At 38.3% G+C, this 72,089-nt stretch overlaps 1 long non-coding RNA gene across 1 annotated transcript; it reads right to left on the bottom strand.

Annotated features, from left to right (window-relative positions):
- Positions 1-36,459: 36,459 nt before the first annotated feature.
- LOC109432560 (uncharacterized) lies at positions 36,460-39,865 on the bottom strand. The gene is made up of 5 exons (XR_009997989.1): positions 39,842-39,865; positions 39,123-39,770; positions 38,672-39,059; positions 38,454-38,613; positions 36,460-37,982 (listed from the first exon to the last, which is right to left on the bottom strand). It is a non-coding gene; the product is annotated as an uncharacterized LOC109432560 (long non-coding RNA).
- Positions 39,866-72,089: the final 32,224 nt, after the last annotated feature.

Genomic DNA, 72,089 nt, shown 5'->3' with positions numbered 1-72,089 from the left:
CAGCCTTTACCTGCATGGTTCAAAGCGGGCTTTCAAAGTATTATTAGGGGATGCATTTAAGCCCGTTCTTCCTAAGTGGCCAAACGTTTTGGAAGCGCCAGTTAGCCACAAACAACGTATTGGTATTTGCGGTTTTTCAGATGCTTGTTTTGGCGCCCACTCAGTAGTGTAGGGTAAAAGGGTATAATGCGCCCCACCGGGGCAAAACGCCCCTCTTCATTTTCTAGCGACTCAAGCGCTTTTCGCATGCGTGATCGATTAGAAATCTCAAATATTGAAGAATTATTGCCATCAAGCTGGTCCGTTAGTGGATTGCTACAGAAAAGCAATAAAAATATCAAAAAGTCTGAAATCGAGGCTTTTGGCGTAATATTTTACCTCTTGTGAGCTGACTTCATTGTAAACGAAGCTAGTTCTGTTCGCTTGTGTTACTTTGCAACTTTTATGCAGTTAAACACTCGTTGAAAGACCCTCCTAGGATATGCATTTGGTGGAATCATTCTCTGGGATAGTTTTATCACGGGGCTGGACGTTTTTCTTTTGATGGGGCGTATTGCCCCGTTTGTTTTGAAAAGGCAGATTTTGGAACGTTTTCGAAAAACGTTTCAAAGCTTCCATAGCCGCCACTACAAAGACAAAGTTCGCATGCAACACTTCACTGACTTTAGGAACAACGATTTGCAGTGGACAATAGATGGAATAAGGCGCCAGTTTTAGATATATTGCCATTTCTGCTTAAGGGGGGCATATTATACCTGTTTACTACAAATGATTGCATACGGTGGATTGGCTAAGCGATTTTGTTTCGATTTTTTCACGTTTAACCCTCTAATACCCAAATTTTTTATTTTGATCTAAATATCATTTTTCGTCATCTAAAATCGATTTAAACATGCTTTGGAAGATGATTCTTTTCAATTCTCGATTTCGTGAATTTCAGTTTTTGATTTTTCTAATTTTTATTTTTGAACATCCCCACACTTTTATATTTTTCCTGGAAGCCAATTTGGAGAACGGATTTTTTGAGATGAAAACATTTTGAGATTTTATGACTATTGCTGAAATATTATCATTTTAATTTTTTTTCACAGAAAATTTTATTTTCCGTGTAATTTTATGGAAAATAATTTTAGAGTGTATTCGATTCCCTTAAACTGTTAAACAAGGATAGAATGATTTGGGAAAAATTTAAAATATGTTAATTGTAGCGATTCAATACAAAATAAACAATGACTTCTAAAAGGTGACTAAAACATCAATTTTTCAATGATTTAAAAAAAATGTAAATACGCTTTAAATTACACCAAAAAGCTTTTTGAGATATACAGAACAGTCCTAAATATCAGCCAAAAATATAAAAAAATTGATTTTCCACGAAACAAAAATTACAAAATACCCCGTCTAAAGGCGGGATTGGGTATTAGAGGGTTAAGCAATATTGAATTCAAACAGAAGGATTCCTTGTACTTACCTCGAGTCGAATGTTTAGTGTCTTCGATTCCTCTCTGCTCGGTAGTTTTGTTGGCTTCTGGAACTGACGGTGATCAAGCTGAATCAAGTACCATGGAACACTATTGCAAATACGTGCTGACTAGTATGACCAACTTTGAAACTACAATTTCTTTAGCTTTAGCATTGAGCTGTGAACTAGGATAGAACAGGATGAACTTACGATGTGTTTTCACAAAAGGATGAGAGCGATTGGAAAAATAGAAAGATTTTTTTGAGTCAATGTTTAAACAACCTGTTAAAAGGTGAGGGAAATTTTTGGTGAAAAACGAAATGGCAATTCGATCAGAGCGGTTCTGTTTAGTAACGAATGAGTGTTTTGTTAAGACATTTCCATCCATAATAATTTGAAAAACTAGCTCCAATGCCTCCAGGAGTATTATGTTCTTGGGTGATTGGTTTCGAGTGTAACTTATGTTTCGATCAAATCGTCTTCACGATCTTTAAATAGTTTAGTTCTTTTCCATTAGTTCATCCGTACAGCTCATGAGTAGACAAGAAGAAACTGCATTCATAGAAAAAATCATACCAAACAATCAACACATCAAATGATATCTTCAAACATGCGCTCAATGCATTTTAATCTTCTTCGTTCGGCTTCAAAATATATTTTCACATAAAGTAACCCAATATCTTCCTGCAAAGAAAGCAATTCACTATGCATATGTACACTTTTTTTTCACTATTACTACAATCATTATTCAAGATTTTTCTATCACGATTATGCCATTCTTGTTTTTGCAAACACCAATTCACTTATCGACAGAAGTGCGCTGAACCGTAATTCATTACCACGCGAACCACAAAACCACGGTTTCGCACCGGCTAATTCCTCTAATCGATTACAAATCGCGACAACCAAAAACACTTCACCCAATCATGTATAAAACCGCAAAACTCAAAAATAGCGCCAAACACGAAACGAAAACAAATATCAAACGCCTAGAGGCAATACTGAACCACATGCTCCCAAAAAGCACGCGCCCGCGCATTCACCATTAGATCGGACAGGTGGCCCCACGCGGCAACCGGCTTGGGTAAGGTACCTTCTTTGCACACTGGGACCGGTCCCCTTGTAAGAATTTGAACGGCGGCCAACAACAAATAGGCGCAATCAAAACAAAACCAGACCTCTTCTATACTGCAGGCAGGGTCTATGCAACCACCGAAAACGATGCTTTCCGATGTTTATTCATGCTGTCACTGAATGCTACTGGTCGAGCCGCGATGCGCCAAAGAATGAAAGCAGCCCCAACCAAACCGAGCCAAGCCAAGCAAGTGAAGTCCGAAATAATGTGGTGTAGTGGTTCAAGTGGGCTCGGGGTAAGTACATTCATTGAAGACACTCGCGGCACGCTCCATGCGGTGGCGGGTGGACCAATAAGACTAACATACTGCTTTTCAAGAAGGTGGAGACAACTTTTTGTTCGTAATATCGAATATAACCTGAGATGCAACCCCCTTCTTCCCTGTCAGTAAAAGTTCGTACCGGGGAGGTGTTGGTTCCCCTTAATCCTAAGGTTGCTCATACCCCGGACGATTCCATAAGGAAATAAAGAAAGGAGTCTGATGCTAATGACCTCAGAGGGTTCTTCCCATATAACATGGGAAAATTGGGCGTAGAACGGCAGTACAGGCAAAGTAGAAGACAGGACTACAGCCCGACCCAATAAACACATTCCCATTGCCACCTATCCCTACGTTTCTCAGGAACCTCCAAGAAGGCTTTGCTTCAGAGAGGGGATAGTACACATCGCACCCCCAAGGTTACCCCACGTCTCCACTAGACAGAAATGTCTTGCCATTTTGCTGCCAGAAAGAGAAAACGTAACAGATATGATCAATCCCGCTGCTTTCTATGCAAACAGCGAGAGAACATTTCTGTCATGACACATCTGTCCAGCAAAATAGTAAGACATTTCTGTCTAGGGGAAAAGCGGGTAACGCCGTCAGGGTGGGTAAGCCCGTCACCCCAATGATTTTACCAGAAAACATTTATTTACACTCATTGCACAATTATGGGTCACACACAATTATTAGTCACTTTCCACTTTAATAGATAAATACCAATTAATTGCAAGCTTTTGTTAGCCATTATCATTTTTCGTACATAAGTTGATTTGTTTTGTGTCACTATACGTGTCGCACACAGGCTTATACGTCGAAACATACATATTTTCAATAATTTTTGTTCGGCGCAAAACCATCTGTCAAAGTAACGCTTCGATTGTGGATATAGGAAAGTGCGTGCGCTGCTTTTGTAAGCTCTGTAAAAGCGAGCTTTACTGATGTTCAAGTACGAAATGGTATCGTCACCAGAACAAAGGTATAATTTACGTTCTAAATGTAGAAATTCATGTGACTGCAGCTTATTAAAGCTTATTTCAGACAAAATTTAAGTGACTCATTATTGTGCCAAGGAACAGCGAAAATCACACAATTTTGGGTCACTTTTTGTGTAGCATAATATTGAGAGTTCTGCGTACACGGCGTATTGCATACTTTTAGGCGTTTATCGGTGGTTGTGTTGGAGATTTTGTCTCAATTTTGAAAAATCGATTCCAAATCGTGAAAACACGCTTCGTTAAGAGGTTTGAGACCAGTTTCGGATTCTACTATAGTTGATCTATCAAGAATAAGTGATCATTCATTGAAAAAATAGACAAAACATCATTGTCGAGACGATTCCTCTTGTGTGACCCATAACGGGCAACAAATTGACCAATAATTGTTACACAGCCAATTGTGACCCATTATTGTGGTTTTCATTATTCACTAACATTTTAGTAATTTTCACCGCCTTAAGTGAATTTTACAAGTAGATTTTTATGTAAAACAATGGAAAAGGAGTTTCAATGAAGAGAATATAAAATAAAAATAATAAAAGTGTTATTTTTGTATGAAAAACGACTCATATTATGAAATGATTGTTCCTTGAGTGACCCATAATTGTGCAATGAGTGTAAAAACTTTTTGTCCACACGACTTATTTGTTTTTACCATATTTACTGTTTTGAGATACATGACACCAACATTGATCTGTCAAACGCGAAGAAAATAAACAAAACAAACGCACGGCACCAACGGCGGATGTAATTTTTCGTTGGTAGAATTTTGCACCTGGATTACACATCAATTGCAGAATTTCACTTTCATCAATCAAGTGTTCTCATCTGTACTATTCTTTAGTATCAAGATTCGTAGACAGGTCAGTTTCAACAATTATTCAAGAATTACGGTGTAATTTAGAAAAAGTGGGTAACAGCGTCATGCTCTTTGGATCACCAGCTGTTTGTTGAACTGACTAGACGCCACGCAACAACAAACGGAAGACCAGCTGAGGTAATTTCTACATGGTTTCTCCTGGGATTTCTGTGGGTTTTTTTTTTCTAGGGATTCTTTCAATTATTCCTACGGTGATTTATCCAACTAATTTTACCAGATTTTTCAAGAGCTCCGGATTGGACTCTTCCTGTTCCTTCTGGAACTTCCAATGGCATTATTTGTGGATTTTTTCGGCGATACTTGCAGAGTTTTTGTAGAAATCTGGCAAGATTCATCCTGGAATTTCTACCAAAAATGATTGAAGAATTCCTCCTGGGATTCTCTCAGGAATTTTACTTGGGTTTACTTCGTGTATCACAGGGATTTTTCAAAGAATATCCTAAGGGCTAACAAAATGAACAAAAAAAAATTTTTTTATGTAAATTCTAGATAAGTCATTTAAGGCGCAATCACGTTTAACGCTTTACGAAGCCGATCGTTACATCAAGGTGAAAAGTTACGTTATATCGAGGTATGACAGTGTACATGTCTGTTACTCATCAAATATTAAAAAAAAACATGCTTTACATCTGGCCATTTGGGTGAATGTCGTTTGCCCGAACGCTATTTAACCTAATAATTTGTTTGGTCGAATGCCGTTTGGCCGAATTATTATTGGATGAATTCAGAGGAACGGGCAATCTTCGGGTAGCCAATAGTCAGCTTAAAGCGATTTTTCAGCGAGCATTTTACATTTTTCTTAACGTTTTGGAGATTTTGGCTTTCTCAGTCTAGGGAATCCAAACGATTAAATTGGCATTGCCCGACGTTTCGGCCTAATTTATTTGGCCTTTTTCAAGGGTAAAGCTGCTCATCGTTTTTTGTTATATTTTATAACTAGTGCCACAAATAACAAAAAACGATAGACAGCTTTACCCTTGAAAAAGGCCAAATAAATTAGGCCGAAACGTCGGGCAATGCCAATTTAATGGTTTGGATTCCCTAGAGCCTAGACTGAGAAAGTCAAAATCTCCAAAACATTGAACTTCCAGTCGAAAATCTTACGCAAACTTTTTTTTAACATAGATTATTATATTTTTTTTTCTTGTTTAGAAGGACCTTTTTGACATTCTAGTTGCTAATATAATCATCAAATTCTTTAGTAACCAGCGATTCCTCCGAGATTACCCGTTGGAGGATTAATTAGCGTTGTAAATACCAATATTTTCATCAGAGATTTTTCATTCTTACATTTGGCCGAACGCTATCAAAGATTTTTCCTTCTTTAACCTTTCAAGACGCCCGTCTGATTATTAAATGGCACCGTACTCGCATTGTAAAGGACCAATATAGCCGATCCGGTAAGCGCACGGATATTCAGCATGATCATGCTGAGGGTGACGGCTTCCATTCCTGGTCGATCCAGGATCTTTTCTGTGTAAGTTATCTTAACTGTGTAAGTTCTCAAAAATAAAACACAGCTGAGTAGCAGATTTTTTCCCCAGTTGGGACGTAATGCCAAAAGAAAAAGAGAGGATTAGCGAGATTTCAAAGGGTTAAATCATAAGCTGTTCTTTCGAGTTATACTTATGTACATGGAGATCATGCCGTTGATCGCTTAAATAGAAAAAAAAAAATTCGGCAATCGGCCAAATGGAAAAATGACCCTTACGACCAAATGGTGTTTGGCCAATCGACATTCGGCCAAATGACCCGGAACCAAATATTTGATTTAAGATAAAAAAATAAACTGTATCTGATTAATACAGAATGACTTCTGAAAAGATTTTATGTGTCTCATATACATACTTCAAATTAACGATTATAGGGTCTCCGGAACCTATTTGAAATGATCAAACGATCGATAGAATGATTGGTAAACCATTACTACACATCAAACATATCTAGAAAATGTTTTCAAATTGATATCTTCAAAAGTATCGTAAAAAAGGTATGACGGACTTACTCCGTTAGGTGACGGCCTTACCCCATTGGGGTGACGGTCTTACCCGCACTGAATTAAAAACATCAATATTTAATATGGTTGTGTTATATGTATTGTTCGCCAAAACCATATTTTGACAATTCTAAAGCACAAATCTTATAAAATACTAAAGAATCAAACATTCTGCGTACTGAAAATATCAATTTACGTCTTACATTAATTTCAAAAAGTCCCAATGCTAAAGGTGACGGGGTTACCCCTTCCTCTCCTAGTGGAGACGTCGGGTTAGCTGCGTAGCCTTGCAGCAACGAACATCGATGACTCGCGTTAGGGAGTCCACCAAGGCAGCATGCTGAAGCTTAAAAACCGTTATAACTATTTTATTTTTGAAATAGGCGGGATGTTATGTTCGGCGAAGTTATGTGTTTTACCATTATCTATAACTTTGTAGGACGTGAGTAAATTCTAGATTCAATTCTTAGAAAGTTATTGCGCAAAAACCCTTTTCAAAGGGCTGATGTAAAAATGTTTGACACTTCTCAGGTCATTTTGACAGACCACACACATGCACGAAAAAGACGGATCATATTTCTACTTTATCGACCTTGTTGTCGTCCTTTTCATGCTCATGTTACATCTATCTAAATGACCTGAGAATCATCCGTCATTTTGAGGTTAGGTTCGTTGGTGTAATAAAGAATCAAAATATACAAATGTCAAACGTTTTTTTTTTTTACTAAGGGGCCATCCATAAACCACGTGGTCATGTTGAGAGGGGGGGGGGGTCGGCCAAAGACCACGGTCCATACAAATTCTAAAAAAAATTGTATGAACGCGGGGGGGGGATTCAGAATCTCCCAAAAAATTACCACGTGGTTTATGGACAGCCCCTAACCATACGTGGAGCCTCGTAGCCGTGCGGTTAGGGTCACCAAGCTTCTAATCGCAGGGTTCGATTCCCGCTCCGGGCGATGAAACTTTTCGTGAGAATAGTTTCTTCTCCGTATCCACTGGTGCATGCTCCGTGTGTCCCTTGTCAAATGTTTAGTTTCATTCAGTCTGTACAGCCTCTGGCTGAAGACGGTGTCCGCGTCTTTTCTTTTCAAAAAGAAAATTTCGCCTCGTAGAATGCAACAAAGTTTTACAGTCATGCACTGATGATCGATTCGGTCGCAGAGAAAACAAAGCAACACTTGTGCATATGACGGTGCGTGTGCGAGAAGAGAAAAGGAAGCATGCTTTACCCTGAAGGGGAATTCGTCTCTAAAAAAGTTATTTATTTTTTATCAAGAGTGGAAAGCGTTCTGTTTATTTCCGAACAGTTTTAACAAGCGCCTACAGATGGGTGTCAGAAGATTAAGAGCTCGAAGCCTGTGAAAATCAAGCTGCTCAGAGTATCTGTACGCACAAATCTCAATACGAGATTGAGACTGTGAGCCCATGAAATTTCTTTGAGCATGAGACTCGCAATGTTGGTGCACATCACATAAGCATTGCGAGTCTCAATGAGACGTCTCAATGAGTCAAGCTCCAGGTACAGGGCCGACTTGATACACTCTCGAATCCTTCACTAGGATTACATTTACATATACATATGTAATGTTCAACTGGGATTAAGTAGACGGGGCGGAGGGGGGATAGGAGTTTGAATTGTGGTGTGAAAGTTGTCTTAAACTCGATTACCCACGGTGCCTAGAGGCCCTACAGGATTTTAAGGGGCCCCGGTTGATCATCTAGACCCCCCGAGTTGGCAGGTGCCTTGTTGGTCCGAAGCTCGGCTTTTATGTTTAGGTATGTCTCTTTCGTCTATCGTACCCTGGGCTTTTTTGGTCTAGTCGAGAAGTACAATGATCAACCTGTGTCTGAAGAAGGTGTTATACGATGTGGGCTACATCTTTGGTTAGTGATAATGCCATCTCAATCGATACAACCAAAAGCAATATTTATTTGATCACCAATACGCCCAAAAAAAAACCCAAACACCAATACCAATCGTGAGGACAGCAACTGATTGGCGCCACCCAACGATCTGCGAAAGAGTGAGGAGGGGTACAGAACCGCTTCGATTTTCCCCCAAGCACCGTCAAAATCCGAACCGCTCGCTTATGCCCACCGCCGCCATTACCGCTCGTGGATATGAATCGAATCCCGGATATTTATCGGTCTCGCTATATTTGCCTTAATTCTGGGGTAGGGTCAGGTTCATAAGATCTAATCTGGGTCACTAAAATAATTCCGGTACAATTCGTTTTAACTGACGATGAGCTTACCCGGGTAGAGCGAAATGGCAAATGAAGGGCAAATTTTGCCATTAAAATAGAATGTTTGAATGGTAAAATTTGCTATTAGTTTGTTTGAAATAAGAGTCAAAATAACAAAAATAATAACAAAATTTATATGGCATAACAACTAAAGAATAATTGATTTTGCCATTGCAATAACAAAATAATAGCAAAAAGAATATCAAAATAATAACATATTTTAATATGATGGTAAATTATGTTATTGTTTTGATATCGTAACAGGATAGTACGATAGTAACATTTGTTATTATTATGTTATTATACTATTTAATAATAACTCGCCAATTACAAGTTTTACAATGATAACATATTTTGTTATTTATATGTCATCCTGAGCTATTCACAAAAAACTTAGGAATTGCAAATTTAGATATGATGACAAAATATGTTATTCTTTAGTTATTGGTTTGTTATTCACCTCTACCCGGGTATTGAGGTACGTACACAAGATTTTTGATGAGCATGATCTCAAATCTCACAAATTTTCTTGAGACGCATTTCAAACCAGCGCATGGCACACTGTCTCATTCATGTATACATGAGCTTTCAGACACTCTGGCTGCTATACATACGTGTGCTATTTCTTTTTGCATGTTGAATCTCAGTCCGACAAAAAAAAAGGAAAAAATGCGTTTTTGTTTTTGTCGGAGTGATTTTTTACAAATTGATTTTAAGCACATTACAAATCTTTTCTTTGCGAAAAACAACGAATGGCATTTGTAAACTGGGCGAGCGATTTCGTACAATGATACCAACTGGAGTGTAACTAGACACTCTTAATGGAATTTTTACTTGTTAAGAAATTCAACTATTCCATGCAAGATTTCGAAAATTATCGCAAACCTCTCATTTCGAGAAAAATTGAAAAAAATATGATTTTGAAATTATTCAAAATTAAAGTATTCAATTCTTGCACAGCCTGTATTGAAAAGCATCCTGGAAATATCAAAATTTCTTCCGGAAGAAACGGGGACAATCGTACCAACCGTTTCGTTTTAGGGAAATGGTGTTTGAATATAAAATCGTTGGAGAGTGGTGCTACTAAGAAGGATAATGCACACTCCGTTGGCGTCTCTTCTCCTGGGATGGGACACAGGCATTTCTCCATGTGACCTGGCTTCAAAGCCTCGCTCTCTGAAATGAGAAAAAAATATATTGATCCCTTCCCCGAATGTACAGAAAAAAAAGCCCATATAGAAAGCACAACAAAAAATATCCATTGTATCAGACAAAATATTGAAATTATAGTTTTAGAAAGTCATATCATAAATATTTTTTTCCTGAACCAAGGTTGGATCTAGCGATTATCGCAACGAACCACAATTGCAACATGAACCCACTTTTGCGAGCCAAGCAATGATTTTTGAATAAATTTATGAAATGATTGTTGACATATATAATATTTTGCACACCTTTACTCGCTCTTAAAATCGAGAAGAAAATATAATAAATAGATATACCCAACTAACAATCACTCATTTTACAAGCACTTTTACGACGAATTGATTCAGCATGATGCTGAATAACATTTGGATAATTTTCAGACACAACCTTTGTTCGGGTTTTGTTCACACAAATTTGGAGAAACTATAAAGCATAGTGTTGTGTACCAACTGAACTGTTTGTTGTTAAATGATTTTACAACTATATAGTTAAGCTGTTATTCAGCATAGCAAAAATGATTAAAAATAAATAAAATGCAAATTTTTTCAATTTCCACGAGATTTTATGATTGGAACTTAATGCTGTGAACAAATATTGTGAAATAATAACTACACATAAATTTACCTAAATCTAGATTCGAACTCGAGACCCGTCGATTGCCAGCCGCATGCCTTCCTATCTGCGCCATCCTAGATATGATGAATTGCAGCGCTCAAATCAAAACATAAACTTCCCGTGGTTTAATAACGATCAGACTTCGACTCCTATTCAGCAGTGGTGAATTAGTACAACATTATGGTTAACGACAGAACAACAGATTACTTCAGCTGTTGTTCAGTAAAAAAACACGTGTTTTTCTGAGTCGAAGTATGATGAAACGAAAGCGCTTATGTGACTTGTGCAAAACCCATTATACAGATACATGTCCTAATTTGTACATGAACTTAACAAGAAGCAGGAAAAAGTCTTGTTAAACTATGTTGTAAAGGAAATACTGCGAGTCGAATAAAAATCTTATTAGACGCTTGAAAAGTGTTTTAAATTATCATTGTTAATACCAATACGAAAAGTTGAACATTGGCTACTTTTTCATTTGAAATAGCATTTGTACAGTAATGTGTACAGCATAATTTTAGTTCAGCTATAATTACTATTATAAAGCAACAATTCAGCATGCATGCTTGTTTGCGGCTGGCGATTGTTAGTTGGGTAATTCTTGATGCAGGAACATAATATGGTCCTTTCAAGGATAGATAGGGTCATTGAAATTCTTTCTTTTCATTCCTGAAACTTATGATACAAATTACATAATAGGTAAATCAGAAAGATCTCACCAGGTCAATGTCCTGCTCCGGCCATTTCATAAATCCTAGAAGGTGCAATGGATAGTTGTCATATTTCCTGCAACGCAGCGGTGGTATCGGCTAGCACAGTTTCACAATGTTTTATCAGATAATTCAACCAGTTTTTCACTTGAAGGTCGTGAAAAACTGGTTATAATCAGCACTGTCGGTAGATTTTTTTTAGTTGAGCTTGATGCTCCTCCATTTCAACTTTTTTGAAGTAACACTTTCTGAAAGCACACTCTTCACCAAATAATTGAAAATTTAACATCAATTTTAACCCACTATGTTTTCATTTAAATAGTTCAAGATTGATAGTCAAAACCAAACACATAAAAAAATCCCCAGTTCACATATATCACAGTTGAGAACATTGCGTTAACTGCATGACCTGGAACCGACAAAGTTGGAACTTCATACGCAGCCTAGTACGCAGCACCTTTGCACACTACACGGTGGGTGGGCGAGCCGCACTTAGGAAACAATTATTGGAAGCAGCATCATGAGATGGCCACTCCGTCGCACTAAGAAAGGTTGGCACTGGCACTAACCCGAATGGGCATCTTCACAAAACAAAAATCACAAATTCCACGGGATTCAATGACTTCGATGACATAATTCAAAATTTTCAATATTTAGACAAATTGGTTCTTCTGCAAAGTTGATCATTCCAACGAAACACACTACATTTCTGAACAAACCATTTACTTAAAACATCTCGTTAACAAAATAATTAAAAATCTCAATTTAGCTATTTTTCTCAAATATTTTGCGATATTTTCAAATATTTTGTTCAGAAATATTTTCTTTTCGCACAGATCAAATTTCAAGTTATTATGAATGTCTAGACAAAATTTGATATCAATCGATACATTACAAGCCGAGATTCAGATACCACAAAAACCAAAAACAGTGAAATAGAAGTATTGAGAAATAGAAGATTGAAGGAATTTCTTAAGGTATACTTGAAGAATGTTACCAAATTTATTCCTGAAATGTTTTTTGAAAGCTTATCTGTAGATTTTTTTAAGGAAACTATGGAAGTTTGTCTAATAAAATCCTTGGAGAAACATTGCAAGGATTCTTTTGACTAATTTCTGAATAAATTCCTAGACAACTCCTGAAGGCCTCCCTGGAGGAATAGGAGTCCTTCGAAAAATTTTAAGAGGAATCTCCAGAAGAATTTTTAGTTTGATTTTGTAAGAATCTCTAAAGGAGTTTCTGTGAGAATTTCTTTGAAAATTTTTCAAAAAAAAACCTACTAGAATTTTTGAAGAATTTTTATAAAGACTTTCTGGAAGAAACCCAGCAAGAAATTCCGGAGAAACACTCCAAAGCAAGAAACAGAACTAGCTGAAATGCATTTTTTTAAGCTAGAGTTTGCTTAAGAGCTGTTTGTTCCACTCCTTTCCAGCAAAATTGTTTGTTGGGAATAATCTAGAGAAATCTGATTTTTGAGAATACAAAAGAACGTTGAAAACACATGATCAATCTTAGATTCTGTAAGTAGTGTATTCTTGATAACGTTCAAAACAATAATAGCACCATTCTGTTTCCTTCTAGCCTTAGGCCTTTTCGGCGCCCCTCTGAAGCTGGCACCCTTGGCGGGGCCAACCTGGCCAACCGCACGCTACGGCTCTGATGAAAATCAGTCAATGCGCACTTTATTCTATCCAGTTCACTAACTTCAGAAATTGCTTCACGAATGTTGGTCCAAAGATTCCTCAAGAAAAATTGTTCAAGAATTTCTTCTACGAGCTTCCTATGGTATCTGCATGTGCTTCTGAGGGATTTCTTTAAACAATCCTCCAGGGATTTCTTAGAAATTCCTTCAGGGATCGCTAGAATAGTTCTTCAGTAATTTTGTTTATTTCTAGAAGAACTTCTGAAAAATCTCTGGAGGAATATCTGAACTTAAAGACTGGACTCGAAAAAAATGAGACACAAAGTAGAATTATGAGCACGAGGGTGTTGATGTGTGGCTCATGTCGAGGCGATTTTTGAAAAATGTTCTTGTTATATCACGTTTTAGAACTCAGATCATGATTCTACACTAAAAATTATCGTAAGCTTACTGAGCTCAAAAATGCTGTAAACTGGTGTGATATTTAAACTATGCTCGAAATAGAGATGGCAAACATTTGGAGTGTTCATATGACGAGTTCTAACGCTGATCTTTGGCAACGTGCAATGTGTATCTTATTTATGTAAAGATCTCCTAGATACAAAATAAATCAACGAAATGAAACACATTGCTTGCGGTGACTTCTGTATTTCGCTTTTTCTAACATGATATTTGCGTTAGCTATTAACCCTGTCTCATTGAAGAGTGAAAGAAATACACAAGTTTAATGTGATCATACCATTATGAAAAGTAGTATAGCATCAAGCGTATCCAATGCAGCACGCACCGACGACAATAGAGAGAACCGAAGTTCATAAAACTGGCCACACGACTCGGCCGTTGTTGGTTGGTTGGTTAAACGAGTTACTTATCCATATGTACCACGGTTCATACATACCCCCGTGTGTGTTTGTGGAGCTAACAGCGACCGACGATGATGAGCGATGGAAGTGGCCTCCGAAAGCAACTGTAGGTGCGACACTGCTGGCGTTGTTGGCTTGTTGCAGGTGGACACGGTGGTCGCGTGGTTTATTGTTTTCCGAATAAGACGAATATTCACATGCACGTAAGGAGGGGAAGTAATCGATCACTGAAGAATATGGAGGAAAACGGAAGCTCAGGGGATATAAGATCAACGTATAGTTTTAGCGAAAAAGGGCCCAAAATAGCAGCCATGGTCCAAGTGGTTTGGCACCCTATGATGAAACTATGAAAATTTTCAACTGTATCAATTAATGTATTTAGTTATCCCTATACAAAAAAATGTTTCTTATTTCATGAGCACTGTATCGAGGGCTCTGTTATTGGTTTAGATATTGATCTAGGAACATCTGAAGAATAACAGGATGGATGCTTGCCAGAGCGTTAATGATTAATCATAAATTTAATCATGATTAATGATTAATGATTAAGATTAACCAAAATCATTAATCATAATCACAAAAAAATCTCATTTAATCATTAATCATTAATCTTAATCACACTGCTTTTGCAATCTAATCATTAATCAGTAATCATAATCATAAGAAAAAATATTAATCAATCATTAATCATTCATCACCAAAAATGGTTCATCATATAAAATATTTGATCCAATTTAAATTGGTTCAAATGCTGTTCTTAATAATATTTTTTATGATTCTTTTTTTAAAAATCTCCCGGACAGAGTTACCTTTTACTTTTGAAACTTCAAAAGCATGTTAAACAATAAATATAGTTTAATCATTTTCAGTTTTTTGTGATTGATTTATCATGATTAATCATGATTTTTAATCAATGAGCCATTTTTAATCATTAATCATAATCAATAATCTATATATATAAAAATGAATTTCCGTCTGTCTGTCTGTCTGTCTGTCTGTCTGTCTGTCTGTCTGTCTGTCTGTCTGTCTGTCTGTCTGTCTGTCTGTCTGTCTGTCTGTCTGACCGCTATGGATTCGAAAACTACTGGACCGATCGGTGTGAAATTTTGTATGTGAGTATTTGTGGGGCCGGGGAAGGTTCTAAGCTTGGTGCGGAAACTCTCCGGTCTCTGGAACGGGGGGCTTCCATACAGGTGACTTTGCGGGAGACGTCCCTATGGAGCTGTACGTCAAAAAACACAGTAGGCAGGCAGTACGACGTTTGCCGGGACAGCTAGTCACAGATAAAACCAATTTTAATCATTAATCTTAATCTTTAATCATCCTAAAAAGCAAATTAATCATTAATCATAATCAATAATCACCAAAATTGGAATTTTAATCATCAATGATTAATCATGATTAAAATTTCTGATAATCATGAACGCTCTGATGCTTGCTAATGGTTGCTAATATCACCTTTAGATCATCATACCATGATTGAGGTGTTCTCCTCTACTCGCAATATCTGTCTATCGATTCATCGGTATATGGTAATAAAATATGCAGCAGAATGTTTCAGTTACCTATTTCATTTTAACCCAAATAAAATAACGCGTACCACAGAACAAATGCAGCCCGTAATGCCAAAAGTTCAAGCAAACGTGACTTGGACCTTCTTCGTTCTAATTGAGATTGGTGGTTTCAGTTTCGTGTGATGAGCACTATATATTTATCATAAATCACTCCATGGCAAAGGATGCCCGCGGTCAAGCACGTGAGCTTTCGGAGGGGTAGTTATTTAGGTAATTAAAATAAGATCTCTTAAAAGCCTATCCAGCGCCACCACCGGGACCACGGTGAGATGATTCGGTGTTATACATACATTAAGGACTGTTCATTTTATAAAGAGGACAACTTTGCAAGGCAATAAAAAGAAAACGCGTAGTTCTAATTTGAGCAGCCTTGGTTAGTTGTTCAGTACATTATATTAGCAGATAATAACCATAAATAAATTGGGTTAAAATTATTGAACTTCATAGAAATGTGGCAAAGTGTTTCGAGAGATCAATTTTTCAATTCCCAAAAACTAAAGATAAACACAAAATTTCTGTAAAACATCGGTGTATCGTTTTCAATTGCATAAAAGTGTTTGCCATGCTGCAGCAGTTTGAGTGATACATATTCTGGCAAAATATAAACCTAATCGGAATAATGGTTGTTGAGATATTAAAGTTACAAGTTGGACTCGATTTTCAGAATAAAATTTATTTGTTAAACAAAAATGTATAAAAATATTAAATTTTGAATGTTTTCAATGGATCTAGTCGAAAGTACTAATAATGCAATTTCAAATGCAGAAAACCGCTTCTTGATAGCATTGTTGGCTTGGTTACTGTGCTGCATGGCAGTTACCGGAGATAAAACCGCTTCGTTCTTTGAAGGTTCTTCTAAATAACGATGTACTATATTGCAAATACAACTTAACAATGATGTCGAAAATAAAAATTAACATGTAGTTATTTTCAAATAAGGTATATTATCACATAGGGTCAGACCTTGCTGAAAATAAATAATAATAAGCTTCTCTAGAATCAAAAACTTGCATTTATGGAGCAAAAAGTATGCCATTTTTAATCATGGCCATCATTAAGTATTAAATTTATGATGAAGAATGTACTTTAACACATATTTTTCTTCGGTATCATTTAGAATGCGATTCTCTTCTATACTGGACAAATTTTGAACTGATTCCGTAGTGTTATTGCATCACTAGACTTAAATAAGTATTTTTTATCAATTTCATTGATAACAAGGCAACTTACTATATCAAGCTGTATAATGCTTGGTGCATTATTATTGACCAACTATTACACTCTACCTTTAGAAGAATAGTATTAGATCCCAACACATTGAAAAGTTCATGAAAATTTTAAAGTTATGTATGTGGAAAGTTGTGTAGAATTTTGAGAAATGGGGTTTTATTGAGTTTTAACGAAAACCGCTTCAGTTCCATAATTAAGGACAATTTGTATAATGTTATATATTTCCTACACTGTAGAATAGCTATGGAAATTTATGCAAAAAACCGATAATGATTTTATTGAAAAATAAAAAACATATCACACAAATAAGGTGTCCTCTTTATAAAATGAACAGTCCTTAGTTTCATCGAATCAGGTAATTACCGGTTCGTATTACATCGTAAACATACGGCCCACGAACGAACGAACGACGCATCTCGGCGCGGTAATGTACCTTCAATGACACACGCCAGGTATGAGTACGCCAACTAATGGTACTTGTGGTCCGGAAAATATCATTTAAAGCGTGTTCTCGGTCTCCCACCAGCAGCGGACAATTCCTGTGACCCACATAACCGGGAAACGACTCAATGCAGGACCGCAGAGAAAAAAAAACTTCAAAATGACTTTGAAATATTTGGCTAATGGAAAACAATTTCGTGTTCGAATCGAAGCATGTCTCATTTCCTTGAAAACATGTAAATATGCTGAGCTGACCGACCGAAAAGTCACAAACGGGGTTAGTACGTATTGCGCAATAGGTTTAATTCTTGAATCACTCAGAAAAAAATCCGATCGCGATTCCGTCGAATGAGAAATATATCATGCATCGCCCCAGCCAATGAACTGCCTTCCTTCGGTGGGTACATTCACCGGCAGGCAGCATGTCGTCGTCGAACTCGTAGTCAACAATCGATCACCGACCGACTCCATATCAGCGGGCAGAGAGCGAGCGAGCGGGTGGACTGGACACATGAATATGAATGTGACGTAAAAATTCTCGTTTCGCATTTTGCCGAATTTCTCATGGTCAACGGTGGCTGCGGTTATGTCACACGCTCATTGCCTCCTCCATCCACATGATAGGTATCGTTTTCGGCGGTAGGATTAAAGAACTATTCGCGGCTGAGTATGGACTGGGTATCTGTATCACTACGGTTTCCTTGTGCGGGGATTGTCTTCTAACAAAAGTCACGAGCACATTAGCCCAGTTTAGTGCTTCGGTGTGGCAAACTTCACAAAGGTCCGTTACGTATTAAATCGTTTGGCTGATATGGGATGCTGTATGTTGTGTCTTCACTCGGTGCCCATCCCATGGAACCGTAGCAGCGAACGCAATACCATGAGGTCTGTGTTCGGTTCCTTACTTTTCTTACCGGTCAGACTAAGGCCTGAGTGTCATCGGCTGTACGTAGGAGTCGTCTCCATTCAACTCGGCCCATGGCTCTGAGTCTCCAGTTCCGCACTCTGCAAAGGGTTCGCACAAATCGTCCTCCACTTGATCGACCCATCTACACGAAAAAAAATCCATTCCTTCATCATGAATAAAAAATCATGTTCATATGATGTCTGCCAATTCATAATATCATGGTTATGATTCATAATCTCATGAATAATTTGACCAGAATTATGAATAGAAACAAGCATTTCATAGATTGTATTAATGATCGCTTCCTAGCGTTACACTTACCTGCCATATGTAATTATTAGACTGGGTCAACAAAGACGATTCGGAACAAAGCTTTTTCGATTCCTTTCAGCGTCCAAAATAACTGTGCAAAATTTGGGAGCGATTGGTTGCGTCCCCGTATTCCGCATTGCGATTGAAATTTGTATGGAATTTAGTATGGGAAAACGTGCTTTTTTGCATTTTTCTCATAAATTGAAATTTTTCGTCTAAAACGATCTAACTAATGACGTTGAAGTATAGCCTAGGATATGCCGAGAAACTTTGCCGAAGACCGCAAAGTGATCGGACACTTGTGAGAAAAGTAATAACGTATAGATTGCCCGGTGGTGCTTAACATTTAACACGTAAAGGAATAATATCAATAATAAAATCTCAATTTTTGGCCTAAGTTACCAGGCGAATAACTTTTTTCACAAGCGTCGGATCACTTTGCAGTCTTCGGCAAAGTTCATCGGTATACCTAGGCTATCCAGCTTTTTACGCTATGATGAGGGGTGATTCAATTTTGACAATTCTTGCCAACAGCCCTTGCGGCATCAGACCTCATCAGAGCAGCCGAAAATTTCAGTTCAACTAAAGCAAAATGTCAAACATTTTCACTTTGTATTTTCAAGTTTTTGTATATGAATTAAATTAAAACCTTTTCTATAATTTTAGGTTTGTGATGACCGCCACCATTTGTAATACTGCAGCAAATAGAACATGCTGAGGATTGGCTGAGGAAGGAAATCACTAGCTGACGGCGAAACACCAATTGATTTGGTTTCAATGGCTGCAACTACATTCATCCACTACAAACCCAACCCGCTCCGCGATGAAAATTTCCCTGCACATAACAACTCACTCTGTGCTAGTGCCAACCTAGCCAACTCCTTGGCCGATTTTTTTAAATTCATTGTGTCGTCCTCGTTAAATATTATTCTGCGCGAATTTGCATTCAATACAAGATCTGAGCATTTTGTAGTAGACTCCTAGAACGAGTTTTGTAGGTGCAATGGGTGGAAGATATATTGTGGCGTTAGCACTAAATTGGTTTCCGAAAAAACTTCATTGACTTCCGCTGCCTTTCCTATGCGTTAAACATTACGTCGGAAGTAGTGCGCTGTATAGAAAACCAGATTTACTGTACAGCGCATTACTTCCGACGTTACGTTTAACGCAACGAAAAGGCAACGGAAGTCAATGAAGTTTTTTCGGAAATCAATTTAGTGCTGAACGCACAATATTTTAGGTTGTGTAATAAAACTAACCATATTCAAAAAATATACGGCATCCAAAAGTGATCATTCTTTATCATAGCTTCCCTCCATATGACGCATTTAAAATAAATTTTCAAAATTCATCGTGTGCATCATTCAACATTACATGTAACGTTATCCTTCTCGTAACTTCACTGTTCCAAAATGTTATTAGACAATTCAATGTATCTAATTCCGAACTCTTTCGACTGGGAGTCTCAGGCATGGTTGTGCTACTTTTCCCCGAATGTCGGTTCCCCGAATGTCGTTTCCCCGAACGCCGATTCCTCCAATGCCGTTTCCCCGAATCACACCCTTCTTTATTTTATAGGCCGTTCTTTCAAGTTTTATTGCTCATCAGACCTGCTGAAACCCTGCTGAATGAAGAATGGTAGTTTGACTCCTTCTTTCCATTGCTGTTCGTTCTTTCTAGAATCATATTGATTCCAACGACCTGTCTAACTATGGTAGGTTATCTTTTTTTTTGAATAACCTAGTTCCTAGGACACGAAAATTTTGTGGCAAGTGATCATTTCGAACAAGAAAGTAAAATATAGTCTTTTCGGGGGAAACGGGCCATTCGGGGAACTGGCGTTTGGAGAAACGACATTCGGGAAACCGGCATTCGGGGAAAAGTAGCACAATCCTCAGGCATTAGAAAAAAACTAGGACAAGTTTAGCTATTCAAGGATTTTAAGAAAAAACTTCAATATTTTTGAAATGTAGGAAAGTTTATACTGCTGAGCGGATTGTATTTGTTGGGTTTGAAGTCGATTGAAGACGATGCCGCTTCAAAATTATATGGTTTTTCGACGTAAACTCTTTACTATCTCTCTCTGCATGTTCTATTCCATATTTAGCGGTTTTGCAAATGCTGTCGTCCATTAGAAACCTAAAACTAAAGGAAAAGTTTTTGATTATTTTATACAGAAATATCCAAACCAGTTGCATTTTTGGCAACGATAACAATGGTTGCAATGGTAACATAACTAGGTGAAAAATTTTGACAGTTCCAAGAGCAGTGAACTGAAATTTTTAGCTACTATGATGCTGCAAGGGCTGTCGTCAAGATCCGTCAAAAACGAATCACACCTCATCGTAGCGTAAAAAGCTGGATAGTTTAACGTCATTAGTTACATGATATTGGACAAAAGAATTCAACTTATGAGTAAAATGCAAAAAAGTTCGTTTTCCCATACTAACTTCCATACAAATTTCAATCGCAATGCGGAATGCGGGGACGCAACCAATCGCTCCCAAATTTTGCACAGTTGTTTTGGACGCTAATACAGATTGAAAAAGCTCTGTTCTGAGATGATGCGATCAAATTTAAAGTTTCTCCATACAACGTTGACCCACTCTAGTAATTATATAATTCACAGACATGTGAAAAAAAAAAAATGAAGTTGCTATTTTTGCAGTGTTTATTTGGTTAGAGTAATAAATGTGCATATATTAGGAAATGGCACAACATCAAAACAGTGTGCCCGTAGGATTCGGCAGTTTGATTGACTAAAAAGTAAACGCGCAAGAAGTAAACAGTGCCCAGTTTTGCGTTTTCGTTGTGCCATCCGTCGTTGTTCCGAGTTTATTCACGGAGGGTGAAGCAAAGTGGAAATCGCGAGTGCTAGTTTTTGGTAATTCTTTCTATTTTTCCGGTTTATCCTTCGTTCGACGACTTTCCAGTGAGTTCGATCATTCTTGTTCTCTTCTATATTTGAACATGACATATCTTCACTAACAAGAGGCCAACTATAAAGTGCTGCTTGCTCATAGAAAAAAGGATGATTGATAGGTCCCAAAATCATAGAAATAGGCACTGATATCACGTATTTTATTTACTTGTGAATTTAGCTTGCATCGTTTTATTAATCTAATTAAAAGCATTTGGGACCGACGACGACGAAATCATAAAAGTTATTCTTAATTTCATGAATTCTATGCATGGCTCAATCATACTTTTATGAATTTGATTGAGAAGCATTTTTTGATTCCATGAATTCTATGCATGGTTCTACCTCACCAAACCATAATTTTATGAATCTGGTGGTAAAGCATCAGGATCTGCATCCAGGTTTATGAAAATTATTCTTGGCTTCATGAATGCTTCTCATGATCCCAGCTTTTTTAATCATGACTTCATGATTATATTTTCCATTTTTGTTCGTCGAAAGCCAAAACACTAACGGGTGGATAGCGTTATGGTGAAATCAATCATAAAATCATAAATTATAATCATGGTGTATACTGCCGTGAAACGCATATCAGTCCCAACTTTGCTGGATTTCCTATGCAAATGGGACAGATATGAGATTCACAGCAGTATATGTATAACATAAAATCATAAAAATATCGGGAAATTATGAGTCATATTCATGGTCTTGGAAATGGATTTTTTTCCGTGTAGTTCGTTGTGCTTTCGAGAACCTTTTTAATTGGGTTACTATTCGATATCCTGATAACCTAACCCGCCCACCGTAGCCTCACGATGCCTTCTCGAAGTTCCGTCTTTCATTTGCACTCCGCCGTAGATGATACCGAACATCTTCCGTTCTAAAACCCGGGCACGTTAATCCTCTGCACGTAGACACCATGTTTTGTGCCCATAGCGGACTGCCGGTCTAATCAGCGTTGTGTGTAGATCGTTAGCTTCGTGTGATTGTGAACTTTGTTCAACCGTAGAGTTCTGCGGAGTTCAAAGTAAGCTCGATTTCCTGCCACAATACGTCTCTGAATTTCTCTGTTGGTAATTCAGCAATAATTCAAATATTAGTGTTTCTTGTACACAAAATAGAATTACATTGTTTTTAACGTGAAATAAAACTTAACAAAGGAGAACGAATTCGATCCTTGAATAAGGTCAAAAACTGTCTGGCCAAAATTATAGTCACTTTAATCTTCTTAAGGTAGCTTGATGTTCTATCTCAGACGTTAGTAATAACATTAAAAGGATCCTTTAGTAGTTTAGTAGAGGTGATTCACAAGTTTGTGAGTTTGATTTTGAGATTGTTTTATGATATGTCCAGAGTTACATATCTGAAGATTGTAGTTATTTTGAATTTATAAATATATAGTTAATAATAAATGTCCTCCTCCGACAAATTCGCAAAATGTGAGTTCTTCCTTCGGAAGGGAAGTAAAGCTTGGGTCCCGAGATGAACTAGTCTAGGGCTAAAAATCTCGTTAATACAGATAAAAAAAAATGTCCTCCAAACATTTTCAAATGGTTCTAAACCTAGGTAAGAGGATGCTCTCTCATCCAAACTTGAACCGTAGACATGGATTAGATTTGATTAGGGGGATTAGGGGCATAATGGACACCCTAAGCAAATGAGTACGTTAGGTCTGTATAACAGAGTAAAACTTAACATATTATCAGTAGACATACAGCTTTAACTTGTTTCCTACGCCTTTCAATCATTTACAGCAGGTAGAATGTCTTTATTGTGAAGAAATAATGAATTGTAAACCGTGTATTTTTCAGAGCTGGCAGGAAAGGCACGGGGCGAAATGGACACCCATAGGGGCATAATGGACACCCCTGCATATTTTATGCTAATTCTTTGGTTACATCGACCAGTTAAGTAATTTGCCTACGGAGATCAATACCACAGATATAATACTTCATATTAGACGAGTTTACATAACATCAAAATTAATTAAATAAACTTTAGGCTAAAATAATCGGATTGATTTTTTCCAAACTGTCTAAAACGCCTAACAGTATGCAATGCGCGTACATCCATTCGTAATTGCCAGTGTTCATTTCGCCCCGAATCGACTACAACAATAAAATTGCTATTTTAAGTAAATTATGATCAAAAGTAAAATACTTTATCCATTGCTAAATCTTCGTTTACATGTAGATAAGGTAACAATTCACTTGTTTTTATGGTGAACACAATCCAACACTCGTAATACCTTATTTGATGCTGCTTCTAAATTATAAGAATTTCACCATATGAAAAACATATTTCAATTTCAATGATATTTTGGTTATTTTGGAGCAATATAAATGGTACTTTTGAAAAATAGAACCATGACTTATTCCTTTACACTTATGCATTAAAAGTTTTACATAAAAGTCAACGGTTTCGGCAATAGCAGGGGTGTCCATTTCGCCCCGGGTGTCCATTATGCCCCTAATCCCCCTATATGACATTGAATTGTAAGATGGAGCGTTGATTTATTTGAAATGCCTGTCAACACCATTACGACTAAAGTTCATATTGGTACATTTCTCGCGGAAATGAAACTGGCTCAGATATACCAAATGGCATTCAGTCTATCCTATGAAACCCTGGATAGCCGTCGATGAAATGCAGTTTTACACACTGTATATATCCTCGAAAACAAGACCATTACTTGTTGTGTCTGAATAATCAAGAACATAAGTTGAGCTAAGTCTGTATTAAGGCTGAAGAAGCGATGCGGACTTCACGAAAACCATGCTTGGGTTAGCTGTCAAAAAATATTTGATTAAAGGTTGAACAACAGATGATTTATTCTGTATTTTGGTGTATGTTTTAGAGCTGGTTTCCCAGATGAATAATATTCTATTCAACTTGATATTCAGCCATCTATGTATTGCTGATTAAAGAGGTTGATCAAGCCATACTTCAGACCAATATTCAGCTGTCATTGTATTTTGCCGTTGGCACCATTAACCAGCTATTGTTCAGCTAAAACTCTCACTGTTCAGAATTCATTATTACTTGGACATACCACGTTGTATTCAGTGATTTTACCTTTTCGAGGTAATTTAATGGAATATGGGGTGTCTGCAGACATGTCAGGCGGAATGTGGAATAACGCAAAACGCCATTCAGCATCCAATGCCGAATCGTTAAACTACAGCAGCTGAGCCGATAGAGGATAATCGAAAACCCAACAAGAAGGAAGACGAAATTGTATCACATGACGACAGCGATTTAGACTCCGACCAGTTCCATCATATGATGAAGTCGACGCTCGGTTTGATAAACTAAGGTAACGCTCCAGAAAATAAGAGAAACGTATTGGCGAGAAGTGATCCAGTTGAATTGTTTATCCATAGTATTTTAATTATGTTAGGACATGAATGCCACGGTAAAGGCTGGGTATGCTGCGCAATTCAGATCCCATTGTGATCCACTAGCCTCTGCCCAGCAACTCCTATCCCTACCTCCACGCGGTACCGGCCGGAAACTATGAGCAACCTTAGGGAAGATCGGGTAACCAACCCCGGTGGGAACTTTGGTCGTAGGCTGACAGGGAAGGGGGGGTTTGCTTTGGCAAACCTGAGCGTCTGTTCTCCAGGAGGAGCGGCTCACAACAGCGTCTGATCCCCATGTTAGGGGCGGCTGATCTACGTCCGAGTGCCAGGGAAGGACTCTAAGCTCAACTGTGCACTATGGTCCTCCGGAAAGTAGGGGGTTGGTGTCAGGCCCTACGAGCCAGCCGTAAAAAACCATTGTAATGGAAAATCAGCAACAGAATAATACGAACCGAGACCAACGGCAACGACCCCAGTGAACAAAAACGACTTGCGATTGGAAACTCGGTACGTGGAACTGCCGATCTCTCAACTTCATTGGGAGCACCCGCATACTCGCCGATCTACTGAAGGACCGCGGGTTCGGCATCGTAGCGCTGCAGGAGGTGTGTTGGACAGGATCCATGGTGCGAACGTTTAGAGGTAATCATACCATCTACCAGAGCCGCGGCAACACACGCGAGCTGGGAACAGCTTTCATCGTGATGGGTGATATGCAGAGGCGCGTGATCGGTTGGTGGCCGATCGACGAAAGAATGTGCAGGTTGAGGATCAAGGGCCGATTCTTCAACTTCAGCATAATAAACGTGCACAGCCCACACTCCGGAAGTACTGATGATGACAAGGACGCATTTTACGCGCGGCTCGAACGCGAGTACGATCGCTGCCCAAGCCACGACGTCAAGATCATCATCGGTGATTTGAACGCTCAGGTAGGCCAGGAGGAGGAATTCAGACCGACGATTGGTAAGTTCAGCGCCCACCAGCAGACGAACGAAAACGGCCTACGACTCATTGATTTCGCCGCCTCCAAAAATATAGCAGCCTCCCCTTATCGTTAACCTGGAGATCACCACAGCAGACGGAATCTCAAATCGACCACGTTCTGATTGACGGACGGCACTTCTCCGACATTATCGACGTCAGGACCTATCGTGGCGCCAACATCGACTCCGACCACTATCTGGTGATGGTCAAACTGCGTCCAAAACTCTCCGTCATCAACAATGTACGGTACCAGCGACCGCCACGGTACAACCTAGAGCGACTGAAGCAACCGGATGTCGCCTCAGCATACGCGCAGAATCTCGAGGCCGCGTTGCCAGACGAGGGCGAGCTCGATGAGGCCCCTCTAGAGGACTGCTGGAGTACAGTGAAAGCAGCCATCAACGACGCAGCCGAGAGCACCATCGGGTACGTGGAACGGAATCGACGGAACGAATGGTTCGACGAAGAGTGCAGAACGGTTTTGGAGGAGAAGAATGCAGCAAGGGCGGTAATGCTGCAGCAAGGGACTCGACAGAACGTGGAACGTTATAAGCAGAAGCGGAAACAGCATACCCGCCTCTTTCGGGAGAAAAAGCGCCGCCTGGAAGAAGCGGAGTGTGAAGAAATGGAACTGCTGTGCCGTTCCCAAGAAACACGGAAGTTCTATCAGAAGCTCAACGCATCCCGCAACGGCTTCGTGCCGCGAGCCGAAATATGCAGGGATAAAGACGGAGGCCTCTTGACGGACGGACGTGAGGTGATCGAAAGGTGGAAGCAGCACTTCGATCAGCACCTGAACGGCGTGGAGAACGTAGGCACGGGAGCCCACGGCAACGGAGGAAACGACGACGCCAGTGCAGCGGAGGACGGAAATGAACCAACTCCCACGCTGAGGGAAGTTAAGGATGCCATTCACCAGCTCAAAACCAACAAAGCAGCTGGTAAGGATGGTATCGCAGCTGAACTCATCAAAATGGGCCCAGAAAAGTTGGCCACCTGTTTGCATCGGCTGATAGTCAGGATCTGGGAAACCGAACAGCTACCGGAGGAGTGGAAGGAAGGGGTAATCTGCCCCATTCACAAGAAAGGCGACCATTTGGAATGTGAGAACTTCAGGGCGATCACTATTTTGAATGCTGCCTACAAAGTGCTATCCCAGATCATCTTCCGTCGTCTGTCACCTAAAACAAATGAGTTCGTGGGAAGTTATCAAGCCGGCTTCATCGACGGCCGGTCAACAACGGACCAGATCTTTACCGTACGGCAAATCCTCCAGAAATGCCGTGAATACCAGGTCCCAACGCATCACTTGTTCATCGACTTCAAAGCGGCATACGACAGTATCGACCACGCAGAGCTATGGAGAATCATGGACGAAAACGGCTTTCCTGGGAAGCTGACTAGACTGATTAAAGCAACGATGGACGGTGTGCAAAACTGCGTAAGGGTTTCGGGTGAACTATCTAGTTCATTCGAATCTCGCCGGGGACTGCGACAAGGTGACGGACTCTCATGTCTACTCTTCAACATCGCTCTGGAAGGTGTGATGCGACGAGCCGGGCTCAACAGCTGGGGAACGATTTTCACAAAATCCGGACAATTTGTGTGCTTTGCGGACGACATGGACATTATTGCCAGAACATTTGGAACGGTGGCAGAGCCGTACACCCGCCTGAAACGCGAAGCAGCAAAGGTCGGACTGGTGGTGAATGCCTCAAAAACAAAGTACATGCTGGTAGGCGGAACCGAAAACGACCGGATCCGTCTGGGTAGTAATGTTACGATAGACGGAGATACTTTCGAGGTGGTGGAGGAATTCGTCTACCTCGGATCCTTACTGACGGCTGACAACAACGTGAGCCGTAAAATTCGGAGGCGCATCATCAGCGGAAGTCGGGCCTACTACGGGCTCCAAAAGAAACTGCGGTCGAAAAAGATTCACCCACGCACCAAATGCACCATGTACAAAACGCTAATAAGACCGGTAATCCTCTACGGGCACGAGACATGGACCATGCTCGAGGAGGACCTGCAAGCACTCGGAGTTTTCGAGCGACGCGTGCTAAGGACGATCTTCGGCGGTGTGCAGGAGAACGGTGTGTGGCGGAGAAGAATGAACCACGAGCTCGCTGCACTTTACGGCGAACCCAGCATCCAGAAGGTGGCCAAAGCCGGAAGGATACGGTGGGCAGGGCATGTTGCAAGAATGCCGGACAACAACCCTGCAAAGCTGGTGTTTGCAACTGATCCGGTTGGCACAAGAAGGCGTGGAGCGCAGAGAGCACGATGGGCGGACCAGGTCCCAGTGCATTTCGTAAGCTTGACGTAAGTCTGACATCAGTCTTACGGTCAGTCTTACAGAGCTTGACATCAGACTGATGTAAGGCTGACGGTCAGTCTGATGTCAAACGATTCTGCACCGTTTGCGTCAAGCTGTCGGGCTTCGAACATGCGAGCTGGAGCTTGACGAATCAGACTGACATAAGCCTGATGTCAAGCTAGAACGTCGAGCCCTGTCAAGCTCGTTTTTACGGGGTTTCTTCTTCTTTTTTTTATTGATTTTGTGATTTCAGCACCAACATTTCAAAAGCACGTAACCGTTTTTTTGTAAACAAGAGCGTGCTTACTCTTGTTTACAAAAACGGTTACGAGTTTTTGAAATGTTGGTGCTCAATGATTAAAAATGATGGACACATTATTTTATTTATTTATAATTAATTGGGTGACTTAAAAATAACTTAACATCTTTAGATATAGAGGATTTCAAAAAAAGAGTTGGTTATTCAAAAATCTTGTTCACGGTTCAATTCTGTAAACAATCCCCCGGAGTTCTTCGGGAATTTCTCTAGAAGTTCCTCGGGGAGTTCTCCAAGAGTTTTTCGGGATTTCCTCCAAGTAATACACTGGAATTCCTCCAGAAGTTACCCAGGACCGAACCCAGGACCTTTTTCAAGAGTTTCTTGGATATTCCTCCAGGAGTTCCTCGGAAATCTTCCAGAAGTTCCACGGGAAATTTCCCAGTAGTTCCTATGGAATTCTTCCACACATTCCTCGTAATTCTCCCAGAAGTTCTTCGGGAATTTCTCCAGGAGTTCCTCGGGGAGTTCTCCAAGAGTTTCTCGGGATTTCCTCCAAGTATTACACTGGTATTTCTCCCAAGGGGAATGACATATCCTTTTCTAACCGGAATATCCGCATTTATCCGTTTCTAACCGTCGCTAACCGTTGCTAAGCGAGCTGCTAAGTGAGCAGAAGTTAGACGCGGTTGGCGACGGTTAGAAACGGATAAATGCGGATATTCCGGTTAGAAAAGGATATGTCATTCCCCTTGATTTCTCCAGAAGTTACCCAGGACCTTTTTCAAGAGTTTCTTCGGTATTCCTCCAGGAGTTCCTCGGAAATCTTCCAGAAGTTCCTCGGGAATTCTTCCAGAAGTTCCTCGATTATTCTTCCAGAAGTGCCTCGAGAATTCTAAAAGTGCTTCGGGAATTCTTCCAGAAGTCCCTCGGGAATTCTTCCAGGAGTACCTCGGGAATTATTTCATAAATTACTCAGGAATTTTCCCAGAAGATCCTCGGGAATTCTTCAAGATGTTCCTCCCCAAGTAACATTTTCATTACTTATTAGTCTTGTAGAGGGTTTGAGAACCAGCATTAAACCTTTTGGTTTTATGAAGTTTCTAAGAACCTCTTCTAGTCCATTTAACTAAAACATGTTGCTTGGGTCGGGAGATCTTCCGGAATTCTTACTGAAAGTCCTCGAGAAATCTTCCAGAAGTTCCTCGGGAATTATTTCAAAAGTTCCTCGGAAATTCTTCCAGGAGTTCCTCGAGAGTTCTCCCAGAAGTTCCTCGAGAATTCTCCCAGAGATTCCTCGGGATTTTTTCCAGAAGTTCCATGGGAAGTCTTCCAAAACTTCTTCGGGAATTCCTCCACAAGTTCCTCAGGAATTCATCCAGGAGTTCTTCGGGAATTATTTCAAAAGCTCCTAGGAAATTCTTCCAGGCGTTCCTCAGGAATTTTAGAAGTTCTTGGGGAACTCTTCCAGAAGTTCCTCGAGAATTCTTCCTGGAGTTCCTTGGAAATTCTTCTAGAAGTTCCTCGTGAGTTCTTCCAGAAGTTCCTTGGGAATTCTTCCACAAGTTCCTCGGAAATTCTCCCAAAAGTTCCTCGGGAATTCTTCCAGAAGTCTCTCGGGAATTCTTTAAGGAGTTCGTCGGGAATTATTTCAAAAGTTACTCAGGAATTTTCCCAGAAGTTCCTCTTTCGGAGTTCCTCAGTTTTTCTTCTAGGAATTCTAGAAGTTCCTCGAGAATTCTTTCAGCAGTTCCATGTGAATTCATCTAGAAGTTCCTCGCGAATTCTTCTAGAAGTTCCTCAAGAATTCTTCCACAAGTATCTTGGGAATTCTTCCAGTTCTTCAAAAAGTTCCTGGGGAATTTTAGAAGTTCTTGGCGAATTCTTCCAGAAGTTCCTCGAGAATTCTTCTAGGTGTTCCTTGAGAATTCTTCTAGAAGTTCCTCGTGAATTCTTCCAGAAGTTCCTCGGGAATTCTTTCAGAAGTTTCTCGAGAATTCTTCCAGTTCTTCAAAAAGTTCCTGGGGAATTTTAGAAGTTCTTGGCGAATTCTTCCAGAAGTTCCTCGAGAATTCTTCTAGGAGTTCCTTGAGAATTCTTCTAGAAGTTCCTCGTAAATTCTCCCAGAAGTTCCTCGGGAATTCTTTCAGAAGTTTCTCAGGAATTCTTCCAGAAGTCTCTCGGGAATTCTTTCAGGAGTTCCTCGGAAATTATTTCAAAAGTTCCTCAGAAATTCTTCCAGGAGTTCTTCGTGAATTTTACAAGTTCTTGGGGAATTCTTTCAGAAGTTCCTCGGAAATTCTTGCAGAAGTTCCTTGTGAACTCCTCCAGAAGTTGCTTGGAAATCCTTCCAGAAGTTTCGGAAGTTCTTCCAGAAGTTGCTCCGAAATTCTTTCAGAAGTTCCTCGGGAATTATATCAAAAGTTCCTCGAAAATTCTTCCAGGAGTTCCTCGAGAGTTCTTCCAGAAGTTTCCCGGGAATTCTCCCAGAAGTCCCTCGGTAATTCTTCCATAACTTCCTTCCTTGGGAACTCTTCCAAAAGTTCCTAAGTAATTCTTCCAGAAGCTCCTCGGGAATTCTTTCAGAAGTTTCTCGGGAATTCTTCCAGAAGTCTCTCGAGAATTCTTTCAGGAGTTCCTCGGGAATTATTTCAAATGTTCCTCGGAAATTCTTCCAGGAGTTCTTCGTGAATTTTACAAGTTCTTGGGGAATTCTTTCAGAAGTTCCTCGGGAATTCTTGCAGAAGTTCCTTGTGAATTCTTCCAGAAGTTGCTTGGAAATCCTTTCAGAAGTTCATCAGAAGTTCTTCCAGAAGTTCCTCCGAAATTCTTTCAGAAGTTCCTCGGGAACTATATCAAAAGTTCCTCGGAAATTATATCAAAAGTTCCTCGAAAATTCAGTAACAAATTTTGAAAACGACGTATAATCAATGCTACACCATTGATTATACGTCGTTTTTAAAATTTGTTACTGAATTCTTCCAGGAGTTCCTCGAGAGTTCCTCCAGAAGTTTCCCTGGAATTCTCCCAGAAGTCCCTCGGTAATTCTTCCAGAACTTCCTTCCTTGGGAACTCTTCCAAAAGTTCCAAAGTAATTCTTCCAGAAGCTCCTCGGGAATTCTTCCAGTAGTTCCTCGGGAATTATGGAAGTTCTTCGAGGGCTCATCTAGAAATTTCTCGGGAATTCTTCCAGAAGTTATTCGGGTGTTCTTTCAGAAGTTCCTCGTGAAATCTTCCAGAAATTCCTCGGGATTTTTTTTTTTCAGAAGTTCTTCCAGAAGTTCCTCAGGAATTCTTCCAGAAGTACCTCGAGAAATCTTACAGTAGTTCCTAGGAAATTATTTCAAAAGTTCCTCGGAAATTCATCCAGGAATTCCTCGTGAATTTTAGAAGTTCTTGGGGAATTGTTCCAGAAGTTCCTCGGGAATTGTTCCAGAAGTTCCTCTGGAATTCTTCCAAAAGTTTTTCGAGAAATTCGGTCAAAAGTTTCTCGCAAATTCTTCCAGGAGTGCGTCGGGAATTCTTCTAGATATTTCTCGGGAATTCTCCCAGAAGTTCCTCGATAATGTTTCCAGATGTTCCTCGGGAATTCTTTCAGAAGTTCCTCGGAAGTTCTTTCAGAAGTTCCTCGGAAATTCTTCCACAAGTTCATCGGAAATTTTTCCAGAATTTCCTCGGGAATTCTTCCAAAACTTTCTCGTGAATTCTTCTAGAAGTTCCTCGGGAATTCCTCCAGAAGTTTTCAATCATTTATGGAATTTAGTAGCTTCCCGGAAAATATTAAAATAATTCCTGAAAATTCCTAAGGATTCTTAGAAATTCCCAGTCATCTGGAATGTATTCTACGAATTTTAGAACATATTCTTAATCATTTATGGAATTAAGAAGCTTGCCGGAAAATATTTAAATGACTCCTGAAAATTCCTAAGGATTCTCAGAAATTCCCAATCATCTGGAATGTATTCTACGAACTTTAGAAAATATTCCTAATCATTTATGGAATTCAGCAGCTTCCCGGAAAAAAATTAAATAATTCCTGAAAATCCCTAAGACTTCTCAGAAATTCCCAGTCATCTGGAATGTATTCTACGAATTTAAGAAAATATTCTCAACCATTTATGGAATTCAGTAGCTTCCCGGAAAATATTTGAATAATTCCTGAAAATCCCTAAGGATTCTCAGAAATTCCCATTCATCTGGAATGTATTCTACGAATTTCAGAAAATATTCCTAATCATTTATGGAATATAGTAGCTTCTCGGAAAATATTTAAATAATTCCTGAAAATCCCTAAGGATTCTCAGAAATTCCCATTCATCTGGAATGTATTCTACGAATATCAGAAAATATTCTCAACCATTTATGGAATTCAGTAGCTTCCCGAAAAATATTTAAATAATTCCTGAAAATCCCTAAGGATTCTCAGAAATTCCCAGTCATCTGGAATGTATTCTACGAATTTCAGAAAATATTCTCAACCATTTATAGAATTCAGTAGCTTCCCGGAAAAATTTAAATTATTCCTGAAAATCCCTAAGAATTCTCAGAAATTCCCAATCATCTGGAATGTATTCTACGAATTTTAGAAAATATTCCTAATCATTTATGGAATTTAGTAGCTTCCCGGAAAATATTTTAATAATTCCTGAAAATTCCTAAGGATTCTCAGAAATTCTCATTCATCTGAAATGTATTCTATGAATTTCAGAAAATATTCTCAACCATTTATGGAATTCAGTAGCTTCCCGGAAAATATTGAAATAATTCCTGAAAATCCCTAAGGATTCTCAGAAATTCTCAGTCATCTGGAATGTATTCTACGAATTTTAGAAAATATTCTCAATCATTTATGGAATTTAGTAGCTTCCCGGAAAATATTTAAATGACTCCTGAAAATTCCTAAGGATTCTCAGAAATTCCCAATCATCTGGAATGCATTCTACGAATTTTAGAACATATTCCTAATCATTTATGGAATTCAGTAGCTTCCCGGAAAATATTTAAATAATTCCAGAAAATCCCTAAGGATTCTCAGAAATTCCCAAATATCAGGAATGTATTCTACGAATTTTAGAAAATATTCCTAATCATTTATGGAATTTAGTAGCTTCCCGGAAAATATTTAAATAATTTCTGAAAATTCCTAAGGATTCTCAGAAATTCCCTGTCATCTGGAATGTATTCTACGAATTTCAGAAAATATTCTTAATCATTTATGGAATTCAGTAGCTTCCCGGAAAATATTTAAATAATTCCTGAAAATCTCTAAGGATTCTCACAAATTCCCAGTCATCTGGAATGTATTCTACGAATTTTAGAAAATATTCTCAATGATTTATGGAATTTAGTAGCTTCCCGGAAAATATTTAAATAATTCCTGACAATTCCTAAGGATTCTCAGAAATTCCCAATCATTTGGAATGTATTTTACGAATTTAGGAAAATATTCTAAATCATTTATGGAATTTAGTAGCCTCCCGGAAAATATTTAAATAATTCATGAAAATTCCTAAGGATTCTCAGAAATTCCCAGTTATCTGGAATGTATTCTACGAATTTCAGAAAATATTCTCAATCATTTATGGAATTTAGTAGCTTCCCGGAAAATATTTGAATAATTCCTGAAAATCCCTAAGGATTCTCAGAAATTCCCAGTCATCTGGAATGTATTCTACGAATTTCAGAAAATATTCTTAATCATTTATGGAATTCAGTAGCTTCCCGGAAAATATTTAAATAATTCCTGAAAATCCCTAAGGATTCTCAGAAATTCCCAGTCATCTGGAATGTATTCTACGAATTTTAGAAAATATTCTCAATGATTTATGGAATTTAGTAGCTTCCCGGAAAATATTTAAATAATTCATGAAAATTCCTGAGGATTCTCAGAAATTCCCAGTTATCTGGAATGTATTCTACGAATTTCAGAAAATATTCTCAATCATTTATGGAATTTAGTAGCTTCCCGGAAAATATTTGAATAATTCCTGAAAATCCCTAAGGATTCTCAGAAATTCCCAGTCATCTGGAATGTATTCTACTAATTTTAGAAAATATTCTCAATGATTTATGGAATTTAGTAGCTTCCCGGAAAATATTTAAATAATTCATGAAAATTCCTAAGGATTCTCAGAAATTCCCAATCATCTGGAATGTATTCTACGAATTTTAGAAAATATTCTCAATGGTTTATGGAATTTAGTAGCTTCCCGGAAAATATTTAAATGACTCCTGAAAATTCCTAAGGATTCTCAGAAATTCCCAATTATCAGGAATGTATTCTACGAATTTTAGAAAATATTCCTAATCATTTATGGAATTTAGTAGCTTCCCGGAAAATATTTAAATAATTCCTGAAAATTCCTAAGGATTCTCAGAAATTCCCTGTCATCTGGAATGTATTCTACGAATTTCAGAAAATATTCTTAATCATTTATGGAATTCAGTAGCTTCCCGGAAAATATTTAAATAATTCCTGAAAATCTCTAAGGATTCTCAGAAATTCCCAATTATCAGGAATGTATTCTACGAATTTTAGAAAATATTCCTAATCATTTATGGAATTTAGTAGCTTCCCGGAAAATATTTAAATAATTCCTGACAATCCCTAAGGATTCTCAGAAATTCCCAATCATCTGGAATGTATTCTACGAATTTAGGAAAATATTCTTAATCATTTATGGAATTTAGTAGCTTCCCGGAAAATATTTAAATAATTCATGAAAATTCCTTAGGATTCTCAGAAACTCCCAGTTATCTGGAATGTATTCTACGAATTTCAGAAAATATTCTCAATCATTTATGGAATTTAGTAGCTTCCCGGAAAATATTTGAATAATTCCTGAAAATCCCTAAGGATTCTCAGAAATTCCCAGTCATCTGGAATGTATTCTACTAATTTTAGAAAATATTCTCAATGATTTATGGAATTTAGTAGCTTCCCGGAAAATATTTAAATAATTCATGAAAATTCCTAAGGATTCTCAGAAATTCCCAGTCATCTGGAATGTATTCTACGAATTTTAGAAAATATTCTCAATCATTTATGGAATTTAGTAGCTTCCCGGAAAATATTTAAATGACTCCTGAAAATTCCTAAGGATTCTCAGAAATTCCCAATCATCTGGAATGCATTCTACGTATTTTAGAACATATTCCTAATCATTTATGGAATTCAGTAGCTTCCCGGAAAATATTTAAATAATTCCAGAAAATCCCTAAGGATTCTCAGAAATTCCCAAATATCAGGAATGTATTCTACTAATTTTAGAAAATATTCCTAATCATTTATGGAATTTAGTAGCTTCCCGGAAAATATTTAAATAATTCCTGAAAATTCCTAAGGATTCTCAGAAATTCCCTGTCATCTGGAATGTATTCTACGAATTTCAGAAAATATTCTCAATCATTTATGGAATTCAGTAGCATCCCGGAAAATATTTAAATAATTCCTGAAAATCTCTAAGGATTCTCAGAAATTCCCTGTCATCTGGAATGTATTCTACGAATTTCAGAAAATATTCTCAACCATTTATGGAATTCAGTAGCTTCCCGGAAAATATTTGAATAATTCCTGAAAATCCCTAAGAATTCTCAGAAATTCCCAATCATCTGGAATGTATTCTACGAATTTTAGAAAATATTCTCAATGATTTATGGAATTTAGTAGCTTCCCGGAAAATATTTAAATGACTCCTGAAAATTCCTAAGGATTCTCAGAAATTCCCAATCATCTGGAATGCATTCTACGAATTTTAGAACATATTCCTAATCATTTATGGAATTCAGTAGCTTCCCGGAAAATATTTAAATAATTCCTGAAAATCCCTAAGGATTCTCAGAAATTCCCAATTATCAGGAATGTATTCTACGAATTTTAGAAAATATTCCTAATCATTTATGGAATTTAGTAGCTTCCCGGAAAATATTTAAATAATTCCTGAAAATTCCTAAGGATTCTCAGAAATTCCCTGTCATCTGGAATGTATTCTACGAATTTCAGAAAATATTCTTAATCATTTATGGAATTCAGTAGCTTCCCGGAAAATATTTAAATAATTCCTGAAAATCTCTAAGGATTCTCAGAAATTCCCAGTCATCTGGAATATATTCTACGAATTTCAGAAAATATTCTTAATCATTTATGGAATTCAGTAGCTTCCCGGAAAATATTTAAATAATTCATGAAAATTCCTAAGGATTCTCAGAAATTCCCAGTTATCTGGAATGTATTCTACGAATTTTAGAAAATATTCTTAATCATTTATGGAAGTCAATTGCATCCCGGAAAATATTTGAATAATTCCTGAAAATCCCTAAGGATTCTCAGAAATTCCCAGTCATCCGGAATGTATTCTACGAATTTCAGAAAATATTCTCAACCATTTATGGAATTCAGTAGCTTCCCGGAAAATATTTAAATAATTCCTGAAAATCCCTAAGAATTCTTAGAAATTCCCAATCATCTGGAATGTATTCTACGAATTTTAGAAAATATTCCTAATCATTTATGGAATTTAGTAGCTTCCCGGAAAATATTTAAATAATTCCTGAAAATTCCCAAGGATTCTCAGAAATTCTCAGTCATCTGGAATGTATTCTACGAATTTCAGAAAATATTCTCAACCATTTAATTAATTCAGTAGCTTCCCGGAAAATATTTAAATGATTCCTGAAAATTCATAAGGATTCTCAGAAATTCCCAGTCATCTGGGATTCTTAATTCTTAATCATTTATGGAAGTCAATTGCATCCTGGAAAATATTAGAATAATTCCTGAAAATCCCTATATACAAGGAGATTTAGGAGAATTATTTCATATATTTCGAGGAATCCCCAGATGGGATACCTGGATAGAAAAAAAAAAAACCCTTGAGAAATCACTAGAAAGAAACAATATCGAATTGTTAGTGCAATCCCCAGGTGCAATTTCTGTAGGAACCGCCAGATAGAATTTCTGGAAAAATGTCCAGATCGAATTACTGGATGAATTCCTAGATGTGATTCCTGGAAGAATCGCCAGATGGAATTCATTGAGCATACCCCATTAAGAGTTTCTGGAAGATGGAATTACTAAAGGAATACTCAGATAGAGTTATTTGAAGAATTATCACACGAAATTCCTGAAATAATTCAGATTGAATTCCAGGATGAATTCATGAAGGATTCTTTAGAATCTCCTGCAGGATTTTCAGAAAGATCTCTTTGAAAAATTTTCAAGATGTAATTTAGGAGGAATCCAGATATGTATTACATACCTGATGAAATATTGTGAAACTTGGAAAAGAAATCCAGAACATTTTAGATAAATCCGAAGAACAGTATAAGGAATCCCTAGACAGATCCTTAAACTTCAGTGGAAATTCTTATTTAAATTCCAAAATGAATCCAAGAATTTCCACAAGAAACTCCATTTGAGATTCCTAGAAGTATGTGGAGGAAAATTCTGAATCAATCCTCAAGAGGAGCTCCTTGTAGACAAAAAATAATTAGCTGGAATAGCAACTTCACATAAACTCGTAGCATCCAACAAATGAATGTTACACTGCAGGCAGGATTCAGTTGGTATCAGCACGCTGTCCGGTGATTTATTCTTTGCATTACAACAGCATCTCTTGAATCGTCCAATTCCTGTTCCTGCGAACCGACGTCAAACCACCTGGAAAAACAAATCCACAATACAAAAGTTAAAAACAACAATGAAACTCGAGTTGTCAAATGTATAGGTACCGTGAGGTGCCCTAATTTCGCGCGGGTCCAAGTTTAGCTCACTAATGGTATTTAGAGATCATAGAACTAGTTGTAGAATTGTCCAAATTTCACTTTATATAGTATAGCTGAAGTGAAATTTGGACAATTAAACAATTAAATAGTTTTATGATTATGATCTCCAAATGTTATCAGTGAGCGAAATTTGGACCCTCGCGAAATTAGGGCACCCCACGGTATTTGCAAAAGAAGTTTCAACCTCCTAAAGAAAGTTTAAGCAGCTTCTTAGACAGTTTCGAACAACTTCCAAAGGGCAGCTTGGAGATATTCAAAACTTCACAAAGGAAAAATTGAACATCTGATGAAGTGAAACGTGGGAGTCCGAGTTAAATCAAGAAAAAGGTATAATTTAAAAAATTACCATCTTGGTCAAATTTCGATTGTCCTCGGTCACCGCCTCCTTGTGGTCCGAACCGCGCTTCCTGTTGGGTGACTCGTGCTCCAGATTACGCGCTTGCAGTTTCGTCCACAATTCGCGAATTTGCTTCACATAGGTACTTGGTACTGCGTAGGTTCTTCTACTGCAAAGAGAAAATAAATTTAAAAAAAATATTCAAACTGAATTCAAGGTTCACTTACCGAACATCTCGTTCTTGTTCTGCAGCTGTTGCACCATTAAGGGGCGCTCAGTTTTCAGCTGCACCTTGAGCTCCTTCAGCTACTTGGTTCACTCGTCGTTTGATGTATGGGAGGAGAAAGTTTCGGCGGTTTTCGGCCCAACCGGAGCGGACTCCTATCCACCATGTCCCCACCGTTGATCGAGGATGTGAGACGCGAGGGTAAGCTCTGGTGGGTGGATTCTCGTTGCACCGAGAGCTGCTGGGACGGTGGCGAGTCCGGAGGCAGCACGATCTGCGGCGTAGCGCCCTCAGTGGCTCGCCGGTTTATCATTCGGTCGATTCCCTTCCGAGGGTAGGCGCCCTCTGCTGGAGAATTTTTTCCGCAGTTTGCATTTGGAGTGGAAGACCTGCAAGGAGAAATAAGTAATGTTTGATTTCTTTTATACAAATTAAGTTTCAAGGACACTTACAGAACTTCTCGTTCTTATCCTGAGTTGCCCCTCTGGTAAGTCCCTTCTCATAGCAATTGGCTTCTTGCTGCGCCTTGAGCTCCTTCATCACTTCGATTGATCGTTTCCGAGGTGGGAGGGGAAATTTTCGGCGATGTTGGCCCAACCGAACGGGACTTCCATCCACCATGTCCCTGTGTCCGCCGCTGATCGAGGATATGAGCCGCGAGGGTACTCAGGCGGGTGCCCGCCTTACACCGAGGGCTGCTGGAAGGCTAGCGTGTCCGGAGACAGCATGGTCTGCGACATAATATCCTTAAAGGGCCGCCGGATCATTATCTGGTCGATTTCTTTCCGGAGGTAAGCGCCCTCTAGCATCGATTTGCGAGAATCCCTGACAGCATATTGCTGCCGTTTGTCGAATCCGTCGCAGATCTGCTGGAAGAACCGCTCCGGACGCATCTAAAGAACAGCAACAGCGAGAGAATTGATCCGAGGATTTTGCCCGTCTCGGTCAGATACAGCTCGTAGTACGGGAAGTGCACCCTTGAGTGCACCTTGAGGAAGTTGTATGGGTGTCCGTTTCTGGAAGGGACACGTCTGCTGCATGCAGAAGCGAAACTGTTGGTGTAATTTCTGCTCGCCCGGTATTAAGTAGGAATCTTTCACCTGCCAAGAGAGAAAAACCAATAATAATTATAAAGAACACTTAAACAAGGCAAATAATTAATTATTAGCACCTAAACTGCCTCAACTCACCCGGGGACCAGCGGAGCCAGCGGAGCGGAGTCCGTCCATGTTGTTTTTTTTTTCATTGCACCGTGGTGACTGCAGCAGAGAGAGGTTCGGCGCGTTTTGACATTTTGTTGCCTTTGTTCGAATGTATTCGAATTTGGAGTAAGTGAGAGGTGAGATGAACTTCAACATTCGGTCTCCTTCTCTCACACACCGCAAAGGCAAATGTCAAAATGATCGAAGCTTGACGGTTTGATTTTTCGTCGATATATTCGGCACTGGGGTGGAACGTGACTTGGCGAGCATCGGGCGCGACCGAGGATGGAGAGCGGCAGCCACGAACCGTGTATTATGGAGAAATATTGTTGATTCAGTTTTATCTTGAATTTGATGTAATACTAAATAAATGAATGAATGAATGAATGCACCCCTTGGTGTAAAATGTCGTTGATAAATGAAAAAAAAAACAAGGATCCAACCATGACTGTAACCTGATTTAATATGGAGGTGAACTGAATGAAATAATATGTAGGATTTCTACAGGAGTTCCTTCTAGGTTTCCTCAAGTAGCTTCCGAGATTATGCTTGGGGTTCCTTCAGAAGCTCCCTTTAGGATTGTTTCAGAAGTTCCAGGAATCTTCTTAGATTGCTAAAGGAGTTCCTTCCGGGATTCTTCTGGAGCACTTCCAGGAGCTCTTTACGGGATTCATTCAGAGATTCCTTTTACGATCTCTCTCAGGTCCCAGTACGGAGGGTTAGCCTAACATTAGCCTAATGTGAGACTAACTAGCCAGCATGTTAGGCTAACTTTTTGTCTCACTTTTGGCTAATGTTAGTCTAAAATTAGACAGATATGACACACTTTTGTTAGACATGTTGCAAATTCGAAACATGTTGTTAGTCTAACATTAGACTAACGTTAGACATGTTTTACTATGGGCTGTTAGACATATGTTAGGCATAGATTTTATGCTGCTTGTTTTCATTCCAGCTGTCATTCGAGCAAGAAGTGTGATTGTAGTAGTGAACTTTTGTTGACGTTCACTACTACAACCGTACTCTTGCCTCGAATGAAAGCTGGACGAAACATGTTTGATAAAAAAACTCGGAGCCCGTTTAAATTTAAATTTTAATTTTTATTTTAATTTTAATTTTAATTTTAATTTTAATTTTAATTTTAATTTTAATTTTAATTTTAATTTTAATTTTAATTTTAATTTTAATTTTAATTTTAATTTTAATTTTAATTTTAATTTTAATTTTAATTTTAATTTTAATTTTAATTTTAATTTTAATTTTAATTTTAATTTTAATTTTAATTTTAATTTTAATTTTAATTTTAATTTTAATTTTAATTTTAATTTTAATTTTAATTTTAATTTTAATTTTAATTTTAATTTTAATTTTAATTTTAATTTTAATTTTAATTGTAATTTTAATTTTAATTTAATTTTAATTTTAATTTTAATTTTAATTTTAATTTTAATTTTAATTTTAATTTTAATTTTAATTTTAATTTTAATTTTAATTTTAATTTTAATTTTAATTTTAATTTTAATTTTAATTTTAATTTTAATTTTAATTTTAATTTTAATTTTAATTTTAATTTTAATTTTAATTTTAATTTTAATTTTAATTTTAATTTTAATTTTAATTTTAATTTTAATTTTAATTTTAATTTTAATTTTAATTTTAATTTTAATTTTAATTTTAATTTTAATTTTAATTTTAATTTTAATTTTAATTTTAATTTTAATTTTAATTTTAATTTTAATTTTAATTTTAATTTTAATTTTAATTTTAATTTTAATTTTAATTTTAATTTTAATTTTAATTTTAATTTTAATTTTAATTTTAATTTTAATTTTAATTTTAATTTTAATTTTAATTTTAATTTTAATTTTAATTTTAATTTTAATTTTAATTTTAATTTTAATTTTAATTTTAATTTTAATTTTAATTTTAATTTTAATTTTAATTTTAATTTTAATTTTAATTTTAATTTTAATTTTAATTTTAATTTTAATTTTAATTTTAATTTTAATTTTAATTTTAATTTTAATTTTAATTTTAATTTTAATTTTAATTTTAATTTTAATTTTAATTTTAATTTTAATTTTAATTTTAATTTTAATTTTAATTTTAATTTTAATTTTAATTTTAATTTTAATTTTAATGTTAATTAAAATTAAATTAAAATTAAATTAAAATTAAATTAAAATTAAATTAAAATTAAATTAAAATTAAATTAAAATTAAATTAAAATTAAATTAAAATTAAATTAAAATTAAATTAAAATTAAATTAAAATTAAATTAAAATTAAATTAAAATTAAATTAAAATTAAATTAAAATTAAATTAAAATTAAATTAAAATTAAATTAAAATTAAATTAAAATTAAATTAAAATTAAATTAAAATTAAATTAAAATTAAATTAAAATTAAATTAAAATTAAATTAAAATTAAATTAAAATTAAATTAAAATTAAATTAAAATTAAATTAAAATTAAATTAAAATTAAATTAAAATTAAATTAAAATTAAATTAAAATTAAATTAAAATTAAATTAAAATTAAATTAAAATTAAATTAAAATTAAATTAAAATTAAATTAAAATTAAATTAAAATTAAATTAAAATTAAATTAAAATTAAATTAAAATTAAATTAAAATTAAATTAAAATTAAATTAAAATTAAATTAAAATTAAATTAAAATTAAATTAAAATTAAATTAAAATTAAATTAAAATTAAATTAAAATTAAATTAAAATTAAATTAAAATTAAATTAAAATTAAATTAAAATTAAATTAAAATTAAATTAAAATTAAATTAAAATTAAATTAAAATTAAATTAAAATTAAATTAAAATTAAATTAAAATTAAATTAAAATTAAATTAAAATTAAATTAGAATTAAATTAAAATTAAATTTAATTGAAATTAAATTAAAATTAAATTAAAATTGATTGAAATTGATTGATTGATTTGTCTCTTTGTAAGAGACTTTCAGCCCTTGGCTTTGAAATTGAATTAAAATTAAAGTGACTCACCGACACGATGAGGCCAAACTTAACGGAATCGGACACTGTTTTGGTGATGACTGGTTCCGGCGACAATACGACGAGAACGAACAAGACTTATTGGCCAGCAGCAGCGACGAGGCACTAACGGGTTGGACGACGGAACGACTGGAATGGGGTTCCTCAACGAGTTCTTTATGGGATTCTTAAAGGGCTTCCTTACAGGATTTCGAATTCTATGATTTTTTCAAAAGGTCTTTCTGGGATTTCTCCAGATGTTTCTTTCAGGATTCCTCCAGGAGCTTTTCACGGGTTCCTCCCGGAGTTCCTTCTATGATTGCTCCCGGATTGTTTTTATAAGATTAATCAATCAGTTCCTTCTGGGATTCCTACTTTTGAGGTTTCCTTCTTCTGAGATTCCTCGAGGAGCTCTTTTTGGTGAACCTCCAGAAGTTTCTTCTAGTACTCCTTCAAGAGTTTCTTCGCGGGTTTCCCACGGAAGTCTGTTTGAAATTTCTCAAGATTTTTTTTCTGAGATTAACCAGAGCTCCTTCTAGGATACATGCAGGAGTTCATTCAGGAATGTTACTAATGGAAACCCTGCAAGAGTTTATTACAGAGTAGCTTTCAGTGTTATATTTTGAATTCTTTGTGGGAAAACTTCAGGAATTCCTAGATGAATTCTTGCACGAGTTCCTTATAAAATTCTTTCTTGAGGAATTCCTCCAACACTTTTTTTATAGAATTCTTCCAAAAGTTCCCCCCGGATTTCCACCAAAAGTCTTGTGAGTACATTTCTACAGGAATTCTTTCAGGAAATCCGAGTAAAACCTACTAAAACATTATTTAAAAATCTTTTACATCCAAGAAATTTACATTACGAATACATTTCAGATGAACAAGGGGAATATCAGAAGAAACGCCTCAAATAATCCTCTTAAGGTATTTCAGGGGAAACTCCGGCAAGAACCCAAGAGGAAACTTCTGCTTCTGAACAAACTTCTGGAGAACTCCCAGAATAAATTCCTGAAGGAATCCCGACATGTTAGAAAGATTTTCCGAATGAATCCCAGATGAAACTTCTTTAAGAATCTCATGAGACACTCCTGGAAGAATCCCAGAAGGAATTCTGGATGAACACCAGGAAGAATGTCAGTCTGAAAAATCCCAGAACTCCAGGAAAAAAAACTTGGGAATCTCAGAAGGAATTCCTGGATGAACCTTGAAAGTAGTTCTTGGGGAAATTCCGAAAAGAGCCCCTGTAGGAATCCCAGACAAAACCTTTGTAAGGATTTCAGATGAAACTCCTGAAGATTGCCAGATGGAACTTTTGAAGGAATTTTGAATAAATCCCTGGGAGAGTCTCAGAAGAAACTCCTAGAGGAATCGAAAAACCCTGCAAAATTCCGCCAGGCTGAAAAAATATCGAATGTCGGGTCAAAGTCGAATCAATTTGGACCACTGCTGGACCAACACCGCACAACTGTTGGGCTATGTTAGGTTTGGTGGCCAAAATAAAAATAGGTGAATGATAGTTTGATGTCGGGTTTGACGTCAAAGCTTTAAATCTACAACACCACAAATTTTGCTTTCTAGCTGGGGCTCAATCGAATGATATGTGCCTTGACTGAGACTGGAGCTGATGTCAATTGAATGATCAGAGGCTAGTCAATTGATATTCCGAAGGTAAATGGAAAAATGAGTGGTGGCCTATCTCAATTTCAGCTTTAAATTTCAGTTGATACTGACACTTCGCAGCACTGGTCCTCACTCATTACCTAAATGGAGGTTTGGGTGTACAACTTGCATCCTAACATTTCGAGTAGCACGCATATTCTACAAACGTATCACTCCTAACGTCATAACTTCTGTATGACTTCAGTTGGTCATATAAGAGTTGCATATACATTTCTAAAACATGTGTAAGGCCATTCAGCTGGTGAACAATTCTTAATCTTTTCATTTCCTTATAAGAATTTGGTGATTTGATTTATAGCGCATTTAGTTCACTACTGGACTATCGCACTAGTTTTCACGAGTGCGAAAACGCTAATAAAAGTGCGCGATTGCATCAAATCCACTCGGTGTCTTCAGAGCACTTGTTCACCATAGATTGAAGAAATAGTGCGCCGAAGACATCAACCTGATTTGATGCAATCGCGCACTTTTATTTACGTTTTCGCACTTATGAAGTCGCAGTTCGCAGTCCAGTGGTGAACTAAATGCGGTATATGTAGCTGAGGATTATTTTTTATTACCGTACGGGTTTGGGCCGCAGGGTTTCAGATTTTCATGACACTTTTTCCACAGGCAGGGCTATATCCATGATGACCAAAAACGCCTACCTATTTTCCCGGAAAACTCAAGTGCAAATTTATTGTTTTCCCATGACACTACTTTACTTTGAAAAATCATAACTCAAGGACGAAGCATCGTAGAAACAATGTTTTTTAGAAGATAAAAGCAAATTTTCTCAGAAATCCAAAAAAATGAACTGGTAAAAGTTATCCACAAAATTTTCCACAGTTGAGATAGTTCGTAAAGAAAAGCCGGAAAATTTATGCTCGAACTTGTGAAAAACTTTCAAAAAAAATTTTTTGAGAAAATTATTTCATAAGCTTTAATCGCTGAAATTTTTAGAATGCCTTTTTTTCGTTGTTGAGTTATGGCCAATGTTATCGAAAAATGTGCAAATGTGCCATATAAGCTTTTCTTTGAAAAATCATAACCCAGGACGAAATCCAGGTCGATCTTCTTAAGCACCGATGTGAGCAGCTGGGGGTTTTTATTTAATTTTCGTACAAATTGGGCCGAAGGATCTCAGATTTTCATTAAACTTTTTCCACAGGCAGGGCTCATGGATATATGAACAAAAAAAAAATATTGAGAAAAATTTAGGGTCGCCTATTTTCCCGGAAAACTCAGGAAGTTTGTCATTTTCTCCCAACACTACTTACTTTGAAAAATCGTAACTCAAGAACGAATCATCATAGAAACAAAGTTTTTTTAGGAAATGAAAGAAAATTTTCAAAAAAAAGTAGAAAAAGTGAAATTTATGGAATGAACTTCTTTTCGCTTCTGATTTATGGCCAATTTCGTGAAAAATGACCATGTAAGCCTATATTACATGCTTTTATTTTCTAAAACAACTGTTTCTACGATGCTTCGTTCTTGAGTTACGATTTTTCAAAGTAAGTAGTGTTGGGAGAAAATAACAAAGTTCCACCTGAGTTTTCCAGGAAAATAGGCGACCCTGAAATTTTCCCAATATTTTTTTTTTTGTTCATAGGGTACTGGTTCCCTTATTAAGCATGTGGCTCCCATTTTTATCCTACGAAAAACAAAGGATTAAGGCGTTGTTAGTTTTGTTTCTTATATTTGTAATTTTTGTTAGGAGTGAGCACGCATGAAAACAAAAAGAACGGAATCAATCGGTGCCGTAACCGCTTGTTTTCGAATAGGATGGAAATGGGAGCGTGAGATTACTGATGGAACACATACCCTATATTTATCCATGAGCCCTGCCTGTGGACAAAGTTTCATGAAAATCTGAGACCCTTCGGCCCAATTTGTAAGAAAATTAAAAAAAAATCCCCAGAATATTGACCGGAATTTCATCCTTCCCAGATGCCTTACTGTTTTTCAGCTTAAAGGAAAAGCTCTATATAATATCATAATCTGATATTGAGATCAAATAAATATTGGCTTAAATGATATAAGCGATAAAAGATCTAAAAATGACGTCTAAAATTTACTCCTGGAACAACACCATCATACCATGTTTAACTCTTATCCAACCAAAAGCAGCGAGCTATTCGTTTGGTCTTGAAATATAACATGGTGATGATCAGATGTTCCAGGAACATTTTTTAGATATTATTTTCTGTACTATTATCTCTTATAATTACCAAACCAATTATCACGCTCTGATCGTCGCGTCTACCCGGCAAGGATCTTCTCAACTCATCCAGTATTGATTTCACTGCTCTACCGTCATCAACTAGGCACCACATACTTCTCCGGAAATTCAACTGAAAATTCCACACTCATCATACCTACTGGACCAGGTAGCTCAACCGCCTCTATCGTAAGTGTAAGAATCCAAGGAAAGTATAACACATGCCCTCTTCAATTCAATTTACGTCCAATCCGCTAACGTCAAATCGTTATTGATCCATCTGGATTTTAATTTCCGCAATCAATCAAAACTGCGAGCATGACTGAGTGATTCCGAAGGAAAAAAAAAAAAAACAGTGAAAACGAGCCAATCAGTAACGTGTGCCACGGCAAACTTTAACCTTTCCGCACGGGCAAGAGCGAGATCACTATGCTGCGATACAGTCAGTCGGTCATGCTCATAAATCTCGTAAATCGTAACTAATTTGACCATTCTTGAGATTGAGACTAGCAGCGCAGTTCGCCGTTTAAGATCGACTTGCATCAACCTCACAGAAATCAGCCCAGCAGACTCAGACACCGGAATGGGGGTCAACCTTATTTCGTCGAATACCTTATGACCACTGCGTTTAGCTTGAGCTGTGAATCACTTTCGATAATGTAACGGGGTGCCTCCAGTCCCAGCAGTGTCGAACCAGAAGGTTTTTTTATGGTTTTGCAACGCGTGGCTAGATTTGTATCGTAGAAGTTATGAGAGCAAATTGGAAACCATTATTCACACGAAGTTGAGCAAGAAATTGAATTTTTATGAGGTGCCTACAGCAGCAGCGGCGAGCTCTTGATTAATTCTAGACCGAAATGCCATTAAGAATCACCTGAAATTACAGGGATTTAATGTGGCCTATTAATCCCATGCTGAGTCGGAATTCCACTTCTTCGATATACCTAGGGAAGGGAGACCATTTCGATCGGATCAATGAGTGATTCACCTCCGCAAGTGGGCGTAAATGGCAAGTCGCAGGCGAGCAGCGCAGAGTCGGCTCACGTTCAAGAGCGGTAGCCCTTCTGGCTGTCCTGCGCGAGAGCTTTTGTGTGCACAATAAATATCCGATGACATTGAAATACAAACTATCGATTGCAATAATTATGCGGGTGCAATGGCAGGAATAATTATTGTGTGCTTAGCTGGCTGGCTGGCTATGGCCCCGGGGCGTCGTTGGCCGGTGGTTTGTCGTTGACTACCTTCTCAGCCAGTTATAGTAATCATGCTCTCACGTTCCGATCTGCGGCAACAGAAGTGATCATAACTTTGATTTGCAAGTGCAGCACGTGATACAAACACCATTAGAGTCAATAAACGACGGAGGAAAAGGTCCCGCTCTGATGGGATCATTATCCGCCCACATCTGAGGACTGCAGCTACTTAGAGACGTCAAACAATTCAAACAGAACCAGTTGTAACAAGTGTGCAAGGCGTTCTTCGGCCATGGTGGTACGGCAGTGCACACAGTCAAGTCCAAGTACACGATCTTTATTGCTACTAGACACCGTAACATTGAGTGGTTTTGAGTATGTTTTAGGACTGGTATAGCTGTTTCAGGATTAATCCACGGATTTTCAGTAAGACATTGGTTACGGAAAAAGAGATGTACGAAGGGAGCAATTTTGCCTAAAAATGGAACAAAAATCGATTTCAAATCGACAGCCTTGTACAGACAGCCAGAGAAATCGATGGTCCATATTCGGTTAGTTTTGCAGTTCCATAACTCTATGATTACGAACTTCTGAAGTAATTCGAATTGCATTCCAGGGTGTCCAATGTCCAGGGGTTCCTTCAGATATTCTTTCAGGAGGATTGAGGGTTGCCAGGATAAGTGACTCATCCAGAAGATCCCTCAGGGTTCCTTTAGGAATTCCTCTAGAAATCCAATCAAGGAGTTCTCGTGGCGTTCCTTTGTTATTTGTTATCATTTAGGCTAAATAAGCATGCAACATAACAAACATTATGACAACTAAGTATGTCCGTGTATCATTAAGATATCTCATTATGTTATCATCAAAGGCACCCTGATAACACTTCTGTAAATCAATCAATTTCATCAAATTGAAAACTCGTTTTGTTATCAGAAAGATATGATCGTTTCTCAATGAAAACTAACTTCCGCTGTTGTGGTCGACGGTGATGCCCCCAATTTGACAGATATGGTATCAGGTATCAGAAGGCCGGCTTCAGAGGCACGTTATCCTCCATTTGGGACATTTGTGCCATAGCCATCCATAGAAGCCTATTTCATCATTTACCTGATGGAGAATGGGACAAGGGATGGGAATTAGGATGGGAAAAGGTGGTGAAATGGGAAGAGCGAAACCTAGAAGAGGGAATGTACGAATAAGCGCAAGGAGCGCTCATAGCCCATACCACAACGGGTTTAATCAGTGCCCTGAAAAGGACACTGATGGAAAAAGAGCCTATAGCTTATTGGAGGTAGCTTGTGACGCCGCGACTTTCAATATGATATTGACAAGCACGTCATCGAAAGCCTCCTCAATATTCAAGAAACCACCCAAGCAAAAACTACGTTTGAGCGAGTACTTTCTTGAAAACGTATACTACTTTGTGTAAAAGAGTCACTGTGGACATCCCAAATTGGGAGGCACGTGAGTTCACATGAATAGGCATGTTAGCCAGACGAACATCACAGATGTGATAATCGACTATGCGTTTCAATCATTTCAGAAAGAACGAGGTAACCAGATAAATCTGGAACTCATTCATTCTTTATACAACGCACGCACCCTTTCGGGATTAAACTATGGAGTAATTTCACGCCATGAAAATACCCAATAGAAAACTACAAGAGTTCAAAACATGTTTGAAATTCTGAAATCCCTTTGGAGAAAAATAGGACAAAACCCTATTTGCTCCTGGAGATTTAAAGTAAGCGGAGCTTTTTAGGGCCCACTAAGTCGATTACATAGCTATAATTCTCGGGCGGAAGATAGAGATTCGTAACTATACAAAAGAATGGTTTATCCGAAGATATTTTGAACTTGAACAGATCAGAGTTCCATTCAGGAATACCTTTTGCGCAGAACGCAGAGGGCCAGCTTCTTTCAAAGCATTAGTTATGGTATACCACAATGGAGGGCGTTGTAGGTACAAAACCACAATGAGACTCTCTTGGAGTAGCAATGGAAGCGAGTTAGCCATAAAATGTGGTCGTAACCAATTAGTACAGGTTCCCTTGAGCACGAGCAGGGACGCCTGAATACGCAAATTTTGCGAAGGAACACTCAAAAGTGCAAAGAAGCTCAAATGAAGACTCTTCATCTGACACATGCCAATCAGTCAACTCATGACAAATTCTGCTCATGAGAGTTGGGTTAGGTGCAATCCTATGTTAAGTTATCCATGAACTGTACTACCTAAGTAATCCATCAAACTGAAGCATCTCAAATTAATTTTTGAGATACTTCAGATGATTATTACAGTATTACTGCTGAATATCAGCGAAATTATGCTGAATACAAGAGCTAGCTTGAAGGCATCCATAAGGAAAGGTTGAAACATACTGGGAACGTTATTCTAAGATCCCGGGTAGAGGTGAAATACTGACGATTAAAACGTGATATTGTTTTGATTGATATAAGAGATAAAAGATCTGAAAATAATATCTAAAATATGTTCCTGGAACATCTGGACAATATCAAAATTTGATATTTCAAGATCAATCCAATAGCTTGCTGCTATTGGTTAGATCTTACAAAATCTAAATATGATATTATGATGATGTTCCAGGAGTAATTTTTTGATATTATTATTAGATCTTTTATCTCTTATATCAATCAAACCAATATCACTTTTTGATCTTCATATCAAAGAATGCTATTATTGAGCTCTTTACTTCTACCCGGGATATAGCATGCTCGAGGCACGACACTCCATTTATAATGAAAGAAGCAAAACTGGGTTCACAAGGTAACCTATACAGAAGTTATCCTATGAAAATGAACTTTTTGAAGTAGAGTCACTTGGGCTACGCACGCTTTTTACGCTGATCTGAGGTTTCCTAGCCGTAGCCACTACCCAAACTAGACAGGATTACACTCTTCTCAATCACAGCACAAAAAGTAAACATCAACGACAAACCAAATCAGTGTCAATTGAAAAACGCCAATGGCGAAAACGCATTAAGCGAACCCATATAGGTAGTAATGTAAGCTTATTTACAACATTTGAATAATCCCGCTCTTAGCCTCAAATTTGAGACAACTGATTTTCTCGGAGAAACGCAAGGTCCACTGCACTATTGCTCCGGTTAGCGCAGTAAAGGCAAAATACTGTGGAGGACGCCCTTATTCTCCACAGGCTCCGTTTGTGGTTAGGTTTTTATTAGACCCCCCCCCCCCCCCCTTACCATTCATTCCTTAGCACGGTAAGCATAAAGCCGCATAACACCATTAATTAGGGGTCACCTGTTCAGTGGACTCTTACCACTGGAACAGGCGGTCCGTAGTGTTAGCCAATTGAGACAACCGCTACCGACACTACACAGCAATCTAGGCTGATCGGGAAAAGAAGTTAACATTGATGGTTAACTTCCAAACGAGCCCGAACAGCCTACCAATTTGACAGCTAGGGTAACATGAATTATCAAATTGATAACACAAAACTGTAAAAATAGTTCTGGAGCGAACACTCGTTATCAATATGTTACCGATCACTGATCAGTTATTGTACTTTCCTCGGGTTGAGAGATCTCTCCAGGATTTCCTACAGAGTTTCTTACAGAGGGATCCAAGAAAGCATCCAGGCGGAATGCAATTTTTTTCACAATATCAACTATCAAATTGCCTATTAATAAACTTTCTGTGTTTTATAATTCTCAAGTTTTTCCCAGTACCTTCCATAGTACCAGAAAATTGATACATGCCTGTAAAGAGCAACATAGACATGTATCCTAGAGTTCCTTCCACGATTCCTCCAGAAGCTTCTCAAGGAATTCCTCTAAAAGATCAATTTATAGATTCTTCCAGGAGTTCTTCCTAGGATCGCTCCTAAAGTTCTTTTATTTTTTTTTCCTGGAGGATTCGGAGATGTTTCTAGGAGTTGCATCAGAGATTTCTCCAGAAGTTTCACCAGGAACTCTTGCAGCTGTTTATCTAGCAGTTCCTTCAAAAATTTCTTCAGGACTATAATCAGGCATATCTCCAGTATTTCCTCATGGAGTTTGTAACGTTTTGCGTTTTTTTAATTAAAAAAAGTAGATAAGAATAAAAATAAAATTGACTTTTTGTTAATGTTTGTATATTAGTTATCAATTTTGAAATATTTCGTTTATGTTTGTAAAATCGGTTTGTGCCTGTTACTTATGCTCTTGTGGAATTTATTTGTCATAGTGTTTGTTAAAGCTTCCTCGATAGTAGCGCTTTTATAGCATGATACGCATGGCGCGTACATACCTTTTGGCGGATTACAGGCGCGATGCAAATTTGTCGCCATGCATGATTTTCGCCATGCTAAAATAGTTGGCGCGATTATTAATAATAGAGTAATGGTTCAATAGTCGGACTTTTCGAAAAGAGGCACGGTTTCGAGGCGCAAGACAATTTTCTACTCGTGCATTTCGCTACACAATCGGCTGGAAAGCAGAAGTGCGCGAGTATAGTTTCGAGTGATAGCTCCAAAATTACGTTCAGTTGAGTTAGTTATTTGAGATTAAGTTTGAATTTTAGTGAAAGTTAATTTGAAAGTTGAAGTGGACCGAGGTCCATAAAATCCGCGAATTCTGCTGATAATTTTATTCAGTGACAGAATCTACGAAAAAAGCGCCCAGCAGCGCTTTTTTCGTACGGCTGGATTTCCGTGCTATTTCGGCGATCGTCATCGCCGAATCGGGGTGTTATTGGCGGAGTGAACCGCCCTTTCGTCCGTTGAACGCGACCCGTGTGCCCAGCTAAGGCCCGCCTTCCAAGGTAGCCAAACGGAGTGGAGTGAAGTCGCTAAGCTATTTTTCGTAGCGAGTAATCCCCCTCGGTCGCCAAAAACCGAAGGTAGGTCCAATTTCGTCTGACCCCGTGGACCAGGGAACGAGAGTTTTGGTTCGCGTGCAGCGTGTCGTCAATTGCACGCCGCGAACCCGGTCACAATCCAGGTACATAGGAGTAGTGGCATTCCCCGCTCGGTCATAGTTGGAACCTAAGTACGCGAAGCCGGGTCGCTGGGCTCTGTAGCTCTCCTATCGACTGGTGAGGGACCGTCCCGGGAATCGTACGGCATCCGCCGCATACTCTCGTCGAGATAAACCGGAAGCTTCCGTCCAGCCGCCACTCCCTCCGCAACGATAATACGGCCATAACGCACACGGGTCTCCTCGTCGTCGCTGCGCGCCAAAACGCAGCACCAACACGCCAGGTACCGCCATCTTCGAGAACCGAAGGACGCCATCATCGAGTCGTCGAGCTTCGTCGTCGCCCCGCCATCGATCGTCGTCAAAAAACCTGCGCAGGTACGTCAAGAGCTTCTTTTTTACATGGCCATGTTTGCTCTTTCCATCCCGTATTGAAATTTCCGTCCAACACGAATGAGTCGCCTAAAAATAAACGGTTAAATTTTTGAAAATTAGTTCAGTTATATTACGTTTTACGTTGCTTCTTTTGAATAAACATACTCACTACCTTTAGTTACGTTTCGTTCCGTTATTCTGCTCGATTGAGTAAGCATCCCTTCGGCTCTCCCTAAGGTTCTGTTAGCCTACGAAAGAGTAGAACTTAATCTTGCGTTTTTCAAAGCAATTCTGCCGTTTTTCGATGAACCGTTCGAAAACCATCCCTGAGAGGAATAGTCTCTAGCATAGTCGGGCATACTTCAACACGACCGGTGGTCTCTCTCTGAGAGTGGCGCTTAAGCCACCGCGCTTTATCGACCCTCAAGAATAGTTTAGCGAACGGTTACATTGGCGCCCAACTAAAAAGAATTTAAACGTTGCAGTTCTTTCAAAATCTATTTTAATTGGAAAAAAATAAGTTTTAATTTGATTTCACGGTAATTTTATTATAGAAAACTTTGAATTTGAATTCCGTTTTCATTACATTTTCTTTGAATTTCTAGCAGTAAGTTTGAATTGAATTTTTATTTTAGTTAGTATATTTCTGAATTGAATTTTAATCTTATCCTGAACTGAACATTGAATTTTAACTTTTACTTGTATCGCTGAATTGAATTTTGATTACAGATTAAATTTATTATTATTTCTCCTTATTTTAATTGAATTCGTTTCTAGTTTTAAAGATTTTGAATTTGTTTTGAATTGTTTTTTTTTTTCCTATAGCCTAAGTTTTTATTTAATCCTTTTCTCTGAATAACTCAACTTTTGAATTTGAACTGATTTTTTTTTGTCTAGTTTTTCCTTTTTTTAAATTTAAACATTCGTTCATCCGATATCTGGATTCTAGAATCGTAAATAACAAAATTTGAATTACTTTTTGCCTAGTTTCACCTTATTTTTTTTCCTTTGTCAAACATTTAGTTGATTCTGAGCATCGATTTAATCTACAGTTTGAAATTTGAGTTGGAATCTGATCGAAATTGAGAGGGTGATAGTTTTTCAGAAAATCTGAGAGTTTACGGGTGAAGTTTTACGATTTGAGAATGGCTGGACCGTATATACGACCAACGGTCGACCATCTGTTAGAGGAGGAGGTTGATTTCGAGCTACGTCTACGAAAACAGACAGTTGATAGGAGAGAGAATTTAGAAGACAAAAAGAGGTTATTGAGAAGGTTGTTCAAGGAAGACAGGAAATACAACCTTTCTTATGAGAGTGTGAGCAAGTATTCAGATGAGATCAAAACGGTAGCAAGATCAGTAGAGGAAATAGTAGCACAGTTACGGAAGAAATTCGATAGAAACTTGGTTTCGAGATTACGACACTTTTTGATTCGCGTAGCAAATGCTCCAGTCGAGAATGAGGAGGAGGCAGCAGCTAGAAAGGAAGCTTGTGAACAAATTGAAACGGTTCTCATAGAACTAAACCAGCATGTTCGAGAAGAGCTTGAAGAAAAGGGTAGTCAAGACTCAGGGAAGAAAGAATCTGGTGTCAGTGAATCGTGGAGAAATCCCGATCCGAATTCTGCGGTAAAGACGAAGAGGGGAGATATAGGTGCTGAAGATGTGAAAGATAGGAGTCAGGCAGTCGAGACAAATGAGCAAGATACTAGATATCGCCCAATTAATCCGGGTGCTCTTTTCAAGACACCACAAAAGTCGATTCGAAGTTCATTCGAGTCGCTTAATTTCGACAAGTTAGAGTTGAAATGTCTTGGAGGCGATTGCAAATGTGGCGATTGTGAAGGAAAAGGAGCTAGGAAGAAGGATTATAAGGATGTAAAACCATTTAGAGAGGAAGTTACGACTAGGGGCGGTAAATTTGGAATTGATTATGAAGGAAAAGATGAAGAAGTTTTTTCAGAAAGAGGAGTGTTTGGAAATCGATTCTCGAAGAAGGACACTCAGACAGAGCGAAAAGAGAGAAGACAGTCATTCAGAAGCCCTGAAATTAGAAGTGTTGAGAGGCAGAAAGGCAGATATAATGATAGATTGCATAGTTTCGCGTGCGGAGGAAGAAGTAACTCTCTTGAAGACGTTAGTTCCGGTGAAGAATTCAGAAGAAGACAAGTGGATAAGGCTGATAGAAGAAAGGAGAAAAGAAGTGAGAGCCCTTTAAGGAAACATAGAGTCAATTACGAGGAAACAGGAAGAGAGAGACATGGTAGATCGCGTAATCGGAACAGGTACTCTTGTAGCGAATCTGATAGTGAATACAGTTCTGATATCAGTCATAGAAGAGAAGGAAGACATCGGGAAAAAGGTCGTAAAAATCGTAGACATAGGCATCATAGCTCTTCATCTTGTAGCTCCTCGTCTAACAGAAGAAGTTACTACAAAAAGTCAAGGGTTGAAAATTGGAATCTCTCGTTCTCCGGAGACAACAGGTCTATCCAAGTTGAAGACTTTCTATACAAGATTAAGAAACTGGCAAAACATGAAGGTGTTTCAGATAAAGAACTGCTGCGAAACATTCACCATCGTCTTAAGGGAGAAGCGTACGACTGGTGGTTCACCAGAGAGGATAAATTTACACGTTGGAGTAAATTTGAGGATGAAATTCGTTTTCGTTATGGGAACCCAAATCGCGACAGGGGAATTAAAGCACAGATACGTGAGCTCAAACAGAGGAAGGGAGAAACGTTTATCGCATATGTTACAGAGGTTGAGAAACTCAACCAGTGTCTTCAACGACCGTTTTCGTCGTCAACACTGTTTGAAGAGGAGAATTGGGATAATATGAGACCCCATTATCGTTCAAGGTTGTCAATAATGGACATTTACGACCTTGAGCATTTGATAAGGATCAACCACAAAATAGATGCTAGTGACCCTAATTTCTACAGAACAAACAATACTGGGAAAAATGAAGTTAACCACATTGAAGCCGAAGATTCTGGTGAAGAAGATTCGGATTTTGATGAAGCGCCAGTTCAGACCATTCAGAAATCTCAACGTAACAACCGTCAGCAGGCAGTATCTGGGATTACTAGCCAAAGGACGTCAGTAGGACAACCGTTGGATCAACGAGTATCAACGACAACCTTAACCTGCTGGAACTGCCAGAAGAATGGTCATACGTGGAGGGACTGCAAGGAACGAAGAATAATTTTCTGTTACGCTTGCGGGAAATTAGGAAGGACTACGAGAACTTGCGAGAACAATCATCCTACGATGGAGGAAAGAAATGTCCGGATCTCGTCGAGGCCAACAAACTAAGAGCGGGATGTTTGCAAGGGAATCCGATCATCTCGCCCGTGGAAACGATTCCCGATCTAGGAGATAATGAAGGTCCAAACAATATGTCAATTTTGGAAGTTCGCGTGAATCCTAGTTGTTGTCCTCACATTAAAGTTAATGTTTTAGGAACGGAAATTGTGGCTTTATTGGACTCAGGAGCGGCTGTTAGCGTTATGAGTTCCATGCAGCTTCTAGAAGCTCATAATTTGAAGATTTTAAAGTCTGACATAAAAATTTGCACAGCTGACGACACTAAACATACTTGTTTGGGGTATGTGAATGTACCTTATACCCTTGGATCAGATACAAGAGTACCCAGCCAACAATTGAATGGGTATATCAAAGTTTCAACTAAATTATTCAGACATGTATACCGCAACAAGAATTGTATATGAAGCACAGAAAAGGCATATACATACAAATGTGGAGGCCATATAGATATGCATATCTGATTCAAGAAACTTCGTTAGACAGTATATACGAGTTGCGAAAAAATATTTAACAACTTCTCGGATTTTGTTTCGTTGTATATACGACATCACTTCCATTCAGATAACAAAAAAACACAAACCCCAAGCTGGCTTTGAACTAATGTTCTCAGATTATAAACTTAGTTTCTCTCATCTCACCCAGCTCTACAAGTTGAAAATGAAGCGATTAAAGTACTATTTTAATGTAGGATAATTTGATTTTTGTTTGTCTGGAAGTTTATTTAGCGTTAGTCATGCATGTCATAATGAAACAATGTACCTTTTATAGATTGCAAAAATAATAAGCATTATTGACACATTCGTGTTAATGCTTTCATTTCTGTATACATTATTACATAAATTACTTGAAATATATTGAACCAAGTGGCATAAACTTACTTACGATTCCATCAATGGCTATACCACATTAATGAGGCATCGAAATAATGCGGTAACAAAAATACGATTTGAGCGACATTCATGCGATACATATTCCCTTTTCTCATCCTAATATGCGAATCCGCCGCACTGTTAACGATTCTGGACACATTTGTACGATTGCCCTGATCCGTTGAGAAAAGTGTTGCCAAATCTACATCACTGAAATCCACCAACCCAAACATACATTAAACTTTAGTTGATTTATTTGGATTGTTAACGGAAATTTGGTTGAAACGAACTGATTTCAAACAAATAAAATATTACTATTAAATGTATAGCAAATGACGTTAATATCTTGGCTTATGAAAAAAATAATATTAAACTTATAACCGCTTTCCATACGACGAAACTTCTGCCGTTCTAGAAACACTGTCGCGTGATGTAAACATTGATCAAGTTGCTTTTTTCAGTGATATCGACGTATTTCCTAATGAAACAGTGGAGCTATTTCTGAATTCCAACAATAATCCGCCGATATTATATTCTGCGAAGCTGAATGATTGTGCTGATTGGAGGTGTAATATTTTTTTTTATCATGGAAAACGAGAGTGTGCGGAAATACAAAGTGAATATTGTACCAAGGATGAATGCTGCTGTACTGCGGTTGAAGTGTGCAGCTCAAAATGGGATAAGTGCAGTGTTTTATCATCATTCAGAGTAATCTGTTCAACTATTTCAGTTTAATTATCTGTGCTATGAAAAAGTGATATTTTTTTTTTTTTTTTTTATCTTTATTATCGAGATTTTCAGCCTATGGCTGGTTCATCTCCGAAAAGTGATATTTGTTGTGACATTGTGTTACTCGCTTGATTTATTGCTCCACGAAGAGAATCATTTATAAATTCGGTAAGTTGTGCTCATGCAAAATGAAATGATGTACACTGACAGCGACAACCACATTTACGATTTCACTTAACAGTATTAATGATTTGTGAGAGTTGTTTGGCAAAAGCGATTATGCCAATAAAAATTAGCAGTAAATACGATGCTAACCGATTTGAGATGATATTTTTTGAACCCATTTACGAGGCTTCGACAAATATCGTATTTAACGTTGATGTCGCTATAATATGCGATGGAATATCTTCTCCACGCGAGTTTTGTTGCAATCATATACGAGTATGATTTGAGTTAGCTTAATATGCGATGAAATCTATGCTTTCCATAACGATCTGTGGTTGGCTGGGTAGTACCGACCCTAATAGTTCCTGAAATTCGAAAACCACTCATCCTTGGGATGGATTTCTGGCGGGCGTTCCATATTCGACCCATGATGGCAATCGATAACAACATCCGAGAATTGGAACTATCTTGGACGTCGAATCAAGTTAGGAATCAATTGAACTTTTTAAGAGCAGAGGTAGACCAAAGTACTGAAAATGAAGCTCCCATCGAATTTGTGGTTAAAATGGCAGAACCGTTAGAACCGACGTTGGAATTTAAAGCAAAACAGGAGGATGATGACTCTCTGGATATCCCAACTTTAGACTTGCCTGAGGACCCAATGAAAGACATCGAAACGGTAGAAACGGAGCATACACTGACTCCACAGGATCGACAGAGACTGACAGAGGTCTTGAAACAATTTGCTTGCACTAGTGAGGGACGATTGGGAAGAACGACGCTCCTAGAACACGAAATTGAGCTATCTACAGATGGAAAGATGCGTGACTTGCCGATGTATCGGTATTCTCCTAAAGTCTGGGAGAAGATCGAGGAAGAGCTGGAACGGTGGAAAAGTTTAGAGGTAATTGAAGAGTGTACTTCTGAGTACGCAAGTCCTCTAGTACCAGTCAGGAAGGCGAACGGAAAAATACGCGTCTGCCTGGATTCTCGAAGGATTAATTCGGTAACAAAAAAGGACGCGTATCCTATGAGAAATATGGCGGAAATATTTCACCGGTTACAAAAGGCCAGGTATTTCAGTATAGTTGATTTAAAAGACGCCTATTTCCAAATTCCACTGAAAGAGTCGTCCAGAAATTATACAGCATTCCGAACACCGAAGGGTCTTTTTAGGTTCAAAGTTGTTCCGTTCGGACTAAAGAACGCTCCGTTCACTATGAACAGGTTGATGAACTTAGCGATTGGTTTCGATTTGGAACCATTCGTGTTTGTATACTTGGACGATATCATTATTGCAACGGAGTCACTGGAGGAACATTTTCGATTGTTGGAAGAGGTGGCCAAAAGGTTAAAGAGAGCAGGATTGACCATTTCTGTGGAGAAAAGTCGATTTTGCAGGAAAAAAGTAAAATATTTAGGGTATATCCTCACGGAAAATGGATTATCAATCGACAGCTCTAAATTAGAACCCATATTAAACTATCCAAGGCCAAAAACCATTCGAGACGTAAGGCGACTAATGGGCTTAATGGGTTTTTACCAGAAGTTTATACCACAATACAGCCATCTAACAGCTCCGATCACGGACCTGCTGAAGAAATCCAAGAAATTTAAGTGGTCCAACGAGGCAGAAAAAGCTTTGGATGAACTAAAGGCAGTATTAACTTCTGCACCGGTTCTTGCTAACCCTGATTATTCACGTCCTTTCGTGATTGAGACTGACGCATCACAACTGGCAGTAGGAGCTGCACTCTTACAGGAGTTTGACGACGGAAAGAGAATAATAGGTTATTTCAGTAAGAAACTTTCTACCACGCAGCGGAAGTATTCAGCAACAGAAAGAGAGTGTCTGGCAGTATTGTTGGCCATTGAAAACTTTAGGCATTATGTCGAAGGATCGACTTTTACAATCATAACAGACTGCAGAAGCATCACATGGCTGTTCTCTATCTCAGCCGGAAATGCCAATTCGAGGTTGCTCCGGTGGGCGTTAAAACTTCAGTCTTATGACTTCCATTTGCAGTACAGGAAGGGAAAGGATAACATCCTTGCGGATTGCCTATCTCGCATCGATTCCATTTCGGTTGATGATCAATATTCCGAATTGATCTCTAAAATACAAAAATCTCCACATGAATTTAAGGACTTCAAGGTTGTGGCAAACAAGATATACAAGTTTACAGAGCAAGGGGGAACTCAAAAACTTTCGGACAAGCGGTTTGATTGGAAATATTACCCGTCAGAACCGGAAAGGCTCCCTTTGATACAATCGACACACGATTCAGCGCACCTTGGATTTGAGAAAACGTTGAAGGCACTCAAGGAGAGATACTTTTGGCCAAAGATGGCCTCGGATGTCAAAACGTACTGCAAGGACTGTTTATCCTGCAAGACATCAAAGGGAATCAATATAAATCCTACTCCTGTGATGGGTTCCCAGAAGAAGTTCTGCGAGTACCCGTGGCAGTTTTTAACTCTAGATTATGTAGGACCATTCCCATGTTCAGGAAAGGGAAGATGCACCTGTCTATTAGTTATAACAGACGTATTTACCAAATTTGTGATGATTCAACCATTCAGACAGGCTACTGCATCATCACTTGTCCAATTTTTGGAACAAACCGTTTTCTTGTTATTTGGAGTTCCAGAAATACTACTAACTGATAATGGAACACAGTTTACGTCGAAGGAGTTTGCTGCCCTGCTGAAGCAATACGGAGTAAAGCACTGGCTTACGCCCTCCTATCACCCTCAGGTGAACAATACAGAGAGGGTCAATAAGGTGGTTACGACGGCAATAAGAGCCACCTTGAAAGGGAAACACACGCAATGGACCGATAATTTGCAGAAAATTGCATGTGCAATTCGAACTTCTGTGCATGATTCAACGAAGTATACGCAGTGGTGGAAATTGATCGCGAACGTTTGCTTACGCGCTACAAAAAAATGCCATCGCATCGCAAACCTTTGCTGTGCGATTGTGTTCGCACGTTTGTGGCTCACGATCGTACGACACGAACGCCAACGAGTGCATCGCATCTTTTGCAAGCGCGATGCTTTTTTATTTTAGAGGTTCGCGGCCGATATTTTTGTAATGAAATCAAATGATGGTAAAATTTTTCGTCGATATCATTCATTGGTATGGTACCTGACCAGTATAATCATAAAACACCCAACTAATTACCTTCAAGTGTACAAAAAATGGCAACACACCAAGTGCTCTACATTGTGATCCTTCTGGCGAACCAACTGCGATTCTGCTCGTTCGACATTTGTTTTGTGTTGGTTCGTCGATTCGGGAAATCGTGAACCGTTCTCTCTCTTTGGGTTCGCGAGCGCGTGAGCAAAGATTGTGTTTGATGCGAACCAAAAAACACGTCAAGCGCATGATGCTTTCCACCACTGAGTATAGAGGCTTGCATCAAAAACCTAACCTCATCGAATTCTCATACGATTTGTAAACATTGCCCTCAATTTTTTTTTGAGGGCAAGGACGGCTTTATGGACCGACGCCGAAGGAAAGAAAGAGAAGGAGACAGTGATGACGTCAGCGTGCAAGCGCTCATACGCCTTACTTCCTTACGTTCGGCCGGAACATGATATCCAACGGGATGGAGTATGAAAGATTACGAAAAACTAACACTTCTCCCCAAGAAAGTCTCAACGAAGAAGATCGAGAAAAACTGTATCAGGAAATTCGAAAAAATCTCGCCGATGCATATCAAAAACAATCAAAATACTACAACTTGAGATCTAATAAGAATGCCCCTAGTTACCAAGTAGGAGAGAAAGTTCTGAAGAAGTGTAAGATTCAATCAGATAAATCTAAGAATTATTGTGCAAAACTTGCACCGAAATACACGGAAGCATTCGTGAGTAGAGCCTTAGGAGACAGCTACGAGTTAATCGATAAGGATAATAACGTTTTAGGCATCTACCACGCGAACTTTTTGAAAAAATTCTAAAGGAAATTAAGAAAAGCTATGACATGATCCACCGATAGGAAATGTACCAACAGTCAAAGAAAATACGTCGGTAAATACCAATAATGACGGTAATTTTGTATATTGCAGATCATAAAAAGCGACAATAATCTATCCGATCTGTGGCGTAAAAGCAAAAGTTGAAACACTTGTTACATAATCTGACATTAAACAACCAGTCTCACCGTATGATTCAGCATAATATTGCATCTTGCATTGCTTTATAGATTACCGTGCAAATGTTCAATCGTCTAAAATATTTGTTCACACGTCAAACACCAAGGAAAGTAGCAAGTAAACAAACCGATTATTCCATGCACCACCCAAAAAGTGTAACCGACGCTTAAAATTTCTAGCAGCGAAACGAACCAATGTATGCTTAAACTGGTGGGAACATATTGTGGTGTGACAAAAAATTTCTGCAGGGGGTCGAATACGGTGCAAAAAAAGCAATATGAGGTACTACTGTACGAGCTACTGCTGTACACAGGCCCAACGCAGTAATCCAAATCCAGATATATTGTCGTTTCCATAAAGCTGTCCGGTTTTACTTTTATAGCATCAATTTCTTTGTATGTTCCATGTCCCGTATGTAGTTGTTAATCCTTTTGTTCATAGTCCATTATTGTTAATACCCTAAAAGGAAAAAGAAGTAGATGTATGAATAGTTGAAATTTATAGTAGTAAGACTATTTTTTTGTTTTTTTTTTGCACTTACCTGTGGTTGTATGAAGAAATTATGTAGTTGGCAGTGAAGGATGGTCATTCTGTTTCCTAATTTTTCATTGCATTTGTTGGGTTCGGAGTGATCCTTCGTGATTTGCTCCGACATCTTGATGTCATCCTCGCGCGTGGCAAAGCGGTCCAGCAACAGGCTCATTTTGTTGTAGTCAGCTACTCTGCGACGGTTTTGTCCTGAGAAATATTGCTTTTTTTGCACCGTATTCGACCCCCTGCAGAAATTTTTTGTCACACCACAATATGTTCCCACCAGTTTAAGCATACATTGGTTCGTTTCGCTGCTAGAAATTTTAAGCGTCGGTTACACTTTTTGGGTGGTGCATGGAATAATCGGTTTGTTTACTTGCTACTTTCCTTGGTGTTTGACGTGTGAACAAATATTTTAGACGATTGAACATTTGCACGGTAATCTATAAAGCAATGCAAGATGCAATAATATATAGCAGTGAGAATCATGATTTAATATGAATTAAATGTAAATACCTACCTTTAGTATAAGATAATTTAAAGATTAGACTTCGATTCATTTAGAATTCTTTTGTTTGAGCTGTGTGAGCTCGTTTGCCTGATCTTCTTTGACGACGTTTGACGTTTGTCGAGGAAGTACTGTTTTCGTCATCTGAGCGACCGCGGGTGACAGTGACAGTTTGCTAAGCTGTCAAGTTCGTGCGATGTTATAGGTCTGTTCGATATTCCCGTTACGGTTTGGTTAGAATTTGGTTCGAATTCTATGTTTTTCGTCAAATTCGGGTAGAATTCGTATTGTGGTCCCGTTAGGAGTACGTTTAAGCAAATTTAAATGCACAGTGGGTCAAAATGATTTTTGATGTGGCATTTAATTGCAGTTCGTTGAGTAATCGGAAAATCGACGGAAAAGTTTCTGTTGTTCGATTACGGTTTTCGTTACGTTCAGTTTAGTATTTTGAGGGATTATTGAATTGAATTCAGTACGTCGATGAACGAATGACCTTAGTATCTGTTATTGTTGTTTCAGTTCAGTTCAGCTTTTGTTTTTTTTTTAATCATTTTGTTTCAAATGGCAACGTTTAAGTTTGTTTTAAGTTATGAAAATTTGATCAATCCTTGATCAAATTTTCATAAAAATGGTTGGGGTGATGTAACGTTTTGCGTTTTTTTAATTAAAAAAAGTAGATAAGAATAAAAATAAAATTGACTTTTTGTTAATGTTTGTATATTAGTTATCAATTTTGAAATATTTCGTTTATGTTTGTAAAATCGGTTTGTGCCTGTTACTTATGCTCTTGTGGAATTTATTTGTCATAGTGTTTGTTAAAGCCAGCGTTGCCAACCTTCCAGATTTATCTGGATTTATCCAGATGTTTGAGGTCTCATTTTGCAAAAATCTGGAAGATCCAGATATTTGTTTTCGGGATTTGTAAGGTTTTTCTCGGAATTTGTAAGGTTTTTCCTGGAATTTGCAGGGTTTTTTAACACGATTCAGACTTTTCCAGACAAAACTTCCTGAAACATTCAGATTTCTCAAAAATTGACCTGGCGACCCTGGTTAAAGCTTCCTCGATAGTAGCGCTTTTATAGCATGATACGCATGGCGCGTACATACCTTTTGGCGGATTACAGGCGCGATGCAAATTTGTCGCCATGCATGATTTTCGCCATGCTAAAATAGTTGGCGCGATTATTAATAATAGAGTAATGGTTCAATAGTCGGACTTTTCGAAAAGAGGCACGGTTTCGAGGCGCAAGACAATTTTCTACTCGTGCATTTCGCTACACAATCGGCTGGAAAGCAGAAGTGCGCGAGTATAGTTTCGAGTGATAGCTCCAAAATTACGTTCAGTTGAGTTAGTTATTTGAGATTAAGCTTGAATTTTAGTGAAAGTTAATTTGAAAGTTGAAGTGGACCGAGGTCCATAAAATCAGCGAATTCTGCTGATAATTTTATTCAGTGACAGAATCTACGAAAAAAGCGCCCAGCAGCGCTTTTTTCGTACGGCTGGATTTCCGTGCTATTTCGGCGATCGTCATCGCCGAATCGGGGTGTTATTGGCGGAGTGAACCGCCCTTTCGTCCGTTGAACGCGACCCGTGTGCCCAGCTAAGGCCCGCCTTCCAAGGTAGCCAAACGGAGTGGAGTGAAGTCGCTAAGCTATTTTTCGTAGCGAGTAATCCCCCTCGGTCGCCAAAAACCGAAGGTAGGTCCAATTTCGTCTGACCCCGTGGACCAGGGAACGAGAGTTTTGGTTCGCGTGCAGCGTGTCGTCAATTGCACGCCGCGAACCCGGTCACAATCCAGGTACATAGGAGTAGTGGCATTCCCCGCTCGGTCATAGTTGGAACCTAAGTACGCGAAGCCGGGTCGCTGGGCTCTGTAGCTCTCCTATCGACTGGTGAGGGACCGTCCCGGGAATCGTACGGCATCCGCCGCATACTCTCGTCGAGATAAACCGGAAGCTTCCGTCCAGCCGCCACTCCCTCCGCAACGATAATACGGCCATAACGCACACGGGTCTCCTCGTCGTCGCTGCGCGCCAAAACGCAGCACCAACACGCCAGGTACCGCCATCTTCGAGAACCGAAGGACGCCATCATCGAGTCGTCGAGCTTCGTCGTCGCCCCGCCATCGATCGTCGTCAAAAAACCTGCGCAGGTACGTCAAGAGCTTCTTTTTTACATGGCCATGTTTGCTCTTTCCATCCCGTATTGAAATTTCCGTCCAACACGAATGAGTCGCCTAAAAATAAACGGTTAAATTTTTGAAAATTAGTTCAGTTATATTACGTTTTACGTTGCTTCTTTTGAATAAACATACTCACTACCTTTAGTTACGTTTCGTTCCGTTATTCTGCTCGATTGAGTAAGCATCCCTTCGGCTCTCCCTAAGGTTCTGTTAGCCTACGAAAGAGTAGAACTTAATCTTGCGTTTTTCGAAGCAATTCTGCCGTTTTTCGATGAACCGTTCGAAAACCATCCCTGAGAGGAATAGTCTCTAGCATAGTCGGGCATACTTCAACACGACCGGTGGTCTCTCTCTGAGAGTGGCGCTTAAGCCACCGCGCTTTATCGACCCTCAAGAATAGTTTAGCGAACGGTTACAAGTTCATACAAGAATTTCTCCTAGATTTGTGTCAGGGAATCGTCCAGGTTTTCCTTCTGGAATACCTTCAGGGAATAATTGTTGGGATTGCTTCTGAAAATTCTTTAGTGATTCTTTCAAGAAATCCTACGAAGATTTTCCACGGAAGTCTTTTGGGGATTTTTTTCAGAATTTTTTTGGGGATTGCTCTTGAAAATCCTTCGGAAATTCCTCCTGGATTTACTTGGGAGCTTCCTCCTGGAAATCCTTCGCGGATTTGTCCTGGTATTCCTTATTTGGGTTTTTCCTGGAATTCCTTTGAAGAGTTCTTGTAAAATTACTTTGGGGATTCCTCCTGGAGTTCTTCGGAGATTCGTCCTGGAATTCCTATGGAGATTTCTCCTGAAATTCATTCGAGGGTTCCTCCTGGATATCCTACGATAATCCCTCCTGGAATTCCTTCGGAGATTTCTCTCCAAATTCCTGCTGGAATTCCTTTGCGAATTTCTGCTAGATTTTTTTAATTCCTGTTGGAATTTGCTTGGGAGTTCTTCCTGGATTCCTTCTGGAATTCCTTCGGAGATTCGTCCTGGAATTCCTTAGGAGATTTATCCTGAATTTCCTTCAGAGATTTTCATTCGGGGATTTCTGCTCGAATTCCTGATGGAATTCCTTTGAGAATTCCTGCTGGAATTTCTTTGAGGATTCCTGTTGGATTTTTTGGACTTCTATTGGAATTCTCTCGGAGGGTCCTCCTAGGGTCCTTGGAGGATTCCTCCTGGAATTTCTCCGAAGATTCCTCCTGGATATCCTACGATAATTCCTCCAGGAATTCCTTCGGGGATTTCTCTCCGAATTCCTGCTGCAATTCATTCGAGAATTTCTGCTAGATTTTTTTATTCCTGTTGGAAAAAATAAAATTACCTTGGGAATTCCTCCTGGAATTCCTTAGAGGGTTCCTCTGGATATCCTACGATAATTCCTCCTGGAACTCCTTCGGGGATTTCTCTCCGAGTTCATGCCGGAATTCCTTTGAGCATTTCTGCTAGTTTTTTTATTCCTGTTGAAATTTGCTCGGGGGTTCCTTCTGGGTTCCTTCGGGGATTCGTCCTGGAATTCCTCAGGAGATTTATCCTGAAATTTCTTCAGAGATTCTTTCTAAAATTCCGCTGGGGATTCCTCCTGGAATTCATTCGGGGATTTCTGCTCGAATTCCTGCTGGAATTCTTTTGAGAATTCCTGCTGGAATTTCTTTGAGGTTTCCTGTTGGATTTTTTAGACTCTTTTATGTACGGCGGACACGGTTAGCACGGGCCAAATATTAAGAGTTTCTTTCAATTAGGTTTCGGTATCTGTGAATACGTCAGCACTGAGTTAGGCTTCTGAATATACTGATGTCTAATATATTTTGTTTCGTATTCGAACCCTTCGGCTCTCGATTGTCGTCTGACATTTTTGAAAGCGCAGGGGATGCGCAAGTATAATATGCTACAGACTCCTGATGGAATTCTCTCGGAGGTTCCTCTTAGAATTCCTTGGAGGATTCATCCTGGAATTCCTTCGAAGATTCCTCCTGGATATCCTACGATAATACCTCCTGGAATTCCTTCGGGGGTTTCTCTCCAAATTCCTCCTGGAATTTCTTTGAGAATTTCTGCTAGATTATTTTTTTATTCCTGTTGGAAAAATAAAATAACTTTGGGGATTCCTCCTGGAATTCTTTGGAGATTCCTCCTGGAATTCCTTCGAAGGTTCTTCTGGATATTCTACGATAATTCCTCCTGGAATTCCTTCAGGGATTTCTCTCCGAATTCCTGCTGGAATTCCTTTGAGAGTTTCTGCTCGATTTTTTATTCCTGTTGGAATTCGCTCGGGGGTTCCTCATGGATTCCTTCGGGATTCCTCCTAGAATTTCTTCGCGGATTCGTCCTGGAATTCCTCAGGAGATTTCTCCTGGAATTCCTTCAGATTTTCTTCCTGGAATTCATTCGGGGAGTTCTGCTCGAATTCCTGCTGGAATTCCTTTGAGAATTCCTGCTGGAATTTCTTTGAGGATTCAGGAATTCCTCCAGGAGTTTTAGGGATTCGTGTAGATGTTTCTTCAGAAATTCCATCTGGAATTCCTTCAGGGGTTCCTCCAGAAGTTCCTTCAGCGATTTCTCTAGGATTTCCTTGAGAGATTTTTACAGAAGAGTCCAAGGATACCTCCAGGAGAAGTCAGGGTTTCCCTAATAGTTTCTTCAGAGATTCCTGCAGAAGTTCATTCAGGGATTAGTCCAGGAGTTCCTTCCAAGATTCCTCCAAGAGTTTCTTCAGAGACTCCTCCAGAAGTTCCTTTAGGGATTCTTCCAAAAGATCTCCCAGGGATCGCCCTCGGAATTCTTTCGGAGGTTTCCCCAGAAGGATTCGGGGATGTCTTCAGGATTCACATGGGGATTTTTTTTTATTATCGTACAAAATGGGCCGAAGGGTCTCAGATTTTCATGAAACATTTTCCATAGGCAGGGCTAATGAAAAAATGAACAAAAAAAACATTGGGAAAAAATCGGGGTCGCCTATTTTCCCGGAAAACTCAGGTGGAAATGTTTTGTTTTCTCCTGACACTACTTACTTTGAAAAATCATAACTCAAGAACGAAGCATCGTAGAAACAAAACATAAAATGGAAGCAAATTTTCTCAGAAATCCAAAAAACAATTATGAACTGGAAAAAGTTCTCCACAAAATATTCCACAGTTGGGAAAATTCGTAAAGAAAAGCCAGAACTCGTGGAAAATTTCAAAAAAAAATATTTTTGAGAAGGTAATTTCATAAGCTTTAATCGCTGGAATTTTTGGAATGCATTTTTTTTTTCATTTTTGAGTTATGGCCAAATTTGTTGGAAATTGTCCAAATGTGCCATATAAGCCTTTTCTTTGAAAAATCATAACTCAAGAACGAATCATCGTAGAAACAAAGTTTTTAATGAAAATGAAAGCAAATCCAAAAAATATAAAGCAGAAAAAGTTTATCACAAAATTTTCTACCTTTGAGAAAATTCATAAAGGAAAGCCGGAAAAACTATGCCCGAACTCGCGGAAAATTTTCAAAAAAATATTTTTGAGAAGGTAATTTCATAAGCTTTGATCGCTGAATTTTTTGGAATGCACTTTTTTATTCTTTCCTGAGTAATGGTCAATTTTGTGAAAAATTGCCATGTACACATACATTATATAGTCATTTTTCACAAAATTGGTCATAACTCAGGAGCTTATGTTCTGAAAATTCTTCGGATATTCGTCCTAAAAATCCTACGGAGATTCTTCCTGGAAATCGTTTGGGGATTCTTCTGGAAATTCTTAGGAGATTCCTCCCGGAAATCCTTCAGAGATTCCTCCTGGAATTTCATCAGGGATTTCTCCTGGAATTCCTTCGAAGATTCTTCTTCAAAATCTTTCGGAAATTCTGATAGAAAGTACTTGGGAGCTTCCTCCTGGAAATCCTTCGCGGGTAAGTCCTGGTATTCCTTATTTGGGGTTTCCCTGGAATTCCTTTGGAGATTCCGTCTAAAATTATTTGGGGATACCTTCTGGGGTTCTTCGCAGATTCCTCCTGGAATTCCTTCAAGGATTTCTCTCCGCATTCCTGCTGGAATTCCTTTGAGAATTTCTGCAAGTTCTTTTTTTTTATTCCGGTTGGAATTTGCTCTCGGAGGTTCCTCCTGGATTCCGTCGGGATTCCTCCTAGAATGCCTTCGGGGATCCGTCCTGGAATCCCTTAGGAGATGATTCCTGGAATTCCTTCGGTGGTTTCTGCTCGAATTCTTTTGAGAATTTCTGGAGTTCCTCCTAGAATTCCTTAGAGGATTCGTCCTGGAACTTCTTCGGAGATTCCTCCTGGAGTTCCTTCGAGGATTACTCCTAGATATCCTACGATAACTCCTCCTTCGGGGATTTCTCTCCGAATTCCTGTTGGAATTTCTTTGAGAATTTCTGCTAGATTTTTTTTAATCCTGTTGAAAAAAAAAACAAAATTACTTTGGGGATTCCTCCTGGAAATCTTCGGAGATTCCTCCTGGAATGCCTTCGTGGATTTCTCCTCGAATTCCTGCTGGAATATCTTTGAGAATCTCTGCTGATTCTTTTTTATTCCTGTTGGAGTTCTCTCGGGTTGCTTCCAAGGATGGGAACACTCACTTGCAAAGAGTTACACCCACTTGCAGTTTTCTCAGCTCTGAAGCGTACAATCAAAAAACGATGTATTGACGACTTTCTCCTTGTTATTTTGTCTAATAGTTTCCCGAATAGAGTAGGGGTCGCACACGTATACCGAAGTCGTGAGGGAGCTGCGAAGGCAACTCTCCACGAGGTGAATGTAAATTACACTCACCTCGTGGAGAGTCGCTTTCACAGCTCCCTCACGACTTTGGGATTCGTGTGCGACCTCTACTCTATTAGGCAAAGTTTTAGACAAAACCACAATGCAAAAGTCGTCCATACATCGTTTCTTCATTGCACGCTTCTGAGCCGAGAAAACAGCAAGTGAATGTAACTCTCTGCAAGTGAGTGTTCCCATCTCTGGATGCTTCCTAGAATTTCTTCGAGGATTCGACCAGGAATTCCTTCGGAGATTTCTCTTGGAATTCCTTCAGAGATTCTTTCTAAAATTTCTTTGGGGATTCCTCCTGGAATTTTTTCGGGGATTTCTCCTCGAATTCCTGCTGGAATTTCTTTGGGGATTCCTTTTGGATTTTTTTGGATTCCTGTTGAAATTTTCGCGGAGGCTCCTCCTAGAATTCCTTCGGGGATTCGTCCTGGAATTCCTTCGGAGATTTCTCCTGGAATTCCTTAAGAGATTCTTTCGAAAATTCCTTTGAGGATTACTCCTGGAATTCCATCTGGGATTTGTTCTCAAATACCTGCTAGAAGTCCTGCTGGAATTCCTTAGGAAATTCATGTTGGATTTTTTGTATTCCTGTCGGAATTCTCTCGAAGATTCCTTGTGGAATTACTTCGGGATTCCTTCGGGGAAAATTTCTTCAGAAGCTTTCGTAACAATCTTTCTAAGAGAGATTCTCGATCCACCACCCAGGTAATTAATAAGCTGTTGAGATGATCGTGCAGCTACCTGGGCAGAGAATCCTACAAAATCCAACAAACATTATTGCTGTACAATAGATTAATAAGCTGCTTTTAAGCTTGATTTTGAAAATTTTGGCAGAATAAGCTGTTATTCAATTGCCATTGTTTCTTTGGAAGTTCCTTCAAGATTTTATATAACAGTACCTGCAGACACTAGTCCCGGAGTGCATCCAGGGATTACTACACGAGTTCTTTTAGAGATTCCTTTCGGGTTTTTTTTTTGAGGATTGCTTCTGCTGTTCCTTCAAGGTTTCTTCAGGAATGCCTTCGGGGATTCCTCTTGGAAATCCTTACTCTAAATAGTACGACCTTATCATCAAATTTGATAGCTTCTGAAGTTTCTTAGAAAACAAAACAGAAACTGTATCAGAATCGATGCTTTATTGTTCTTCAATGGCAATGCAGTAAAACGGCATGCACTACGCTAAGCATACGGGTAACTGCTGGCCATGATATAGGTTGAGTGGATCCTAGCAATTTAAATGCTTTACTTTGTAAATAAAGCAACCGAGACAAATATTATTGTGTAGGAATCAATAGGAAGCATTGATTGGATTTTTCCCATGAAGCTGATTTGGTAACCTAACAATCATTATTGCTATACAACATATAAATTAGCCACTCATAAGCATAATTTGCAATATTTTGGCTGAATAAGCTAATGTTCAGCAATTCTTGTTAGTTGGGAAGCAGACCCAACTTGACAAGTTCGATTCCCGATCGGTCCAGTAACTTTTACAAATTCACTGCTTATGATTCAGAGGAAATCCTCTATGAACCTTTCAAAATATTCCATAGCTATTTCTGGCGAAATACCCCAACTAACAAACACTC

The sequence above is a fragment of the Aedes albopictus genome, chromosome 2 (genome assembly GCF_035046485.1).
Source record: "Aedes albopictus strain Foshan chromosome 2, AalbF5, whole genome shotgun sequence".
Taxonomy (NCBI): domain Eukaryota; kingdom Metazoa; phylum Arthropoda; class Insecta; order Diptera; family Culicidae; genus Aedes; species Aedes albopictus.
This window is presented reverse-complemented; position numbering and strand designations above follow the sequence as displayed.